We start from the raw sequence: 72089 nt of genomic DNA, 5'->3' as shown, positions 1-72089 counted from the left end.
TAATACAGTCGTGACATCACAGCGAGCTCACTGTCATTCCGATGGCATCGAATACCACCCTTTTTCCTTGGTGTTTGCTAAATGCACATTGCTTTCAACTGTAAACCCGTCCGTGGTGATACTAAACACTCAGAGCAAGTGCTCCAGGATTAAAAGTGTCAAACTGGAGAATTGGAGACAGGTTGGGGTGGTGGATGGGTCACTTTGTTTCAGGAGACCGTGGTTCGTGTCCTATTCATGTCCTGGTCATTGACTTTGTGTATTTGTGCAGTAGATGTTGTACATTCTTCATGTTTCTGTAAGTGTCTGCTTTTCTTTTGCTTTGCTGATTTTTATCATGTTTTTTCTCCTTGTAGGTTCCACTCGTCAAGACTTCTTTTGCCTTGCTTGATGTTGTGTGTTGTAAATAACAATTTGCTCCAAGGTTGGTTGAATTGAGGTCAAATAATAAGAAAATTAATTACTAAAACTACTACAAAAACAAAAATAAGTAATGCAAAAAGCTGTTGTTGAACTGTGCCCCTGTCATGACTTGGAACAATGTGAAGCCAATTTTAACTTTACTGATACATTTACCTTGGAAATGGAATTATTAAATAATTAATTAATTTAGTAATTAATTTCACAAATTGGAGAGTTTCTATGAAAGAAGAGGCCAGGTTTTTGTTAATCACAAAACTCCGCTTCTGTTTAAATGTTCAAGCTTTGCAGACATTTCACCTTGTCATGTGACTCCTGCAAAACTGGATGGGTTATGACCCACCTAGTTTTCACTCCTGTTTAAATTGATAAAAGCTGCTAGTGGGAAAGCCAGCTGATCCCCAGCATCTTTAGTATGCCCACAATAGGCTCCTTGGGAATACAACTAATTACTTCACATCTGTATTTATTTGATCCGCGTGGAATTCTTCCCTTCTGTCAGCGCCGAGCTATGCCAGCTTGGACTACCAGTGATTCATCTAAAGTGACACTTCTGGCGCAGATTCACATCAAAGCAGCGCCAAAATCAATGGGGGAAACACGGGGAAGACGGGGAGGAGGAACTTTTTTTTCCCCTCAGCAAAACTGTCATGCATAAAATCCACCAGCATAAATAAAGCACGCCTGTGCTTGCAGGTTTGCTGAATCAGATAGGGTGGAAATAAGATACAAGCTGTTTGTTAATGGTAGCTTAAAGAAAGACTTTCACAACTACAGCATTTTTGGAAACTTTAGTAAACAGCAGTCAGTGTGACAGCCAGCTCTGATGAAGAGGATGGGCCGACTTCATGCCAGAGCAGCTTCTAGTGACCTCTGTTGTACAATGAGTAAACTGCAAACAACTTACCCTGTCGCGGTCCTGTGCAGTGAACCAGCTGATATAAAGGACTGGGAGGCAGAGCTGCACAACTAAGAAGCTGGATATTTAGAAGACACAAAACCACATTCATATCAGCTTCTGATCATCTGCACATACACACATATCCGAATTAAAGAAGAAAAAAGACAACAACCCTGGCAGCCTGTTTTAATTACTAATGAAATGCCTTGATAATTGTTCTCATTAATAGGTTGAATACAAACGTCTAAAGCCCACCAGCGGCTCCTAGAGGGTGCAATATTCATAACACTATGTCAAGAGTGTCGGACAGAATAAACAACATACTGATTAATTTTTCATTGTTAGACCCATGAGCAAGTTAAAGGCCTGAGGGTGGCAAAGGAAGTTAAGGTCATTTCACAGGCAAAATAAACAGCAGTTGTTTCCAGTAAATGTCATATAAATCTGCACAGATTATTTTGGAATACATTTGGAAGATGCAGAGTTTGGCAGTAAAGGTTTGACTCTCAGCCTGGCAGGATAAACCCAGGTGGGGAAAGTCACCTACTGTAACAGACAACGGCATCAGTGTAGCTGCAACAGCACTGTGGTTGTATTAGGCAGGAATAAATGTGTGTAACAGTGTGAGTTTTAGGAGGCAATTCTGAAACGGAGAGGCTAAATAAAGGTTATAAAATGAATGTCATCAACCTACCAGAAACTGCAGATGGAAACAAGCCTGCATGGCTAAATCTGGACTCAAGTGCTCCTGTTAATTAATGTTAATCAAGGGCCATTAGAATCTATCCTCTGCTAAACTCGAATATCCACAACATGTTTCATGACAAGCCAACCATTAGAAGTCGTGTGTGCAAAGCTGTGATTTGTTTCCAGATGAACATTTATTGAGTTTCCAAAGTGCAGCAGATTCCTCCTCCGCGGAAGTTCATTCTATTCCTTTGTGGTCTGCTTAGTAGATTTGGATACTTCTTACGTACAGGTGGATGCGTGTCCTCATCGTGCTGCAGGAATGTGTACTAAAACCCAGAAATGAATTGCATGTTTTAGCATTTTCTGGGTTTTTTTGTTTTTGTTTTTTTGTTAGATGGCTGACAAAAGGTCTGCATTTTGATAACACAGACTTAAGGAAATACAGGAAAATACAGGAAATACCCCACTCTCGAATTTTTAAGTTTGTATGTGTCTATAAAAAGACAGTCACTGACAAGTGGATAAATGAGACTACAGAGGTTCTCGGGGACATTAAACGTCTCCACCACAGACACGCAAAATCAGTTGGAAACTAGCGGTGGTGACGTTTAAGACATGCGACCGTGGTGTCTTTTTTTTGTAGCCTAACGCTTGCTTAGAATTTACGCTTCAAAAAACATATCTTGCTGAACAAAACGTGTAAGCATTAGAAACACAGAGCTTATTTTGTGCAATAATCCAAAAGCCAATGTAAAAATCCCTTTGGGTTTTTTTCGAGGGAACCAGGGTGATGCTAACTTCCTGGTTGGTCAACAAAAATACCTGCATCAACCCTGCAGCACTACATGAGGATCCTGGGGACCATGAATATGAGCAGCAAATCTTTAATAGAATTTCTTAATCAAGACCTTATTTGGGGCGCATCCAACAATCAATATATACTTTTGAGTCTCACTAATGTCATGGTGGCATTTAATCCAAATCACTAAAAAAAAAGTACATTTTATGAAAAACAACTTTCTACATTTTTTTTTTTTTCAGGACTTATGACCCAGTGAAATAAAGAAATGATGACCCGTCTTCAAAGGTTAAGGCATTAGTGTTGACATGAGTTGAGGAAAGTCAGAACTGTGGAAGAAAACATGATTGAGAGAAGTGAATAACAGGACGAGGTCACCGTGTACTGGGGACGTAGGCGTGATAAGCACACATTCAGTTTAGAGAATAATACAACTGTATTTGGGCATGATGACGTCTGGACACAAAGTAGACTCTACTGGTTGTAAATGTATGAGTGTGTATTGGAAAGACCTGATGGGGCGTGTAAACGTTGTCGGCACACGAACCTCAGTATAAGAGGGGAAGTTCTGTTAATAGACACTGGGAATTTAGGAATCTTGGAACTCTGTGATGTTAAAAATTCCCCTTGATGGCTGTGAGACTTCTCTGCTGACTCCTTGTAGACCTTTATATTTTTTATAATACATTGTTCTACCATATCACCCAATATCGTGTTAAATAAATATTTCATTTACCTCTTTCATAATCTTTGGATATTTATCTCAACACCCCTAGGGGAACTCCTCCGACCCCAGGGTTGGAAATGACTGCGCTTTGAAGTTAAAGTGCAAAGGAAATGCTATCCTAACAGCAAGTATTGTCCAACTCGTTTGATTAGTTACCGTATCGATGAGCCCTTGGATATCATGAAACATCTCTGTGAGACACCGCAGCTTTGACATGCTGCTTCCCTCCGGAAAACAAACAAACTAAGGTCTCGATAAATAAACAAAAAGTCTCTGTGTCTTCACAACCTTAAAGCTCAAAGGTGATAGCTGCTCCAGGCAAAGCATTCATATAACTATAAAGCTAATTTGAAACAAATTTACATCATAGCGTTGATTATTTAAACACAACTTGGAAAAAAAGAGGACTTTAACTTCTTAATTATTCTTGTTCACACTGCATTTCCCATGCACAGTCGCCTTAAGTGCAAATAAAGCCTCCCATCTGTTTGTAATTACAACTACATAATTTCAGTCATTGGGGCTAATCATTTTGACTGCACATTCGATTAAAACAAGTGCAGCAATAGCGCAACTTCGAATATCTGCGTTAAACCTTTTGTGCTTCGTACAGATGTGAGCAGATAATGTAGCAGATTAACGTTTGGGCTGCAAAAAGGAGACTGAAAATGAATAAAAGCTCATGTAGGCCAACTGGCTCAATACCAAATCCTTTATAGCCCATTTTCCATGAGCACATATAATTACACCACTGCTCAAGAGCTTTCCCTGCTAGCTTGTGTGATGCTTTTTATTGGTCTAATCCCCAAATTAAATGATGTTTGACGCAAGAAATTTTAAACCTCATGTCATCAAGCCTCTGCTCTCATCATGTCTTATTTCCCTGTGGTGCCCATGGAATAGGACAAGCAGGCTGCATGGCAGGCTACTTCAATAAAAGGAGTTGAGAAACGTCATGTAACATCACTTTACTGCGACTCTATGTAAGCTAACGACATTATGAACCCCGGAGCAATGGTGAAAGCTAATGATGGGAGGAGGATGGCAACGCGATGTTGCCATAGAAGCCAATTTCCAGTGGCTTGCCAGATGTTAAACCTCTAAATGTGCATTGATCAGTGACAGGATAGCCCATAGAGATTTCTTTCATTTGCCCAAAAAGAAAACAAGGTTTGACTATGTTGCTCCTCAGTTTAACAGGAACTGAGCGAAGCATAAAGGATATGATTTCAATTAATTACATATGTAAACACATGTAGCTTGAGTTCATTCGGTTAGCCTGCAACATGATTCCACTGGCAAGGAGCAGATTAGATGGTGTAATTAACACACGCACGCACGCACGCGCGCACACATGCACACACACACACACACACACACACACACACACACGCACACACACACACACACACACACACACACACACACACGCACGCACACACACGCAAACACACATACGCATGCACACACACACACACGCACAGACACACAGACACACACACACACAGACACACACACACACACACACACACACACACACACACACACACACACACACACACACACAGACACACACACACACACACACACACACACACACAAACACACACACACACATGCACACACAGCAAACCCTAATTAAAAAGTGATCAGCATTCTCACACAGATGACAGTTTTGACTTCAAATCTGGTGGTCTTGTACTAATAACAATTTAGAGTAGGGTTGAAATGATTAGTTGATTAATTAGGTCCTTGATCAACTAGTAATACAAACATATCATTCAATCATTTACTGTAAACCATCTTTACAACTTTTCAAATATGGGAATTTGATATCTTTTCAGATTCATATGATTAAAATGGTTTTGGACTGTTGGAACAATGTGATGGGCATTTTTAATCGTTCACAATTTTCTGGTATTCTGAAAAGTAACATTTTGGAGGATATATTAAGCTTCATTGTTAGACAAAACTATTAATATGCTAATGTGACCTAATCATAAGGCTTTGAATAACACCCAGTTCGGGGGATTTGCACTAATTATCTTAGAACACTAGCTATCAGAAGTCCTTTCATAAATAATTCAAGTAATGTTGTCTCTTGTCTTACAACAGAGTTAAAAAATGTAAACTTTTTATGTTGCACTCTATGACACCGTACATGTTTGTTTATTATTTATTTCTACAATATATGAGTCATTTCAATTTCTTAGGTTTAAATTTCATAACCTTTTATTAAAATCAAGTGGAACCATTTCTCTTACCTCTTTCTTTTTGAGGTCAACTTCCTGTTTGATGCTGAACCCTTAAAGTGATGTCACAGGAATTATGTCATGTGACTTTGGTCACATGCTTCCACAGCAAGGTCTTTTGATTGCTTTGACAAAGCTTTTAGTAACTTCTTATCTAAATGCTGTTTTCTTGTTCTCGTGTCTTTGTTGTGCACTAAAATCAGTGACTATCAGTCGTATCAGACTGGTAAGTGTAGTTACTGTAGCATTAAAACACCTCTCTAGTGACAAACCTTGCACGGATACAAGTCAGTCTAGTCAATGTCAGATATTTTAGAAAAATAAACAGAAGAAAAACACATTTTTGAGTGGAGGGGGCCTTAAAATATACTAAAAAAAGCAGTTTAAACAGCAACAGTAGAAATAAGCAGTTACTTCTACTTCAAGCTTTCTACTCGGACGTTTTCAGTGGTCTCTTTTCCACTGCAAGATAAACTACTACTCTCTACCATGATGATGACCAGCAGCAGAGTTTAACCAACGCCTGCTGTGGTCTGTTTATCTGTAGCTCCGATTCAGCGGCTCTGATTTATACCAGAGAGATCGCTGAATCCAACTCTGTGAAGTTGGCTGGTTCAGCAGCTTGTGATCCATGCATCACACGCATCACACACATACACACACAGAGACACAGAGACACACACACACACACACACACACACACACACAGACACACACACACTGCTGCTCCTGCAACGTCTCACATCTTGTATTCGTTTGGTTTGGCGGAGTATTTCCTGTGCCGTCTGACATCCTGCTTTCAGGACATATGATGACACATTTTCACGTCATCCTTTATCAACAATCAAAAAAACACGGTTATTCACAACAACAGCTCCCCTGATCTTTGAAAACAAATCAATAACATCATGTTTATCCACTCCCAACTGACTCCAGACTGATCATCAGCTCTAGTTACTGTCAAACGGATTTTCTCAGCTACACAAAAGATGACAACCAAGTGACAGGGCCTCGACCAGTAAACACGAAACAAGCAATTAACCTAACTATCACCTTATAAACATGAATCAACTGTGGAGCTAGCTGGTTCCTGATTTGCTAGCGATCATCCCCATTTTGGCAGCAGAGGCTTTTGGAGAGAAAACATGGAACATCTGGTGGAAGCAGATAGGGGCTGGCGTTACACGATGGGAGAACAAGTGCCTGAAAGCTTCATTATGTCCCAGCTGTTGGGCTTGCTGTTGCCCTCAGCAAAAACAACCTCGGCAGGATGATGTCCCTGGCAAATACGCTTTTTGTGGTGTTTTGCAGGGAAACGTGAGCAGGAGCTAATTCATGATTTGGTCCTGTTTTTTTTAAGTGTGAACTGACCTGTGTGCATGACAGGGTTGGGCTCTTTTTAGGAAGCAATACCATGTGCAACCTCCCGGGGCTGAAAAATGAAGCCAACATGGAAGTGCCAAAAACTACAGTTCTGTGAATTGCCACTTGAGGCTGAGTCCCATAGACCCCATGTTAAAATGCCTAAATTAAAAGAAATAAACACGTTGACAGCCTGGTACAAAAAAACACCTTGGGCCTCTATAACTGATTTCCCCATTCATGACTGTACAGAGGCTCAGCTCCATCCAAGCCCCTCTTCTGTGCCCATTTTTGGATTAGCCTGGAGTTAGGCGACGTCAGACACTGCCTAGATGGTAACGGACGGAGCGAGCAGGAACCACCCACTATGGGTGTCATCCTGGAGACTACATCCACATTGACTACAACCAAATTAAAGCTTCTTTCTTTCTTTCTTTCTTTCTTTCTTTCTTTCTTTCTTTCTTTCTCGCTTTGAGGAGTTCCTTGGTTGTTGTTTTTTGGAGATTGAGCCAATGCTGTGGCCCTGTAATGACCATGGTATTGCATTGCACCATGTGATATTGCTGCTGGACAAATAGTCCTGGCTTGGCTACTTGATACAAAATATTTCTAATACTTCTGCTGCAAGTTAACACATATTTTGGTTCAAACTGAAATAACTGAATGACTTTACTTTACTTTACTTCTCATCATTAGGTTAAAAATGTAACTTGTCCAGTAACTAAATTTAGCCTTAGCTGTACTTTGGGCTTAGTTAGTACTTAGTAGCTTAGTACAAAAGTATAAGGTATTAGGGCCCCTGTTCTGAGATGATAGAATAGGTTGCTTTGAGTCATATAATTATTTCTATATTTTAAATGGTCACCTGTGACTTCCAACATAGGTACATAAAAACAAAGTGCAGAAAAATTAAGTGTTTGACCCTCAAAACATTGTGGGGGGCTCTGAGGAAGGAAATCTGCGCCCTTCATGAGCATCTGAAATGTACTGCTCACTACTTGAGTAAACTATTGTATGCGTATTATGTAGAGAATAATCAGTGGAGTCAGGCCAGATGATCAAAGTTCAGAGGTTGCAATGCGAACCTTCGCATCTTGTTTCCATTTTCTAACTTTTCTTATTTCCTCTTCTTTCCAGGGCGGTGCTGTTCCGGCAGCAGCAGCAGCAGAGCCTGCTCTCTCAGGTTGGACAGCTTGTTCAAGTCGAATGCTATTAGTTCTAGGTCAGCGCCTGGGTTTTCTCTACACCCCAACAACACCTTTTCACCAGGCAGGGATTCCAACCACCATTAATCAGAGTGGTGACAGCCCATGGATGTCAGTAAATATGTTTCCCTCACTGCCTCTTTTGCCACTTTCCTTTCCCACTCTCTCTCTCTCTCTCTTGCTCCTATGATTGTTCTTTTTCCTATTCTTTCGGGTTTAACATTGACCTGTTTTGCTTTAATCTTTATTATTGATTTCAACATTCAACAATGAAAGCATTCCCTTAAACATTTAGGTTGGATAATTTCTCTTACAACCGACTTGCATTTGAACATGTTATGTGCATGTTTTTTTGCAGTGAACATAAGTGTTGGCCAGGTGCTTATGAATGTTGTCGGAACAAAACGTCTGCTCAGTTGAGGCAGTGTGACAGTTTCCTCTCCTGCACGGGCGGTATAGCTGACAAGGGGGGGATGAGTGTTGGCTAGCATAGTGGTGTGTGTGTGTGTGTGTGTGTGTGTGTGTGTGTGTGTGTGTGTGTGTGTGTGTGTGTGTGTGTGTGTGTGTGTGTGTGTGTGTGTGTGTGTGTGTGTGTGTGTGTGTGTGTGTGTGTGGGTGGGTGGTTGACATGCAGGCAGAGAGCCAACATCAGCCAGTTGGAGAAGTGGGTGCCCATCTCGGTTGGCATGCAGGGCCAGGTACCTGCTGCTGTCCAGAGACAGCTGTAATGTAGCCACCCGTAGCCGTGCAATCAGGTTGGTGGCTACTGAATGCTGATAATGCTGCAGTCTGTGCTTTTCTCTGCCTGGCAGACGGACCTTCAACCAACCAATGACAGGCATTCCTCAGGAAAGTAAAATTAGGCTGGTGCCAGAGAAGTAAACAGAGAGCAGGAAAGAGCAGGAAGGGAGTGAGGACGTGACAAAGAGAAGGCGTGAGGGATAAAGAGATATAGAGAGGAGAGTGACACGAAGCAAATGGTGACCTTTGCAAAGATGGATTTGTTTACCAACAAATGTTCTCGCTGTCAACACCTGCTCTAGAGTGACCTTCATGAGGAGACAGAGCTGACTGCGCTCATCTGTTCATCACTTGTGCCCACTCATCAACAGTCAACAAGCAGAGCCCTTTCATTCTGCACACAGTCATGTTCACTGTTAACTGTAGTCGTTAAAGCAGAGCAAACACCGACTCATCATGGAGATAATTCTTCACTTCATTTACGGTGAGTGATAAGTGCATTTTGAAATATATGAATCTTTTCGATTTAATAATCTAAAGATAGAAGATTGCATATTTAATTAAATCAGCACCCTATGATCATTCATTTTATTACTATTATTCAATAAGATCTTACTTTTGCCTTATCTAAAGCACTTGCCCTTTGTGTTTTAAAGGTTCATTTCAAATAAAAAAGATTAATAGTGATAAAAAAAAATAGAAAATCAGAAAAACTGTTTATGTTTACATAAAGCATAAGAAGCCTTCCTTTGTCCGTGTGTATGTGTCTCTCAGTATGGGCATTTATGAAATTCCTTTTTTTCAGCTGTCCTACTTTTGTCCCCTTAACATGTGCCGCAGACTTAGTATACAAACAGGAACTGTTCAATATTAAAATAATAAATGTTTCTGCTGATAAGGCTGACAGATTTCACATGAAAGTGATGCAGAAAATAGACTTACATTAAAACTCATAATAGTGTGGTGTCACCTCTCTAATGTGTGGGTTTTCTCCGGGTTCTCCAGCTTACTCCCACAATCCAAAGACATGCAGGTGTCAGGTTAATTGATGACTCTAAATTGCCTGTAGGTGTGAATGTGAGTGTGAGTGGTTGTCTGTCTCTGTGCGTCTCTATGTGCCCTGCAATAGACTGGTGTCCTTTCCAGGGTGTGCCCCACCTCACGCCGGATGTCAGCTGGGATCGGCTCCAGCCCCCTGTGATCCCGATAGGGACAAGTGGTTGAAGATGAATGAATGAATGAGTTTGGAAACATTACAACATTAAACATTAAACAACCCAAAACCTCTGTTGGGCCCATCAGTACTTCCTGCATCCAGCAGAGGGCAGTGTTGAGTTAAACAGCATGAACAAGTCTACGGCTACTATTAACACAGTGGAGGTGATGCAACACTCCACAAACCAACAATGGAGGTGATATCTGAAATTAAAAGAAGAATTATGTGGTTATCGGTATGGGGGCATTAATGTTTAGGACTTTGGGGGTGCACTTCCTTTGTGACATGAGCTGTGTGTGATACCACACCACTGAATCGCTCATAATGATAATAACAATAACAATAATAATGAGATAGTATGGTTCTTATATTCATAGGAGAATATGGGAAGTTATGGAGGTTTTAACAGACAAAAATTACAGAGCACAATGCACTTCAACTGAACATGAATCCCAAAAACCCTGCTCCTCTCATGTGAACATGTCTTGTGTCAGTGTGGAAGAAATCATCTGAGGCCATGATTTATTCATTATTTTCACTCAGACAGGACCACTCCCTACTTTTTAAAAAAGACCAAAACAAACAGTGTCTGCTATCTGATCTCATCTTCTGTATAATTGGGATTTATTGTCCAAACCTATCGACAGAATCCATCCATTCTGTCCTTTAGTTTAGTGAATTAACCTGAAACTCTTTTATATTTTCTCTTTGTACAAGTCAGGTCAAAGTTATCCTGTACACAACATTATTGTGAATATGTTTGCATGGCCTCATAGCTTCTACTCAGAAGTCTGCCACATATGGGAAAGTGTACCCAGTCATACTGCTTGAAGACTGTGTTCAAAAACAGAGTGAAGTATATTCACCTAGTATAATACTGTATATTCAACTCAATTAAATGTTATTTATAGTGCCAAATCATAACAAAAGTTATCTCCGGACACTTTACAGAGTAGGTATAGACCACACTCTATGACTTATTTATGATTTACATAGACCCAACAATTCCCCCGTTGAGTACAGTGGCAACAGAAACATTTCCTATAACAGGCAGGAACATCGGACAGACCCAGCTCTGTGGAGAACGAACATCTGTCCATCCATACACCGGGGGAGACACAACAGGCAGACACATCATTTGTTTATTTACTGGTCAATTTTGAGATATTTTGCTTCCTTAACATGTCTTCTATCGGCCTTGTGGAAAGAAAGCATCCAAAATGCACAGTATTTGTTTGTGTCTGTAGATTTGTCCCAAATTTACCAAAGGTTAGCATTAGATCATGCCTCATTTGGATATTTTTATATGTATAAGTTCATAAAAATTGTAATAGTAAAAAAAAGTCTTAATTAAAAAGTTACAAATGTTTACTCTAGTCTGAGATCATGTCCTTTCCTTTGAAAAACAAATCTGCCTCCTCTCCAGTTTTTGAAAAAGCTTAGATTTGATGTATGCAAATACACACATACATATATAAAGTATCAATCTTTCCATATTTGTTTAATTATTATTTTTTTTGTTGTCTGGAAGAAAAAAATACTCTACTAACAATACGCCTAACAACAGGAGACTGATGGAGATGTAATGTAAAACTGACTGTGCAGAGGCTGATGCCATCACACAGGAGTAGACTAAACAAACAAACACTGTTCACTGTTTTTAAATTAATCCAGACTGCAGATATTTTAAGGAGCGAACCCGCAGAATGACACTCAAATTGGTTTTGGTCCTACCACCGGCTGCCTCACTTCCCGATTGATTTTCTCATGCACCCAAACTATTTGTCACCACAGTGAAGTCGTTTCAGTGGTGCCCAGGAGGTTGTTCCGCCCTCTTTACCTTAAGAGCATCAGAACAAAGCCTTGCATTCATATTCAAAGCCATGGCGTGCCTCTGTGACAGCAGAAATGGTTATGGTTTGCATTAGCTTCTCACAGAGAAATAAGTTAAGAGCCATGAGTGTTTGCTGTGGGCCTGTAATTACTGTTTCTGTCTGTTTCTGAGGGCAGCGCCAAATTATCCATCACAGACTAGGAAATCCCCGAACTACAAGAAAACAGACAAGAGGAGTCAAAAACCTGAAGTTGTCTCCAGTGAGGTTTGTAGTAACTGCCTTTAAGTAAGAGAACCGCTAAAACTATTTGATACATTTATACGAAAATAACCTGTACCATTTGTGAAATACAGATGTGGTTTGACATTAAAGATCTGCAGTTTCCTTCTTACTCAGTCCTTTTATCACCACAAGATATAGATTTTATTTATACCAACAATAATGAGCAAAAATATAAAGCATCACATCAACTCTTTATAGGCAGAGACAAATAGAGGGTATAATTTTATATAAGACATCTAAAAAGACCAATTCAGAGCACAAATACATAAATCACAACTAATAACGATTACAGTTAACAATTAAAACAAGGAAGGAAAAGCACAAGCTATAACGTGAAGAGTGTATAAAAATGACAAATCTGCTTGCAAAAGAATTCCCTACGGGGCAATTACATTGACCACAGGGTAAAAGGGCCCATTAGGGTCAGGACTGCTGCGTTCAAGGACACTAGAAGCTCTACAAAAGAGCTGTCTTGTCTCAGATTGGTAGATGCTACTGTCTCTGAAACAACCCCATATCATAGTGTGAAGGTTTAAACCATCATCATTCAATAGAGATCAAAAATCTACCAGCTTTAACAGTAAAATCTTTGCTGTTCTTGGAGTTCCTATAATGTTAACGATTAGCACCACTGGGCTGGCATTGACATCAAAGCTTAATGTAAAAAAGTACTGTAAAAGGATTCAAAATATTGTCCGTGTTCACCCACTGTGTCTTTGTCTAGTGTTATAGAACCAGAAGGAAATCGATCCACTTCCACCACAGTGGGCGGCTGAGAGGAAACAGGACCGAAGATAAGACTCTGCTTTTTCTATTTCAGGAAAAGCTTTTCTTAACATTTTCTTTTTTTGTTTGTTCTCCTGTATCCAAACCCATCAACATTATAAACGTCACATTAAAGCGCATGTATGTACCACATGTACATAGACTTAAAAAATAAAGAAAGAAAATAGGGACATCAGATTTTGAAGTGTTATTTACATGCCTCTATCCGTCTGAGTGTTTCCCTTTGTAAAAATCTGTGCTTTGTACTTAAACTGCCTCGTCTTCATGAGTAGAAAAATACACAGTTTGTCTCCACTGACCTGCGAGCAGTATTTTCTGTCATGCAAAAACACCTAGAGCGAACAAAGTCGTCAAGACGTCATAACCTTACTGTCCTACAAAAATAATTGGTAGCAAAATAGACTTTAAAGTCTCGAGAGTCATGCATCTGTCCTTTTCACTGGTTTCTGTACATAATTCAGCTGTTTTTTTGTTTTTTTTTTACGGTCCTGAGTGTGCAAAAAGTCAATATCACTGATGGCTAAAAATAAGAGCAATGTCATGGACTGCTGAGAGAGAAAATTAAAAAAGCAAAGGCATATTCCTGCTCTTTTTACACAGCCTTCTGCAGAGTACTCACATCACACGTGTATTCCAACTACATTGTGTGTTTATAATTTATAATTTACACTAAAAGCTCGCAGAATAGTACAGTATGAGATGTTTTTCAAGTTCTGTGTAAATTCCTATCATATTCTACGTCTGACAAAATACAATGTAGCAAAAGCATTTTCACAAATTGGCAAAACTTCCTGAAATTAATGCAGGATATATTTCATATAACCTTCTGACAAGAGCTATTGCAGCTGTGAACCACAACTGCTATTAAATGTACTTTATCAACATCGCTTTACTAATTATCAACATTTTACAAAAGTGCATCATCCTCCTGATGGCATTTAATGACTCACTGTCTTTAAGTACTCATATATGAGTTTTAAGAGTTGCAACTCCTGTCTGCTTCATTTAAAATCTCTAGCTGTGATAAAAATATTCCCATGGTAAATCATTATAATAATTATAATCTAATGTTTAGTAAATCTCATAAATTTGACTTTTAATTACATCATTTTGGCTTTTTATCTCATAATTCTGGCTTTTATCTCATTTATAACTAACCATGGGGATATTTATTTGTCTACTGGTGGAAAAGAGCTTCCATAAAAAGCTTGATTCCTTATCATTTGTTCCTGCCTGAAACTCAGATCTGTAGGTAAACACTGTGTTACGTGCCTTTTCAGAGTCACATAGGCTACATATGACAGTATGAAAACCTAAACAAATGCTTGTACTATGCTAACAGCATATTCCTTTGCACAGTGTTACAAATGGTGGTTAAACATTTCCATCATGTTATTCATTTTCATCCGTTTCACTCGGTCACATGTGTAAATGTCTTCATAACCTATCAAATGCCCAAATACAGAAACAAAGTCAAGTGAAATACATTTACCATGCTCTTATACATGCTTTTTTTTTTTTTATAAATGCTTAAAAAAGATTAAGTTCATTTTTTTTATATCCATTGTTCACTTTAACATCTGTACAAACAATTGTAAAAATGAAATTTAAATAAAAGAGGAAAGAAATAAGAATCTCTTATTGAAAGCTCCTCCCATTGCTTCAGCCTTTCTGGCACTTCCGAAAATGCCATCATAATAAATCTGGACAAATTGTGGAGATCATACTAACATGGTACTGCTTTAATGCACTTGTCCCCTTTTGCCACAAACAACATGTATATAAAAAGTGCTACTGACAGCTGGTGGGGCGGAGGGACAAAGTTACAGATTGAGGATTGGCTGAATAAGGGGGGCTCGTCATCATTCCGTACTTGTGTAAGCGTTCTTGTCTGCATGCAGTCTGTGTGTTTTTATTCACTGACAGGAAGTGGCTGGATGAAGGGCTTTCCTAAGAGACGCTGGAGCAGCGGATGCTGGGGGAGCCCATTTGTGTGAGCACCTTGTCGAGCCACTGCAGGGGGCCGTTCAGGTGCAGCTCGATCCAGCAGGGGGTGCTGGTCACCGTCTGTCGCCTGGGAAAGACACAGGCAGAAAGAGATGTTTAGTACACAGGAAAAGCAAAGTCAAACTATATTCTACTTTCATGTGAGGCAGGAAGTTGGCCTCAGAGAACAAAAAGAAGAAAAAATCACAACAATCTGGATGAAAGAAATATTCTGAGTTACAATTGTAACACATTTTAATATTGGTTAAGACTTTAAAGATGGTGGTTAAGTCACAATCTATGAACTAATGAGGTAACACAGTGGTGATTGAGCCTATGGCGCACTGATAAAAAAGGCTTTGCAATTGTAGTATCGGATACTGAGTGTCCGTGGCGACATTCTAATAGTTCACACCCCTACACATGATACGCGGTAAAAACGCTTTGTGCCGGCCGTTCCATTCATTTCCTATGGAAGAGGCGGTAGTGCCCAATGTAGCAGCAGTTCCCAATGTAGCGGCAGCGCCCAAGGTAGCGGCCTCATTGCGGCTGACCTTTCAAATGCACAACCAATGAGACAGAAGCTTTGAGTGTGACGTTTTCGTTTCCTAGACAACCAGAGAGCGACATTAAGCTGGTTAGAAAGATGGAGGAAAAACTTATTGTGTGTCTGAGTTTCCTGAACTATTTAAGGTTACATTAAAGTCGTATCACGATCTCGGAAAGAAAACATAATGCTTGGAGGTTCATAAGCATCACACCAGAGCTAATGGTTGTTTTAATACTAACGTTGATTTAGTCGTTTGTGGGTCTCTGCGCCCGACTTTGCGGTGAGCCCAGCGCAAAAAGCTTATCATGTAAAGACCCCTTTAGTAACACGTTTTCCATCATCCAGCAGTGGTGGGTTCTCCAGAGAAGGTAGGCAGGACTAACTCAATAGACTCTTGAACTCACTTGTGTGTGAAATGATGTACACTTTCCCTGTCTCTGATAGCGTTACAAGTAAACGGTTACCACGGCCGAACAAAGGAAGAAAAGAATGATGACCACTGACGATGAAACTTCCATTAGAACTGAAAAGTGAGATTCAAAACCCCATGACACAAAAAAAAAGTAATTTTATGCAAAACTGAAACTGAAAAAAGGAAGTTTTGTTTCATAAACATTTGCTAACTTTGTTCTACTGTATAAAGTGTACCTCTAAAAACCTGTCTGGAATATTTAAATTTTTTTCCTTTTGTTTTTGATTCCTGAAAAAGCAAAACTTTAGAAGAGGAAATCTAAACTAAGATTAGAGGAGGGGATGGGAGAGGAGATGAGAGGAAAGTGTTCAAATTATTATGTATGAGAGTAAGTGGTGGGAAACGATTGCTCTAATGCCTAAAGTAAACGGTGAAAGTCCCACATCAGCTGCAGAAAACATTGCAGAAGCTGTATTACAAAATGCAGTTTGTATGTGCTAACAGTCTGCCTCTGTGCTCTCTGTTGAGTTTTTTCTTCTGACAAATGAAACAAAACTGAACATTTTATTTGCTTAAAAGTAGTGATGCACGGATTTATGGGTATCAGACAATATATCAGACGATATTTGCCTTACAATCGGATGATATTGATTACAGTGATTGATGTTTTTCTGCTGGGTTGCATCCATTTTGCACTGGGTAAAAGGTCAAAAAGACTTTTGAACCCATTACATTTAAAACAATAATACTCATATTAAAGGTTACTTCATTTCTGCTCCTTCAAAATAAAATGTAATGAACTGGGCTCACTGACTTTGAAACGATTCAGTTAAATTTCTTTGTTTCCCTGGCACAAACGTGAATACATAAAAACAAAATCTACAATAACAACAAGCAAACATTGATTTCAGCATCGCCTATTGGCCAAGTTCTTATTTTAAACATTGGTATTGGTATCAAACCAGAATTTCAGAATTGGTGCACAGAGTTGTGCCTGAACGCGTTCATTGAACGATAGTATTAGATAGATACATATTTTGGGAGAACGTAAACTGAACGTACTGTATTCTGCCTGGTGAACATTGCTGTGAACACGTTCATTCTGGTGTCTGTGTACAATAGGCTCTCTCAGTTTAACTTTGTTCAGTAAGGTAAACAGGCCTTAATATGTAGCGGAAAAAACATCCAATCTGGCAACATCAGCCACCAGAGTCGCACAGCCGCATGAGTCATCACAACGTATAGGTGACAAAGCAGCAAGAAGGCCTCATATTCTCGTTTAAACATGTTTTATTTTTAAGGTAGGTGAGTATGGGAACAATCTTAAAATTCTGTGCCATCTTTGCCCGCTGGCTTTCAAAATTAAAAGAAAGAATCCGCACTTCAGTCACATCCACAGCAAAACTTAAACGGCACATTGAACTGAAGCCCCCAGCATTTCAAGGTATGTGCGAGCAAATAAAAAAATCAAAAGACAGTCAAGACGGATCCTTGACCCAAATCTCATTAACTGCGTACAGTAGCAGATCCGCTGTCATCTCCCAGCCACAGCTGGACAACCTGGTGGTGCAGTAAATTGTCAGACACCTGCAGCCTTAGAGAAAAGTGGAAGCCCAGCTTTCATAAAATTAATTTCGAGTTCAACCTTAATTTCCTACCTCAGCCTGGTTCCTGGTTTTACTATTAATGTAACTTGTTTGTTGAACCTGATATATTTTGCCAGGATTCCAGTATTGCTTTTTTGTACTGAAATGGAAAGTTCTTAGAATTAAAAAAAACATTTGGACCTTTGGGTCTCTTTATATTTCCTCATTAAAAAAGTTTATTCATGCAGCAAGTTTTTCTTCATGGTTTTGAGAATATACTGTACAATTTTAATGTAAACCCTGGCTGGATATGGATTCAAAATTGGATATGAAGATGAAATCTGACGCATAGTGTTAGTGTTAAAACTGTTAAAATAATTGCTGTCTATTGTTCTATGTAGACTGTGGCAATACTTTTGGAACTGTGAACTAATTGGAAATTATGAAAAATGAACTGAACTAGTTCATTTTAAAATTTGTGAACTAAACTTTTGACTAGTTCATGTACAAAATGAACTTTCCCAACACTGTCGGTCATCCCAAGTGATGAACCAAACCTTGTTTTAAGACAGCTTGAAATAGTTCAGTAAATAAAATATCTAACACCATCGTCTCGAAGTCAATGCCAACTGCAACAGCAGGCAAAATGTATCCTGTACATTGTTGCACATCTCATTTCTGCATTGGCAAGCCAGATAAACACAGACACTTGCCAGCTGTGTGATTTCCCTCTGGCTTATATGGTTTGTTTTATGTGCGCTGGCAATAAAATCTGAATACATTAGTTGCAACAATGATAGTTTTTCATACATCTTTACATTTGGATGTTTATATTTAATTTGTTTATAGTGAATTAAAAAAGAACATGTAAAATAGATAAAAGAGGTAAAAAAAAAAAATTTAAAAAAACCTGTTTGCATTGGAACAGGCTGAGAGAGAGTGTGAGGTGTGGGTGGAGGCCTGGCTGGTCCAGTAACCTGAATCCTGTTTTTAACTGTCTCCACATGTCAGCGTTTGGTCTGGACAGGACTTGCGAACAGTCCCTCACAGCACAAAGGTTTCCCCCTCTGAGGAAACCTCCTGTGCAGAGCCAACTTTCAGACAATAATCAGCACCGCTTTTATTCCGTCTCCTCCTTTCTTATTATCAGTGAGTCAGACTGTATGGAAAACAGGGAGGGGATGGCAGAGGGAAAGTCTGACATCTCTTTTTGACACAGCACATGTGTGTTTGTTTAAAAATAGTCTGGCGTGCCAACAAGGACCTGTTTCTATCGATGAGGGCTCGGCGACGTCATACATCGGGCTCACCGGAGTGTGAGCAGATGCCTGGGAGCGGGGGCGGCTGGACTGTGGGATGTGACTCACAGTTCACTGTTTGTTTCTGTTGTCTGTGTTTACATAAGGGCCTGCTAAGGATCTTTGCACAACAATGCTTATAATTTACTGACAAGTTGGTTGTGGGTTTTACCATGTTAAGCTGTTCGGCTCTGCAGCGGCTGGGGTTTACCTTTTAGGAAGTGAGTGAGTGGTTGTCATTAATTCTAAGCTGATCAGTGACAGCAGCTTACCTGTACTCGGCTCCCCAGCCCTTGACGAAGCTCATGCGGATGGTGCACATCCTGGTCAGCTGGTACACAGCTTCAAACCCCTGGTTGACTGACTGGGCTAGCAGGGCAGCGAACTCCTGATTGTTGAAAATCTTCAGGTTACATCCTGGAGAACAAACAACACGCAAGAAAAGTCAGGTTACAACAACTGGTCACAATCATTTTGGGTTTACTGCAATTGGACATGCACGTCACACTGGGGACAGCTTTTGAGAGATTTGGCTTAACACAGTACTCGTATAACACCTTTTATGGCTCATGAGTGAGCTGCCTCAGTTAATGTCACAATGCATCATGGGTAATTGACAAGAACGTTGTGCATGGAATAAAAAAGATATATCTGGTTTTGAAGAATCAATTTTGATACTGTTTTTTAACTGACCTTTGTGTGTCCAATGATGTTATAGGAGTGCAATGCTAAATCAGTGAAGCACTCTTTTAAACATGAGTTGGAACTGTGAGAGAGTTTAAAATATAATATAATATTCAGCAGGTCTGAATGTTACTATGCTTCTACAGAGGTTTAAAAAAAATAAAAACTTTTTTAACCATTACAAGTTATTTAGCCTGAACTATGAAATGGATGAAAGGAATCTAATTAAAATTGTAAATCAGCTGATTCACAATGTTTTAATACTTTCATAAAGTTATTTTATTTTCTTCTTACTTATTGTTCTTATACATTATTATATACTATTGCAAATCCAAAGTCATGAGTGAACGGGTTATATGTTAAATAATTGTGATCTCAATATTGACTAAAATAATCGTGATTAGGATTTTTGCCATAATCTAGCAGCTCTAGTTGAAACGCTTTACATTAAAATGACTTGATACATGTAACCAGCAAGTACAACTGCCATCCCATCTAAGTAAAGAGGTGCTTGTCTGGAAAGGGTTGTGTGTGACTCAGACAACAAAGTGCAGCGCTGCTTGTGTCAACATGTTGCTTCTGACAACAAACCTCTACGGAGACACTTTAGCCAGGGGACATTCCTGGACCGGTGGTGAAAAAAAAGGTGATGTTTTAAATGTGTTCTCTGCTGGTCGCAGTTGTGATGATACAGCCACAGAAAATCTGTTCTGAATCATACATTTTAACGATTTAACATAACTGAGATTAATCCCAACTTGGAAACCAAGAGAGGTCCTCCAGTGTCGTCAGTTTTGCCACAGACATAGAAAGTGCTCAAGCTGGAGAATATTGGCAGCAGAGAGTCGCTGACAAACACACATAGTTGTCTCCAGATGTTTATTCCTCCCCTAAAAACTACACTCAGCAGTGGAAGCTAGAGACAAATGCAACTTCACACTGAACTATTTTTTATGAACACATGGGAGACGGTGTCTCCGTCAGCTAGACACACACCTGGAGGGATCTTGCAGACTGTGGCAGGGTGCCAGCCGTAGCGTTGGTTACAGTTGGGGCTCTGGACAAAGATGGCGCTGTCGCTGAGACACTCAGCAAACACTTCTCCTCCGATGTAATACAGCCGCACACCACGACCTTGAAGAAAACAGACAGAACAAGATAAAATGCCACAATAAAGACAATAAAGAGTAGTGATTACAAATCCAGAGTAATGTCTTATTGATAGAAAGGAGCCTTGTGTGATTATAAACAACTTTTCACGTGTGCACTAAATGGAGTCATACCAATATGTCTGCGTGTTAACTCCACAGCTGCGTTGCGGTTGACGTTGGACAACAGGCCCAGGCAGAAACGCTCCGAGTTTGAGGGGTCTGTGAAGCCATCCACTGTCAGCGAGGGCTGTGAGGCGTGGAAGGTCTCTCCTACTCGCTGGTTCAACTCATAGTAGGAAATAGAGCACCAGAATGCCGGCTCACAGTATGTCACTGGTTGAAGGTCTGACACAGAGAGATGGAGAAAGATACGGTTTGCTTTCTTCAAACAGATAGAGTGACTCGTGAATGGAGTAGTGCAGATAGAAGGATGGCTTTGAATAGACTGAAATGTAGAGATCAATAAGAAATTGAATGCTTGAAATAATACAGGAGGAAAAAAACTAATGGGTAACAGGAGACAGTAGGCACGGGTTAAAAGGATAAGAGGAGGTTGCAAATCGGGGGAATAATGGCCAGAAAACAGAATAGATGGGAGTGAAAATGGAAATGAAGAGCAAGTGAAGCAAGGAAGGGGCAATTGTGGGGAGAAAAGGGGCTGATGTGGATGTAGAGGGGGAAGAAAAACATAACCAACGAAAACATTAGGCTGAGCTTGCGTCACGAAATGTCAAACCCATACGCTGTTTCCCAGAAGCTTTTACCAGACAAAATGTGGAAACTCAACCCTCACTGGTGGGACGCTGAAGCCAAAATGGTCAAATTAGAGGCTTATCCATGATAATTTTCAGTAACTTCAACTGGTTCTGGTAATTTGCTATTTTTCCCCTCAACATGGTCAATCACTAACAACCTCAACATTTTGTCCTTGGCTTTGAAGTCCAGAACAGAGCTGGACGACGCTGCCAAATGAAACTGGTGTGATTTTGTTATTTCACCAGAGTCTTTCCAGCCGAACCCCCTGGCGTTTTTCCATCCTGATAGAATAAACGTAGGATATTGTCACTGAAGTTAGTTTGGGCTGACTGGTGTCTTGGTCTGTTCAACAGAGAAGACAAAGGCTCCTTTCATCTTCTGGTTTCCTCTTACAAAAATGGAGTTAAATCAAACAGAGAATTCCCACTGGGGAGATACACTATAGAAACATTTGTCTGTGAGAGAAGGCAGACGGACAGAAAAGTACACAAACACACACTTACGTACACACACAAACACAGTACTTACCTAAGTTGCTGTGTGTGGGTGAAACAGGGTTAGGTGACAGGTTCGGGGAGCTTGTGTCCATGCTGTGGGTCATCTGGTGGTCGCTGGTCTCTCCATCCTCACTGAGGTAACCTGGTGGTGGCGTTTCTGAGACACGCAAAAATACAAAGACACAGACAACAACTCATCACATTTAAATAGATCAGGTGGAAGTCTCTGCTGTACACGCATAGTAGCTGGTTGATAGAAACACACCACAGGCAGACAAGAAGGAAATAGGCAACACTGGCAATCTACAGATGATTACATTACATACAGTTAATATCAAATACAGCAGCTCCCATCTGTGTTTAAAGCTGAAGTTGGAAACTTTCTCTGAAAAATATGTTGTTTTTTTTCATATTTTCCGTAACTGCAAAATGAGACAGGCAATCTGTGAAACAGTCATGTATCTCTTCCTTCAACTTTTGTTGCTGTCTGCTCCTAATGGCATCTGCTAGATCCCACCGTGACCAACTGTGAAACCAAGCAGATCAAATATGAGTCGAGGTTCTGTAACTGTATTATATATTTCTCACATTAGGGGTTTTCAGAAACGGTTTAGTTCTCTAGGTGGTCAGCTGGCTTGGTCGCAAATTTCCTCATTTTAAAGCTAAACGGTAAATTAAATTAAAATATGTTTCTGAAAACACTTTATGCACGAAATATGCAATACAATAACAGACTTGATAAATATTTGAGCTGCTTAGTTCCACAGTTTGATCGGCGTTCAGAGCAGTTATTGACACTGCGTCAGAGACTCCTCGGCTCTGTTGGTCGGGCACGGTAAAATCTATCGGACGCCTTTGAGGTAGAGCTTTATTACTAATTCACAGATCGTCCGTCTCATTGTGCTGTTGGGATATAGTGACATTTTCAGCAAAAAAAAATTATTGGAGGAGCACGTTCAAAGCCATGTCGGATAACAGTTTTTGACTGTTCAGACTGACTGCAAACACGTATCACTGTGTGAAAGGTGTGCTCTGCACCAAGTCAGCCTCAACAGAGGCTTGGCAGTGCTCAACTTATGAACAAAAGAGCAGGTTAAACAATAGGAGCCCGTATGTGGGTAACCCAAAAACAAGGAGCCCAAACATCTCAACAACTATGGATCCACAATATTTAATTTCGTCTTAGAAGAGAGCTTGATAAAATGACAGAAAAGACAATAAAGTGATGCACTGAATTATCCACGCCCATATGTAATGTCAACAGCTTGACACTGTGGATAATCGGACATGGTGTAAAAGATTCTCATGCGAGTCTTGGAGTAAAAGGAGTATCTAGAGTAAGTTGTGTTAGGAAGCATGCTGGTACCTGGTATGTAGTTGCTCTGAGGCTCAATGCCAGCAGGGAAGTTGGTGTTTTCTGGGATTGAATGGCTGTAGTCATCCAGAGGAGGGAACTCACTGGGGATTTCTGTGTGTCTGGGCACCAGCACTGGTGGGAGTACTGTATATTGGACATAAAGACAGGTAGTTCTTTAGAACATACAGCAGCAATAGCGATTTGTTTCATGTATGGGTAATGTAACACAATTAAAAGTATAATAAATAAAACAATGATTAGGAAACTGTTTTGTGCAAAATAATCACAGAAAAAGAAAGAAAAGGAAGACTTCTAGATAAATACAGATCTAGAAAAGTGTCTTGTAAAAAAGACACATAGAAAGCAATAAACAGCAAAGTGCAATAAATCTGCCACGCTCCATCCTTTACAGTATATCCTTGGGAAACACTTATATTAAGAGCTCTCTCAGAAACACTCTCTCATCGCTCGTACCTGGTGTCTCTACTCTCTGGTAGTGGTACGGGTTGACACACACTTCATCCTTTTTCGTGTGGAAGGCATACTCGCATAGCTCCACCGCCCGCAGCTCATGGTGGGACTGCAGGTCAGGCCAGCGCCACAGGCGGCAGTAGATGACGTGGGGCAAACCTTTTCTGTGAGAGACCTGCAGACGGCCATCGAGAGACCTGCAGGTAGGAGGAGAGAAAGAAGCAGAGAGGTTTGTCAGCAACCTGCAACACCTTCTTTTGAAATACTGTTTTGTGTGTTTTTAAGCATTTTTAATACAAAATTAAAACAATGTTTTCTTGTTTGGTATCTTGATAATGTCTTGGCCTCATATGCGTAAATGTTGACAATGTAATTACTTGAGAGTTTTCACTTGAAATACTGACTTGATATTATGTGGAATAATACTAATTTACTGTTTTCCCCATCAAAGTTCAGACGAATTTACTAGTTAGAATACAAGACTTGGACGGGTTAATGTCTGATCTGCCTTCCCTAAGCCCTTTGTGAACCTTTTAAAGTAAAAATAACTTATTTTGCTTTGTCCAAAACACAATACATTTTTCTCTTATTTTTTTTATTCTAGGAACTTTGACAAATATTGGTTGTCCCATTTTAAATGTTTCTCTGGCTTTAGTATAACCATGTATTGTTTGAAATGGAAACTGATACATAACAAAGTATGATAACAATAATAATAATAATAATAATAATAATAACATTAAAAAGTGTATTCTCACACATTGACAATTTGTGAGAATACATTTTTTTCTTTCACATCTGTCCTCAAATCATATCAACCACCAGGTGTGTGGTGTTTCCTATTGTTTTTGTCTGGGCTCTGTGGCTGCCTCCTACTGACGAGGGTCCCAGCTGTGTGTGAGTTGGTTATGAGGTGATGTCTAATAATAAACAACCGGCAATGAGATTTTAGTATATATAACAGGAATTTCATTGTGTTCTATAACGTCTGCACTCATCTGGTATACAATACTGTTGGCAGGAAAATTATTTAGGCTGTAATGAGCTGTAGTTTGATGCTGCACATTGTCATAATGTGAATGTACTCTGTAATCTCTGAGCACAGTGACCCAAAAACACAGTCATCATCTTATGCAAGCAGCAACAACCACATATGCCCCTTCTATCTCTGTCTCACCCACACACAAATACAGAGCAAGGGTCAAAGGTGTAAGCTAAAGCCCTTCAGAATGTCAGTCCCCAAATAAAAACAAGGCAGCGTACGGTTCATCTACTGAAAACTCAGCAGTGCCCCATCTAGGTCAGCCACTGTATCCAGCAGGAAGAGACTGGTGTTTTAATTTTTCATAGCAAACGCTCTCATTCACTCTGTGTGTGTGTGTGAGTGTGCGTGTGTGTGTGTGTGTGTGTGTGTGTGTGTGTGTGTGTGTGTGTGTGTGTGTGTGTGTGTGTGCGTGTGTGAGTGTGAGTGTGCGTGTGCGTGTGTGTGCTTGTGTGTGTTGGGGGGAGGGTGTCTTGAGTTTGTAAATGGTGTCTGAGTACATTATGTGCACACAAGCATAAAGGAGCATACGGTAGAAGAGACAAACTATCAGAGGAGGAAAGCTGAAAAACAAATCCTTGAAGCCTGAAAGCGAGAGCTGCTGTGTAAACACCCACACCACATATTTGCATTCAAAAGCCTAATTAGGGACCACATCTTGTAAGAATAAGTCTATCTACTTCAAAAGAACTGTCCTAAACCACAAACCTGACATGATAAGATTGCGTGTTCAAAAAGAAAAAAGTCCAGTAAAGCAGTAAGGTTAAGGCGGAGCTGTGTTATAGACATCTAATGATTGAAAAGCTGTTTTTTATAGTTTGTGAAAAAGCAGCCATCTCTTGGGGTTTAACACTTACACGGGTTGTCCCGTAGCCACCACTGGAGAAGTGAAAGTTGACAACAGGGCTGTCCTCAGTCATGAAATGCTATCACTGCCACATAAAAGTAATCTTTTCTTTTTAAACAGCAGTTTTTTTTCATAGATTTCACAATATAAAACTACGACTTTTAAGGGTGTATTGTACTCTCTCTCTCTATTAAAGCTCAACCCAAGTAAAAAGTAGTTTTTCAGAGCGAGCCATAGCAACATCCTGCAGGTTATCACAGCTGACACATTAAAAGAGGAAGTGAGCAACATAAAAATACTAACAAAAAGTAATAATGAAATCCAATTATGCCTAAGACCATAACAATGTGGCTAGGGATGTCTCATGATAACAGCGTCTGATCAAAGACCTCCCAGACTTTTAAATCAAGGACAAACAACAGTGCTCAACCCTCTGTTTCTGATCTTAGTGTTGAAAGAAAAAATTCAACAATCGAGGAGATTTGGCTCCACAATTACAAACTGGATACAAAGTATATAAACAGGAACACCTCAGGTTATTATTCAATCAAGTACAACAGCCTGCAATAAAAGCTATCTTTGTTAAGCTAATAATGTTACAAGTTTGTTACAATGTGACACGTGCAGCATTTAAAGTTATTTTGTAGCTTGTAACATTTTATTAAATGTCTTTCAGTTAATGTCAGTGAGGGTCTACTTGTGATCACTGTTCCTCTTTTCTGTTGCAGTTTTCAAGTGTTTGGTATATACTGTCATGATTTATTGGTGCTGTTTCCCTTTACCCCATTTCATAATAAAGTTTGTGACTGATCAGCTAATCAGGCTTTTTAATAGCTCCGTTAAGTTGCCTCAAGTCACTTTAAGATGTTGTCAGACCTCCATTAAAGCTAATGGGTATTAAACTTACTGACTTAATTTGCAAAATAAAAGAAGCATAAAGACTTAAAGACAAGAATACAAGAAGCAGCTTTAATAGCAAATAGTGGGAAATTGTCCAAAATCCTGGAACAACACATGGAAACCCTTGAAAAGTACGTTTGGGAGGAGGAATAAGTGGTCACATGCAGGCAGTCACTGACTGGAAGAAACAAGATATTTACTTAATTACAGCACAAAGTGTATAACAAACAAAACAACGTAAAGCTCTGACAGAATCCACTGAGATATTTAATTCCAGGTTACTGAGGTGTAAGGTATTCCTTGGAGCAGAAATGTAATAGCACTTTTTTCTTGCTGTAGCTGTGTTAGAGACAGGGCTGATCTGATGTCAGTGGTATGAGTGTTCGGTCCCTGTTGCTGAGTGGGTGTTTGGTGGCTAGACTCTGCGTGGGCTGAGACAGACATGCACAAACTGCAGTGGCATTACCGGCTTTATTTGGTGTCCTTCAGTGCTGACTGTCCCTCTCTTTGTAAAGACAAGTGCATTTATTTTCATGTCGTATAAAAAGAGTGTGAAAAAGCAACAGTTCCCAAACCAGCAAAAATTATCTCATAAGTAGACTAGGAAAAAGTATCCCAAAACTTAAGGCGTATAGAAAAAAAAGAAGAAACTTGGGGAGAGGTTGATATCTATTTGGACTCTGCACTGCTCAGTGAAACAAATCAATGTAGATCATCAACACATATTATCTAGTGCAGAGGTTTACGATTCAAATTTCCAGCCTTCCGAGGGAGCGTCAGACGTCGTCACATTTAAGCGCGTTTGATTTCTGACAGAAACCTTGACACATGAAATGACGTGACGCAGGGTATTTTTTCGGTGAGGTTTTAAAAGGCTTAAAGATCACCTGCAGTGTTTTCTTGTTAACAAACAAAATGTATGTTTACGTTCAGTTTGTCTTACCAAAACGCAATGAGTATATCTGAACAGTGTATTTTCTTCCTGATAAGACATTCAGAAAAGCCTATTTTTAAAATTAGCACAATGATTGTTTTTAGTAGCCGTTCATGAAACTGGCATTGGGGGTAAATTTCCATCAGAATTTAATCCAGTGAAGAAGAAGAAGAAGAAGAAGAGGAAGAAGAAGAAGAAGAAGAATTCCTTTATTCGTCCCGCAATGGGGAAATTCAATTTTCACTCTATTTTTTTTATTTTACACACACACAGGCCCGAAATACACACACATGCACAGACAGGACCTATACACATGCAACTAATGGAGAGACGTTAGAGCGAGGGGGCTGCCAGTGACCGGCGGCCCGAGCAGTTGGGGGTTCGGTGCCTTGCTCAACAGCACCTCGACAGTGGCCAGGAGATGAACTGGCGCCTCTCCAGCCACCAGTCCACGCTCCATTCATGGTCCACACAGTGGACTGCCGTGTTCTGTCTAACCAACAGTCCAAAACCCTTAAAACATTTTTTACAATTATGGAAGACAAGGAAAAGCAAACCAAACCAAATTTACGCTTGAACTACAAACACCAGCCGTGACACCAAACTGAACCCCTTCTTTACTCCCTACTCCTCTACATCTGGCTCCCTTACTTGAACCATACCCATCTTCGTCCTCGACCTTCATTTTGATCTAAACTACACACGTTTTGTGACTTAAGAATCTTACACAGTTGGGACTCGATCACGATGACAAAATCGGGCCGCAGACAGAAGAATACACAAAACCACCTCTTTAGCAGTTCCGGCTACAGGAGGTGTCTCATGGAAAACATTTTGATGACAAACACAGATCCACAAGTTGAAAACAATACCAGCATTGCTGCCGCTGCTGGTTTAAAACAACAAAAGCAACTATTGCCTAATTTTTGAAGCTCTATTGTGAATTGTTTACAACCAACTGTGGTTCGTTGCCCACACACTCACACACATGCATGTTGGATACAGGCGATACTAACAGAATAGGGAACGATTCATAAAAAACCTTGATTCATAGCACTACTGGTAATATTATTATATTACACTTTCTTTTGTAGTAGTTCTATTTAATAAAAGTTTTAATTTACAGAAAAAAAGGCAGGAAATGCATACAGCAACATTCAGAGCACATGAAACACGTAGACAGGTCTAAACACACACTACACACTACACAATCTGAATGACTCACTTTATTGAAGAAATTTATGAATACACACGGTAAATGAGACTTTAATGGGATGAGAAGAACACTGCAAAAACCACTCCTGCGCCACCATCAAGCCTCAGCCTGTTGTTTAGAGGATGAGCCAGCAGCACTGTCTAAACAGATACTGCAAAACACTTGAAATGATTTGGAGCTCAGGGTGCTTCAGTTATGCAGCAGGGGGGAGAACTATGACCCCAGATTCCCAGCTGGGTGGACATGGGTGAGGTCTGAAGGCTTCCAAGAATCCAGGTCAGCAGTTTTCAACCTTTAGCGCCAGAAACTGGTCAGAACAGACTGATTTATGTTTACAAAGTCCTAACTCGCGCTGAAAAATTAGATTGGAGCAGAAAAGTAATGGCACATTTTTCTTGCTGTAGCTGTGTTAAGTAGTCAGACAGGGCTGACTAATTAGATGGAGACCGATGACCAAAGAATAGCGTTATTTTGATTTATATTTTTGCAATATTGGCTTTGTGTAAAACTGTTTTTCTGTGTGCCTCAAACTTTTTTGTCTTTCAAAAAAGCAAACAGTACTTTAAAATGAATAGTGTGTAATTTGAGGTTAGAGAAGGTCGGCTCAAGCATGGGTTTCCAGATAAGTGTGTTCATAGTTTATGCAGTAGTATGGTGTTAAGGGCCGCTACTAATGATTATTTTAATTATCGATCAATCCGCAGATTATTTTCAAGAGTCTAAAACCTAAAAGTGTCCAGTTTATATTAAAGGTAATATAAAACTGACCAAGCATTTTAAATATATTTTACCTATTTTGTGTAGATCAACAACAAAAAACTAACTACACACTGTTTCAGTATTTTACATCTCACAAAACCTATATTAACATACAGTTGAATACGATTTCAGTTACAGTTTTTATACTTAAATTTGCACAGTTCTACTATGTGAAATAAAATAGGAAGCAATACTACCTACTGTAGGTCTGCAACTAACAGGCTATATAAGAATCGTTTGGTCTGTCAGAAAATGTTTTTTAAAATGTTAATGTTAATTGATTAATTGACAAATCTTTTCAGTACTAGTTAAAACAAAGAGGCATTTTATTTTGAATGTTTACTGCAGGGGTGAAACGATTGAATGAATAAAAAATAACCAAACTTCTCTCCACTTTCCTGACCTGCTTTCATTTCTATCTCCTTCTGTAGAGACAACATGAAAGGCTTGTTAATCTTTAGGTCATCTTGATTCCCTTTCAGATAGAGAACAGGAGCCAAAGCACCAACATTTCTCTGTCAAGAGACAGTCAGAGTAAAATTGATGTCTAAAAGGAAAGGGACAAATTGGTATAGATTTTTTTTCCACAGGGGAAATTGTGTCAACATCATTGTGTTTCATGACCCGAAGCTGAGGCTGAACCTGACCTTTACGCCCAACCAGCTCCGTTTGAGTGAATGGTAGGGAGTGCAATCTGTGCGTATACACACACACACACACACACACACACACACACACACACACACACACACACACACACACACACACACACACACACACACACACACACACACACACACACACACACACACACACACACACACACACACACACACACACACACACACACACACACACACACACACACACACACACACACACACACACACACACACACACACACACACACACACACACACACACACACACACAAATAGAAGCAAAGGTATGAGCGAGTGAAATAAAATGACTGTACTTCCCTGGGACTCAAACATTTAGTAATCATCTGTGTAAAGGGACTGTTTGAATTTAAAATACGGAGGATACGCAGTTATAATTGATTGTGAAGAGGACGAGATACACAAATTTCACTCGTGTGTGTGTGTGTGTGTGTGTGTGCGTGTGTGCATGTTGACTCATAAAACAGACTCAGACAGAGCGGATTGAGCTTCACTGAGCTGAGCTGGGTTGGAAGGGGGGCAAAACAAACACTCTGAGGCATGCCCAGTTACGCTCAGAGACACAAACATATACACTGTGTGTTTTCAGGCTGGCCATGGTCCGAGCAGTGCTGAACAAACACACACAGAGACACAAAACATGCACACACACTCTCTTTCTCTCTCTCCCTGTGGGCTCAGACCTTTTGACACAGGCTTTTTACAACTCTCTGGCAAGCTTTGAACTCAAACGAAAGTCTAAGCTCACTAAAAAGATGCCAGCAAACACTGAGTCTACTTTATTTTTGTTGTCTTCATGTGTTAGACATTAGGCTACTAAAGTCTCATGCAATCCAAAAATGTAAAGAAATTATTGCGGACTTTTAAAGTGCCTGCGAGTGCATGTAAACATTAGGACCTCAAGTCCACAATCTGTCCTAGAGAAATTGGGGGGAGTGGGGGGTGGTGAGGACAAAGTGGATGATGGATAAAGAAAGGAGGGTGCTGCTGGACAATAGGGCCGGCAGTCTGTCTCAACAGCTCAGGGCAGCTCAGAGTGTCTGTGACCGGGCCCCTAAAACCCCCCTTCCATCTCCTCCGTCTGTCCCACTATCCTGACCGCCCTGCCTCCGTTCCAGTACTGAGTGCGGGATGAGCGTGTGGGGGGTGTTGGGCTGAAATGGCCTTTGTGTCTTTCATAAAGTCTGTGGCCAGTCTTTCGAGTCATGGCCAACAGGGCTGCAGTCCAGTGACATTCAGCAGTGGGCTGCTGTTTTCCAATAACAACATGTGAAGACACAAATCATTCACTAATTCTGGTGGCCATAAAGTTTGGGATTTAAAACCTGACATACGGCTTGTTGGTGAATTAATTTCCCCTAAAACATTCTTCATCTGATTATTTGGCAGCTATCCCCTTGCATCAAACATTAACTATTGTATTTTTAACCCACGTTGGACCTGTGCTTGTACGACTGTTGTCACAGGTTAATCACTTGTGACACCATTCCTAGGATCTGCACCCATAGAATTAATCACATTACATAATCATTAAAATAGTCTCTGCAAGCAGTCTTTCTCTCCCACTTGAGTTGTTTGGAGATGGGTGGTTAACTTGTTATTTAAACAACAATACCATTGAATTTAAGTCACTACTGGAAACACCTATTCAGCAAACCTCTGCTGCATCTGTATTCAGCTCTGATTAGGAGGAGGACAGTCAAGCCAGATGTGAACTGACCCTTTAGCTCCGTCACTGACTTGTGTTTAATCACTGAGTTGGACTGAGTTGACTTGTGTTCAGGCCAAAAACAGACATGCATTAAGGGCCACTCACACTGTCCATCCCTACCGTGCCTCATGCTTTAGGGTACTTGCCCCCCCCCCTCCACCCGCAGCCCAGGCCCGTTTGTACTCACACTGCCTGGGCCTCGGCGCAAATGCATCTTGCCTGCCTATACGTCATCACGCCATAACACGTCACACGCATTGATTGACGTCATTGCGATGCGTCACTTTGTTTACAGAAGCGCACAGTCTTTTGGCCACATAATGGATTGTCCAACTGTTTTTGAATATTTTCATCTGACCATAACTGAAGTAAACACTCCAACTCCGCATCACACCAACGTGAACCTTTCGCCGCCATTGTTTTAAATGTCCTTGCATGGTCCGTCCTTCTTTTTTTCTATGTGCAAACAGAGAGGTTAACATATTGGGGAAGGACTGGAATTAGAGAGGTGAGTGTGTTAATAAAGTTTATTTAAAACTTGTGGATCTGTTTAAAACAGCCTTCCTGTATCGTTTAATCATCCAATCTTTATCTGAAACAACATGCCCGCCACCAACGCAGCCCCTTTTAGGGCGCACTCACACTGTCCATCCGTACCGTGCCCAAGCACATTTCACGGCTAAAGTCTAAAGTTCGTTTGACCAGTGTGAGTGCAGAACATCGTTGCTCAGTCATCATTGTTTTAACTCACACTTACGACTTTTCGGGTTGCGGTATTTAGGTTCGGTTCGGTTGTTTTTTTCTATTTCTTATAGATTCTAAAAATCTTCAATACGAAGTGACAAATTTTGTCAAAATGTTAATGTTTTATAATATGTTTATTTATCTGTTATTTACATGCAGACGCTGATACGACTTCTTCAACATATAACACACTAACGCAAATTAGGCATGATGTTCCGGACCTTTACTTGAATACATTTTCTCTGACTGGACCTCTCTGTGTTTGAGTTGAATACCCCTGCTCTATGCCCTCACTTTGCAGGTCGATCAACACATCCCAGACTGTGGTGTTGTAACAGTCGTGTTTTGTACGTTGCTTGTTGTTACAGTAAACAGGAAGAGAGTGACTCGCTCTTCCTGATAATATCTATCTCTAATTCATTTTCTAAATAAATCTATTTGTCTTTGAAACCTGAGTAAACACGTGTGTCACGTAGAATTGTATGCACTACTTTGAATTGTTTATTGTTTGAATAGTAAACTCATTCATTGTAAATTGCGAGGGTATTACTTCAACACACACACAAATCTCATCTCTCTCTCTCTCTCTCTCTCTCTCTCTCTAACCCCCTCAAGCACATGTGCACACTCAAACAAACACACACACACACACACACACACACACAAACACCCACAACTGTTAGGTTACCATACCAAATAGGCCTACCCCAGACTTAATATTTTTTCTTGCAAATTCATAATTCTTTTTTATCCCATAACTCGATTAGCTGCAGCCCTAATCTTAAAGGTTTTTTTGGAAAAAACAAGAAATTTAACATACCAATCGATTAATTAAGAAAACAGATGAAAGACTGAACAATAATAAAAATCGTAACAGTCCTCAAAAGAAGTCCTTGTTCTTTGATACTGAGGGATTGATGGTAAAAGCTCAGACTTCAGCTGTCTCTTCACATGGACATTTTTCCAAAAATCGTATGGACTTATTAACATTTTTTGGTTTACACAAATATGTAATTTTCATTTTCATTGTGATTCAGCATCGATCAAATTAAGCAAAGAAAGCTCAAAGTGACACAAATCTTGGCTTGCGAGTAAATTCCAGCAGTGGTGAAACTCACAGAGGAACGTATTCCACAGACACACCTCCCACTCTCTCTGGAAAAGCCATCAGACTTCTCTTTTTCTTACAAAAGCAGGAGGGGGGTGTGAAGGAAGAGAACCCAGAATAGATTGTGAGAGAAAACCAAGTCTGACCCATAGGTGATATCATGGGGCTGGAGTGTGCAGGGACCAGTGAAGGATGTGAAATAGGAAACCAGCAGACAGATGACAGACAAGGCTAGACGTCAAATAACATAGTCTGGACGCCAAAAAAGTGGGGACACGATAGAGGACTGGAAACCATTAGTTTTACTGCTAATAGTCAATGAGCTGAGCAGTCAGCCTCTCTGTTTCTGCATCAAAATGATGAATGACTGAAAATATTCCAGATGCAAGCCATCAATATTTTTTTTTCTCCACAGCAGGGCAGAGTGTAGGAAGGTCTACTAGTCTAGTGGAATTAATGTTTGTTGGTTTTTTTTTAAACAAATAGTGCACACATACCATCCTCCATCCGGATACAATATCCAACAAAGTGAAGTTTTCCAAACGCAAATAAAAAAACAAAAAACATTGGTAGTATGTTTGAGCGTTAAGTATCATTTTATAAACAGCACAGGAAAAAATCAACTTAAATTTTGGCACTTTTCCCCCCATGTTTGATAACCAGCCATCCCTGTTACTTGTGGAGCATTCTTTTAAGGTTGTTGGTTCAGTTACTTTGGTCAACAAATGTTAACCCTGTGGTCAGTCCCACTGTTTACCTCAGTGTTTGACTGTTGACTAAAATGAGAACAATCTCATGCAAAGAATAATGAATACTAAGAGAAAAGTACACTACTGATGACAAACAAATAGTGCGTACAAAACATACCATCAGCAAACAAATAAGTTTGTCCCATCCTTACTAAATTACTATCTATGGACAGGCATTAAAGGTTAAATTAGATAGGGCAAGGTAAAGGATACAAGAGAGTAAAGGAAATTTGTCATCCATTCATTTTTCTAAATTGCTCATCTATTTGCCTGGAGCCTATTCCAACATGCACAGGGAGTGAGGTAGACAGAGTACACCCATAACAAGGACTGGGTGTCATTTGAATGTTTTTGAGTTGAGAAATTGAAAAACAGTTTTATCATAAAAAAGAAAGAAGCTAAAGTTCAACAAAATCTAATCAGGAGTTGATACCTAGCCCTATCGGTCTACTACTGGCTAACAACTTTTACCATTATTTTCAGACATTTATCGCTCTCTTTCTGTATTATAAGAACATCACTTTTACTTGTGGCTTAAAAATAATCCCTCCATTTCCTTTTAAACTTCTTCTCCTTCACATCAAGTTTTTTCAAACACACATCCAGCTGTGGTCCAGCACGCCTCAGCAGCAGCAGTGGTGGCAGTAGTGGCCAGTAGAGCACAAAGACAGGCTTGTTGTCTGGTGAATGTGTCTGTGTGTGCGTGTTTCTGCGCTGTGCACGTGCACTCCCCCGCAGATAGTGAGAAGGCCAAGTCGAGGCAGAACTGTCTCTCTATCCCCCTCCACCCGTGGAGCAAACTGAAAACCAAACAGCAGCCGACGCCCTCCTAAAGGCCCCGGCAGGCAGAAAGAGCATTCCTCTGTGCTGACTAACCACACACACACACACACACACACACACACACACACACACACACACACACACACACACACACACACACACACACACACACACACACACACACACACACACACACACACACACACACACACACACACACACACACACACACACACACACACACACACACACACACACACACACACACACACACACACACACACACACACACACACACACACACACACACACACACACACACACACACACACACACACACACAGACACACAGACATAAAATCTTTTTGATATTAGTAAGTGGCCTGAATGCCGTTATCATATTACTCATCACTTATCACTTTAAACGACATGACAGTTCATGTAGTTCAATGTGATTTCAATTAAAACATTTAAATAATCTCTATAAACAGATATCTGCATATGAATGAGTGCAGAGTCTGTTGACAACGGGACAAGACTTCGGTATCAGAAGCGTTCTGGTTTCTGTTTGTAGTCCTCTTTGTAGTCCGAGTAGCATCAACCAATCACGTTTGAGCATGCTTTGGTTGAATGCAGGTAAAAGAGTCGAAAGCATTGACAGAAATGCAATCTCGGAACCCATCGGCTATCATTGGACCTGGTCTGTTCAGCTAATGCGATCGGCAGACTGGCACGGTCAGAGAAAGTCTGTCTGTCTGTTATCAATATATCCGCTGGCTTCACCAGAACCAGAGAAATATGGTTGATGGCTTCCAAGATTGCCTTTCAAATAGCTGTCCATAAACTGTTTCTTACTGACTTTTTAAATAAAACTTAACTGCTATTCAATTAAACATCAGAAATATCAGAAGTAAAAATGTCATAATATCACAACATCATGATAACATCATCACTACATGAAACACTAAACATTTAAATGAAATTATTACTCAGCAGTAGCAGCCAGGTCAAGCCACTGAGCTTTGACTCATTCAGTTTTTTTCAGTGTTTAAAACTCTTTGGATACAACAAGATAAACACCAAAACACAGTGCCTGTAGTCTAAGAACAAACACACACTTAATGCAGCAGTATCCACTTTCTATCAAGCAAATCAAACAATGACAGGAATCCTAAACCCAACTGTCAGGGGAAACGTATTACCATCATTAGAGCAGCCAACCGCACACAGACAGACAACACACATAAACTCTCTGTGACCTGTCTTGTATCGCGTCCCTGTCGAACAATGCTGTCTCGTATGACTCAGGTTAATACTTGACATGAAAGATACCTGAATGAGTGATAGAGGAGGGGTGTGCGTTTGTGGGTGTGGGAGTTCAAAGATATTCAATTGTTTAAAAGATACCTTTGAAAGTGAATCTTGTTTCTAAATCATCTAGAGCTATAACATTAACTTATTGGTCCACTGACCAAAAATGTAATCAGAAACTTTTTTGATAACTGATCAATTCACTTTTCAAACATTCAAGTTCAGTCTGTGTTGACTTGGTTTAAGTCCCATACGGACCAAGTACGGAGGTTGGACTGGTAGCTGGAGAGGTGCGATTTCAACTCCAGGCACTGCCAATGTGCCCTTCAGCAAGGGGCCAAACGCCCAACTGCTCAAAGCGCCTGTCCCTGGGTAGACCCCTTACTCTGACGCCTCTCCATACCTGTTTGCATGTGTCTTTGTAATTGTGTGTAATTGGGACTGTGATGAATTTAATTTCCCCTTTGGGATTAATATGGGACGTCTTTTTCTGAAAATCAGAATAAAATATATAAGGTTGTGTGTTGGCTATGTTTACTGATGTTAAGAGCGATGCACCTTTATGTCATGACAGTGCTTACCATCAGCTTTATCACATCAAGCTTTGGTTTAACTTGAAAATCCCCTGCTGCGTGAGTGTATCATTGTCATCATCACCCTCTGTCTTTGGCTCATCAATGACAAAAAAAACCAACAACAAATTTGCCGTTTCACCATGTCACCTCCGCCATCATTGTACTAACTTTGACCAACACAGTGAGAAACAACAGCAGGCTTCAAATGTGATGACCAACAACTGATTTACAAGACATAACGGCAATATAAAAATCACAAGCATTAACACACAGAATTCAGACAAACATCATGCACTGATAAAGACACACTCAGATGCACAGACCTCTGATAATCTTAATGGATGTGTAAGAAAGGCTATGCGTTGTGTATATGCGTAGGATGTTCTTGTTCGACCAGTGGTCGTCATTTAGAGTGATTAGTCTCGCCCCCCCAAGTATAGCCTCAGCGACTGAATAACCATTATTTTATTATTATTATTAAGTGCGCTTGTTAATGACACAGGCAAATTATTTCAGATAATAATAAAATGTATTTATCTCTGCTCTCGAACTCTGGGCCGCCATGGGCAGGTAGCTAGGCAAACGTCACTTACATGTTTAAGGTGGTAGGTCAGGTTCGTCGTGGACGAGTGATAGGCGAAGTTTTTCTTGCAGTTTGCATGTGACCTTCTTGAAGTCATCCTTGTTCTTTTCAAAGTGATCTCATATTTTAGACGTCTTTCTCGACATGATTGGCTATTCATTATTAACTGTCTAACCATGATGTCCTGCAGGGACCTGACTGCCGTGTTAAAAAAAACAAAAAAACACTGAGAGTGAGTTAGTGTCACGAATTTCCTGTATCTGGCCTTTCAAATTAAAAACCCTCCAGCCTTTCAGGCCAGCCGCCAGTCACAGATATTTTCACTTAATTTTGACAAGACACAGCTCCAAATGTTTTTTTTTTCCTGAGACCAATCGACCAATGAAATTTTGGTCGGCTAATGATTTTTTGGTCGACCAGTGCATGGTTGACTATTTGGGTCAGCCCTAGTATGTACAGTATGCATGTGCAGTGTTAAAGCAATTAGGGTATGAAGCAGTGCAGGTGAAAACAATATCTTCTTGACAGAGTAGCTGCTGTGTCTGTCTGTGTCTATTATTGTAGTCTGTCCTCCAGACACACGCAGACACTCACAGACACACTTCTTTTGATGCTGAACTGCTGTCTAGCTGGAAAACAAACGTGCTCTATCTCAGCTATCAGCGAGTTCCTTTTTTTGCATGTCAATCACAGAAAGCACAGTCTCCCTCTAATAAGTCTGAGTATCCAACACGCTGCCTCTTGCCAAAGAATCTGTCTCCGTCTCTCATCTAAACTCTTGACTTTCTGGTTTAGCTTTCTCTTCCACATTCTTATCCCCTCAACTTTCTCATCTCTGTCACTTTCACTCTTTTTAACCTGTCTTCTTCTGTCTATCATTTCTGTCACCCTCCCTTATTAAATTACACTCCCCCACTATGATGACAGGCCCTCCCTTGCAGCACCAGAGGCAACACTGGGAATGCCCAACTCCCCTTCATCCCTCTGTATTCTGCACTATATCATGTAAATATGTATATATGTCTATTTCTATTTCTTCCCTTAAATTTAGCTTTATTGCTTATTTTTTTCAAATTTTTTTTACCTTATTTTGTAATATTCTGTTGCTGCTGTGACAAAAGAATTTCCCCGTCTGCAGGACATTAAAGGTTTTCTGATTCTGAATCAATAAATAAATCAATAAAAGAAAACTTGAAATGCCGTTGAAATCAAATTGTCTGAAACGTTCCTCAATGAATCCTGTTAAGGAGTTACATGCACAGGTGAATGGCAAATTTTGTATGTGAAAAAGTCATGTTGTCTCTCTGTCTCCTCTCTCTTATTCTCAAGGATGCAGCCACTCTCATTCATTATTTTCCCTGCTTTTCTTGCTTTATCCTATCGTTTATTTCTGTGATTGGGATTCCTTCACTCCCTCCCTCCTGCCATGACATGCAGCAGGGTGAATCAGACTGTAGTCTCGCTGCCAGGAGGGATGTGTGTGGACAAGACGAAAGCACTCCACAACACTGGCCAAAATCCAGACTAAGTTAAGGTAGGAGTGAAGAATCCACTCCCCTAGGCTCTGTGAAAAGACATAACAAAAACACACACATACATGCAACACACACCTTGAATCATTATTTTTAATGTGCCACCAGTATTCCACAATTGCACCTCTAGTAGCTCCCATGTAAACCAATTAACTCTTAAACCACTATAGGACGTAAAACTTGTGACTTTGATGTGTTTATCGTTCTGTTAAAAACTGTTTGGCGTCCTTTACACAGTTCGCTGTTAAAAAGATGTCTCTGTTCAAACATGACAGGACCGTTACTGATCGGTAGCCAGTCTGTATGACCATTTCCATTTAGCACTCAAGACGAGAAATTCCAATCAGTTCATGTCTGGTCAGTTGCGTACATAAACTGATAAAGCCTCTTGAATGAGAGGTGAAACGGGGTTAGTTTGCACAATATAAGTCTAGAAACTACTGATTAGGTGATCTCCAGGAAATGTATCAACAACAACTTTGAGAAAACATTATTGAAGTAATTCATTGAGCAAAACTGTCAAACATGCTTCCAGCTTCTCAAATCTGATGATTTTCTGTTTTGATTTGATTCATGTCATTGACCTGAAAATCTTTGGGTTTCGACTGTTGGCTGAACAAAACAAACGTTTTAAAGGAGTCACCTGGGGCTCTGGGAACTTGTAATGTGCATTTACCACTATTTTCAGGCATTTTATAGGCTTAACGATTAATTGAGTAATAAAATAGAAAAATGAATCAATAATGACAATAGTTGTTGGTTGCAGTCTTACTGTACATACAAACAAGGAGTTAAATAATGTGTCAATGTGACTATAAGAGTGGATGTGTCGAAGGGGTCTGCTTTAAGTCTGCTTTGGTAGTCTGGCTGCTTGTTACAGTAGATACATTGAGGGTCAATGTTAATGCTGCTGTTCCTTATTACATCAGAAGATTAACAACCTACAGTTTCTCTAGTGAAGAAATATTTTTGCATGTCTGCAATAACCCAAAGCAACAGTCAGTGTCAGGGTGTGTGTGGCCTGTGTCAGAAGTGTATTCTATCAATTAAAAGAACAGAACAGACCTTATATTGTATCTTGAGGAGGTAACTCATTTAAAAACTTGCAGTACGCTGTTGTTGCACCATACTGTAAGTACAAGCAAGCAACAACACTGAGAAAAACAGGAAGTTGTTAAATGCTTGACTGCTTGAGTAGTCAACAACTCCTCTCAATAAAACAACAAAATACTGTATGTTGTTTGTATTGTCCAGGATTGTGTCATTACATTGATTTTAAATTGGTAATTGACCAAAATTAACTTTCACTTACAATTATTAACTCAAAAGCAGTATAGACAATTCTCCTAGTTCTTATTTTCATCTAAACCAAAACAATAATGTTATTGAATTGTGACCTATAAATCTAAGGTCAAATTGAATTGAAACCATGTCCTGATCAGACAAAAAACTATTGGTTAGGTCATGGGCATGGTTTGGGTTAGGGAAACATTGTAGTTTGGCTAAAAATAACTACTTCCTTCATGTTACAGGACCTTAATCGTCTCAGGTTAGGGAACAATCACGGCCATCGCTAAAAAGAAACTAACAACGACTGTCAGTAGAAAACAGGAACCAAATAGCAGCATCCTGTGTCAAAGTCAGATTTCTTTAATCATTTTGTCCTCCCTCTACCTCTGACTTTGTGACTATTATCTACTTTCCTTCTACTTTTTAATTTCTGGCCACTGGAGGGCTTTGGAAAATGTAGTTACTGTGCAGCTACAGTACCAACACCTGAGATATTTACCAACACACATGTATAACTGTAACAGTCATGGCTTCTGCTTATTAATGCACTGAGTCTACTATCACACTTCACATCCACCCCTCTTCCATCGGAAACTGGTAGACTTTCATGGCATGACGCATTTTACACACCAATGTTTGTGACTAACCCAAGTTTACAACTCATAGGAAGAGAGGATTTTAAAAGGAGAAAGAGGGAGAAAAGGAGGGAGGGAGGGTAGGTCAACACCACAATGCCACAATTGCACATTGTTGAGTGACTAAGGCTCGAACTTGGACAGGAGCCCCAGCATTCACTTTGCTTACTGCTCTTGAAAAAAAGTGAAAACAGCTCATTGTGAAAACCACAGAGACCTGAAAGGCAAGTAAAGAAGTAGCCGTGCCAACGTGATAGGCAAAGCCTGATATCCTATATAAGCCCTTCGTTTTTGACTTGAAATGGGAATTTAAATCAAAGTGACTGTGACTAATGTTTTTTCATGGGATGCAGGCTTTATCTCCAGTGTAAACATGTTGGGAAATACACACACACACACACAGCACCCACGTTAACCACCCACACCCGAAAATAACTGCGTCTCGACCAAACTCCCTAATTTGTAATACCACATCTTCTAACCAGACTGTCATGTTGTTTTAAAATGTCATCCACCCGTTCACAGTCCTTTAAAATCTGACAGCTGGCTTTCCCAAATCTCCTAAACGTCTAATTTTTACCACTTAGGTAGATCTGATGAATACAACTGACAGGGCGGAGCTGCTTTGGACAAAAACCTTTCCATAACTTTGTTGGACACAAGTGGAAAACATTAGACTTGAGATTTCAAAATCTGCTTGTGGCTTCTAAGACAATATATCAGAATCAGCTGTGATGTGTAAATCATCTGTTTTCTTTCTTTTCGATACTCCTAATCCTACCTTAAATTCCCCCAACAGATACTTGATCTGCTAATCCACCACCGGATGCAGCTATTGACTCTGGTTCCTCCAGCACTCAGCATCACGGCGAACCGTCATCAAGAGTGGTAGCGATGAGCCTCATTAGGGAGAACATGTGTCAGAGAGATAGGAGCTGACCTCCTCATAGACAGGCCTGAACACGCAGGCAGCTGCTGTCACTGAGCCAGAACGTAGGGGAATTAATAGAAACAGCAGCTCTCCAGGGACACTGTTAGCCCACACTGACAGCTAGCTGTGATCTGGGGTCATCTTAATGCACTCTGCCTCTTCCCCTCTGCATTAGTGGTGGGAAATATGAAACCTGGATCATGACAAACATTATTTAACTTTCCGGGTAGGCTTAGCTCTGAACGCTGGCCCAGGCCTGTGCAAGCTGTGATATGCACACTTGTGGCAATAAAGAATGTGGGAGTGCCCTGCGTGAGGTTCAATTTTCATCTGACACACAGTATGCTATTAAATCTAAATTGCCCACACAAGCAAGTGAGATTTTGTGTGCACAAGCAAAAAGTTTGGGACTTTTTTTTTGTTACTTACAACTTGCAAAAACAGTAAAGACCTAAAAATATCTGTGAAGATCCACTCTGCTGCCAGTTATGAGGTTGCACCTGACTGAAACTAATGCAATCTAATTTGACAACAACCCATAATGAGTACTACTGTCATGAAGGTTATAATTTTCAGTCTTTGTTGAAACTGTTATAAAGAGGTGTTGATTTAATTGTATTGTCATTTTGGAGGCTGTCACTTGTAGAGCTGTTGAATTGTCATTTAGGGCTGCAACTTACAATGTGTTTTATTACTGATTCATCTGCTAATTGTTTACCAGATGACTCATTGTTTGCTTTGGATGACAGAAATGTTTTTTTTTTTTAAAATGCCTTTTACAGTCCATACACAGTCCCAGCAGATGTATTCAAATGTCTTGAAACCACATGAACCACATGAAGTAAATCCTCAAAACCTCACATTTGAAAAAGCTGGAACAGGTGGGGGTTTGGTATTCACTTGTATGATGACTCAAATGATTAGTCAAACATAAAAAAAATAATTGGCAGTTGTCTGTGGAGCAACCACTCGATTTATAGACCAATCCTGAAGGTGTACCCTCCCTGATATACTGTACCATGGGGTGGAAAAATGTTATCTAGGTGTGCTAAAGAAGGCTGGCAAATGAGTGTATGTTACATCTTCTAAGGCAATTCATATATGCATGTGTTTAAATATACAAACCCTTACATTACTTCTAAGTAAAGGTCAGACTTTAGGTAGACGTGGTCTTTGTTTGGAAACAGCACCTCACCAGTATTTACAACAGCCTTTCATCAAGGGAGGACATAAGTGACTGCTTAAAATGCTGATTAACTGAACTGAATGCCTAAAAGTAAGAACAGTAATTTGATGTTGAATGCAAGCGTTGATTATTTAATTAAAAATATTGCGTGACAAGACAAATGGATGTACAGATGTATAGATGCATTGAAAAGGAGACACAAGAGCCCATGCAGCTGCACAGACTCGCCTACGCACAAACCCACAGCGCTAGAAAGCGTCCCAGATTAAGGCCAAGTTATATAACTTGGACTCCATTTGTGCTTTTGCATTGCATGTGCGCTGCTGCTGCGGCTGCTGCTGCTGCTGGCTAGTCAGTGCATACGTTATACATCCCTTCATGGCACGAGTTAAATGTGTATTTAATTGTAATAAATGCTACAAAAATGTTTCAGTCCACTTAGAGCAAAGTGTGCATATGATGGCATGACAGCTAATGATTCGCTAGCTTTCCCCTACAGACCACCGTTAGCTTATTACGTTGCATTAGCCGCCACGGTACTGTAATTAACGTGCAGGAAAGCAGTAGTTTGAAATAGCCTACTGACGAGAGACAGGAAGTGGAAATGTCAACTTATCAGTCAAGTAAGGATGCCTGTACATGCATGTTTACTCTGAGGTTGCGCATGCTACAGTTAGCTACAAAGACTGGGATAACGTGAGTTTTCTGCAACAAAGTAACAAATTAAACGTCCGGACTAACGTTAGGATGCTGCCTTCACGGCCACCCGTCAAACGCAGCGCTCAAAAACTCCCCTCTTACCTCGGTATGGTGATGCATTTCGTGTTGATATTCTGGGTGGTGATGGCTTTCTCCAGTTCGTCCAGCTGCCCGGTTTTCTTCAGCTTCTTCACCAGACTTTTCACCGCTTTTTCACACCATTTCTCCTCCTGGCCGTTCTGCTCTCCCTTCTTCCAGCCCAAAAGTCTTTTGACAATGGGGGGAGTGAAAGGCAAAATTGACATCTTGAGTTTTAAAGTCCTTTCAAGTGTCGAGAAGAAGTCCCGGCGGTAACCGCTCTTCAAACGTGTCCAAAACAGTGCAGATACACGCGTCAGTTGACTAAAAGATAAAATGCTGTTTTTATTAATCGCCACAAAGATGCATCCCGGAGTTAAACCCTCAGGGTTTTAGTCCTCTCTGTCTGGCTCGAGAGCTCAGCGGTGAACTGTGCGCCGCTAGTCTGTTGCGCTGTATGGATTTTAGTGCTACTCCGCCGCGAAACCTAGTCCCGCCTGCACTTCTTTTAAACCGGAGCTATTTATAAATAAATCCAACACGAGTCACACTAAAACTACGTCTTTAACTCGAGGTTCAAACATCGAAATGAAAGGAATTCATAATATGTGTTAATTCTGCTCTAAAGCTCCTATCAGCAAAGTTTTTGTTGAGTTCAGAGTCATCCGCGGTGCTCGGTCACCGACTAAAGTCTGCAAGAAGTCTGCATCAAATGCAAATGCAGAAAGCTGCTGCTGCTGAGAGTCCATTCAAGATTCAGACTGCACAGCAGACCCGTGAGAGGCCAGTGTGAGCAGCTGGCCAAATGTGCTGCGCTGATATTGCCCAATCCCTGCCTTTTCACTGCTGCTGCTTGCTGATAACACTGCATGTGCCTAAAAAGCCTGTCACAATCACACATGCACAGATCACTTGATTTAGTTATGTAACACCGACAGTTAATTGCATGTGACTGAAAGCTGATGAAATTAAGTTGCATTATTCTCCTGGTGTTGATCTTTTTTTGTGGACCATTATTTGGATATAGTAGTGGTGCTATCTGAGAAGTATGTAGGCTAGGAGGCTCTGCCTAAACTACATTTCCACAAACAAAGATTTTTATTTATTGTTTGCGAATCTTGAAAACTCCCCAAATAACATCCTCCATCTGTTTCAGTTTATCTAACTAACGTAATTATAGTCCAAAGAGGGCCATGATGTTCTTAGCTCCTTATTTTCCTCCACAGACCAGGGTAATAAAGTTTCGGTTTCTTTAAAAAGGAAAATACACTCTTCTTCTTCCACTTTCTTGTTTTCCATTTTATTTCTGGAAATCCACACACTCCTAAGTATCCAAAAAGACAGTCATGTAACTGCTTTTACATAAGGATACATTCCTGTGTGTTTATTGCGCAAAGACTTGTGGGGTTTGAAATTCAGCATCACCAACACAACTTTCACAGTAATTGCTACTGTGTTGTTTGTCTCCACATGGGTGAATAACTTAGGAGCTGCTGTAAGAAGGAAGGTGATAAAAAGTCATCCACTCACGCAAAAGCTGAGCCACCGACTTGCCTCAGCTTGTTAGAGATACGAACTCATGACGCCTACTCAACAAGGTGGCAGTTTGGTTTGCAGTGTGGCTCAGCCTCTAAAACCACAACTATAGTCTCACATATGTGCACCCACTTATGCACACACCCCCTCACACAGTCATCAACATGCACACAGACACACACACACACACACACACACACACACACACACACGCACATACACACACACACAAACACACACACACACACACACACACGCACACAGTGTCAAGGAGTCAAAGTGCCAGATGTACAATAGAGTGTGCAGCACAGCTGAGCTCACCACAGAGAGAGTGATAGTCGGACTGTTTAGGGTGTGAAGCTGCCTTTGTTCTCCAAGCTTCAAAAGAAAGACTTTACTGCATCCAAAAGCAGTTTTCAAACTTGGATGCCTTACTTCAAAGTGCTTGAAAGAGTTGTAAAAGTTGTGAATGCTCTGCACAAAGAAGCTGGTGCACTTGGTGGGCTTATATTTACAAATTAGTGTAATACAGAAAAGGCAAAAGCAGAATTACTTTCATACTTAGGGCCCCAAAAAGGCTACAATCAGCCCTGGAAAATATACATTTAAAGATTTATTCCCTCGTTCTTTACTTGACATTTCACACTCATACAAGAATATTAGCATCGACCTGTGGTCACCGTTTTGGTCTGTGTGTACAGAAGCATCGACCTGAGTCCAGCAGTCCCCCTCTCCGTGCACAGGGTGTCGTTTGTGCTAAAAATACAGCTGGCTTCAGGCTCAGCAGGACAAACCCCCTTCCTTTTATCTATTTTGGTTACACAGCAATGTATATTTTGATACCTGCTAAAGGCATGTCAAGGTTCTTCCTTTGTGCTTACAGCCAGATTATGCCTGATATAATGTGCTTATGTTGTGTAACCTATGTTCTAATAAGAAAGTGCTTAATTAAGTTATTGTAAAATATATACTTTTATAACCAGTACTATCACAGCCTTTTACATTACTGACCCAGTTATAAATTTACTATGCAGCAGTTTCTGTGCTATTAGCCATCAGCAGTTCCTCATGTGGGATAACAATCAAATCTGCAGCTGTAAAACACACTGCTCTTCTCTCCCTTCTCATGTGTTGGCAGGTTGGAGGAGAAGGCCGGAGGAGCGTGCTGCCATGTGTCACATACTGAGGCCCCTAAGGCCTTCTCGGCACCTGTTTACGCCCCCGGGGAAACGACCGGCCAAGACAGCTGGTTTGTTTTGGAGAAGTGCAGGGCGAGACTGGGCGGATATGGGGGTGCAGGGTGGGGGATGGGATTACAGATGGGGCGCAGTAAATGGGGGGTAGGACAGAGTGGACGAGGGGACTCTGGAGGGGTGGGTGGGGGGTCGTCTGTGAGAAGAATTACTGAACACAAAAGGCACGTCAGCAAGACTGAATGGGCAGTGACCACGTACAATCCGATGGTTGATAATGACATTGTGCTGGCTTCGACCTCAGGGGGCTTGGTCCTGAGTGTGTGTGTGTGTGTGTGTGTGTGTGATGTCAGCTGGTGTCCCAATGGCGTAAAAGGGTCAGATTGAAAAGAAAATGTGAATGTCTGGATGGATGTGATAAGGACACAAATGACCAATGTTTGTCCAACTTTAAAGGGGAAATTACAATCAGGCTGACATTTTTAAATGTTGCTTCAATATGAATAACATATTTACTGTATTGTATTTACTTGAATTGAAATATATTTACTGCTTAATTTTCATCCAATATTCATCTTAAAGTTTCGCTTTGAAAAAAATCCTTACTGTTGCCAACATCATATACTGTATATCTGTTTTTATGTTTTGATTTATATTATTCAATTAAATGTTTTGTTATATTGAACAAAACAGAAAAGTGTAGATGTTTTGTGTATTATTTTATACACATTTCCATATAATTTACTACGACGTACACTATTTGGTGTCTTTGACAGTTCAGGATTTTGGAATATTTGATAGAAAGTTCTGTTTTTGACAGTGATTGAAGAAGTATTAGGATTTATTACTCAGCTACAAGTACAGACACCACAATCAACAAAATACTTAATTACAAGTAAAAGTACATCATAATATTACTGAAAAATCCTTTGCAAAACTACCGAAGCACAGAAAGCTAAACGTACTTAATATGTCAAAAGTAAAAGTACCAGTGTTATAGTTTCATCTACATCAATGCATCTTATTTTATCATATGAATATATGTTTTGTGTGTATAATCTGCAAAGTAAGCATTGACAATAAAATGAAATATTTCACCTCATATAAGTGTAAACAAGGTACCTCAAAACTGTACTTAACTACCCTTCTTGAGTAAGTATACGTGGCTACTTTGAACCACTTGCATTAGAACAATGATAAATATGAGATTTTTCAGAAAAGTTTGCAAATATACCGTCACAAATGTGTCTGTGGGGTTAAGTTTCTCTCTTGTACCTTAGTCTCAGATTTAAAAATCTCTCTACAGGTTAATGAAGCCAAACTCAATATTTGTTAAAATCCTGTTTCATGTACACAGTGTGTGTGCTGAGAAACATTGTTTTCACAATCTCTTTGGCAACAACATGACACTTTGAGAAAGCCATCAATCACTCAACAGCTCCTGACAGCTCCTCCAGCGTGCACATGGTGTACCGGAGGCTCAACATCATGACACACACACACACACACACACACACACACAAAACACACCCTTCCTCATGCAGTCGGCCCCTCCTTTCTCACTTCAGTACTCTGTAGGTGACACCTTCTCTTTCTTTCAGTTTTGTTTGCTGTCCCTTCACAAACACCCTTTTTTCCATAAACAGATGTATTGCTCTTTATATGAGACCATTGTTTACACCAGATAATCCACTTAAGCACCGGAAACACTTCTTGGTTCCTAAGTCCTAAGTGACAAATGCTTTAAAACTTCAGGCTCTTGCACAACTCTCTGTTCTATGAATGACAGGAAGACAGCTATTTTTCCTCTCAATGTAATTGCCTGTCACTTAGACAAATCCTCAGTGGCTGCTAGCATGAATGGAAACCACATATAAAGGTTGGCTTTGTTAAAATGACATACCTTGACACTTTGGATATAAGAGCTTCTGAGACCTGTTTTAACCTTCTACTGATGATAAATTGATATATGACTGCTTTCCAGAAACTTTAAGTTTCAAAAAAAATTAAATTCATCTCATCTCATCTCATCTTCAACCGCTTATCCGGGGTCAGGTTGCAGGGGCAGCAGCTTTAGCAGGGGACCCCAAACTTCCCTTTCGCGGGCCACATTAACCAGCTCTAACTGGGGGATCCCGAGGCGTTCCCAGGCCAGTGTGGAGATATAATCTCTCCACCTGGTCCTGGGTCTTCCCCAAGGCCTCCTCCCAGCTGGACGTGCCTGGAACACCTTCAATTGAATTTTATTTATAGTGCCAAATCATAACAAAAGTTATACTCTACGACTTACTTATGATTTACAGAGAGCCAACAATACAGAGACCCAACAATTCCTCCATGAGCAGCAGCAAGTTGCAATATTTATAATAATAATATTATCTATCTATTTATCAATGCATTCATTTTGCACACAGAGGCAAGGAAAACCTTCTTTTTAACAGGCAGGAACATCGAACAGAGCTAGTTCGATGTTGGACGTGTTAGAGTGTTAGTGCTTCCATTAAAATGCCTTTTATCGATTGTTTGAGGACTGGCCAGTTCCAAATTTGTGTTTTGTTTATGATAAAATTAACAAGCTATATTTTATGAACTGGATTTGACCAAGTGCACAGGTCATCACACATCACCCATCTCACTGGTGTACATGTTCCTTTAAAAACATTAATTTCAGGATCATAAAGGGCAACATGACAGAGGTCAATATAAATTGAAACAAACTGTAATTCCACATTAAAGAGCACAAACAAAGACAAGACAATTGTGTTTTTTCTTATTTGCTGTACTCATGTGTTGACATATTGTATACTGTATGTGTTTTCTTTTTTCTAACATAATTTTTATTGAAATTTTCTTTCAACAATTACAGTGTCAGGTTTTACACACTCCAGAAACCAATCGTTCTCATATCAGTGACCTTATTGTTCAGTGGTGATGGTGTCCTGTGTTCTATAACCTGTCCAGTTTTCCCAACTTTCCTGAAATTGTGTCTCTTGTAACCATATTTTATGTGTAATATTTTCCATTACAAATATTTCCTCCACAGTGCTCGTGTTAATGTGTCTGTGTTTTAAGTTACCAGATAGCAACCAACTCCATTTCATACTCCTTAAGTGTCATTCAAAATGACAGTTCAAAGTCCGGCCAAGTGCAATGTAAAATGTTTCACATTTTTTGGGCTTTTCCATTTTGCTCTCCATTTATTTACTTAAATATTCAATAATAAGTTTTATTTTACACACATGAAGGTCCTAAACTGCCTCTTCTGTCTTCTTTGTTGGCCTAAAAGTTATCAAACTGAAATATTTAGGTCAAAAACTAATGGGATCTGTTAAGTGAAATACCATGTGTCACTTCTCCATACTGAAGACTTCCCACAGCTTGCTAAAGCACAGGAAAAATAACTGAGGGCATGACCTTTATAGAGTTCTTAGTGGGAAGCTAAGGTTGGAGAGATGAGAGGGTGACCCCCTACGATTGGGTCAGAATGAGTGTTGTGTAGTAACAGACTGGTACAGCAGACTCATACGTGTGTTGCTCATCAGCACTGTGTGACTCTGCTGATGCGACTTCTCCCTATGTGAACAAACATGAGTGGATCATACACAAACACATGACTCATTTCAAAGATAGCTCTACTCTCGTCCCTTATATAGTCATTGTGACCATAATCTTTCAAAGCTGAAGAGAGAAGTTACCTCAAGCCTCCCCACACTCGAGCTGTGAGTCATCGTGTAAAATGACAATCCCAGAGATAACCCAGTGTTTCTATTATGACGGAGTTATAAAATCACAAGTTTGTCTTATACGCTGTGGACTGAGGCCCCACTGTCATGACTTGCCTCTGAGTCATAAGTCACTATAAATGACTGCTGGTCAATCCCCGTGAGAGCAAATTTCCTGTTGTTAGCATGCCTGCATAATCTCATTGATAGCAGACAGGATATTGAGTTGAGGTCATTCAGTTGGAGAAGGTGTGCAGAGACCAGTCCCACAGAGATTTCTGCCACATATGAGACGGTTATTCATCATTTAACAACATATATGCTCTTTCGGAGCACTTGGACCGAATTGCTTTGGGATGTTGATGAAGTTATAAACCCTATGAGCATTCGAGTAACAGCCCACATATTTTCTTTTAAAGAATCGGCTGCTGAAAGAGTGTAATCTGAATTTATTACAGTGAGACAATCAATTGTAGCGCCCCCAGCCCTCCCCCCTTCATCATGTTTACGTAGTTGACATGACAAGGTGCACACTCAAGCGTCTTCAAGAGCAAGTAACCGAAGTACAAATTCACATCTATCCATCGCTACTTTACTAATGACTCTAAATTTACTTCAGTGAGACTTCTTTTGAGCTCTCAGCACAACCATCAGAATAATCATCACTGTAACAGGTGTCAAAGTCAGACCTTTATTTTAAAGTGGGACTTTTTTACCCCTCAGTGATGTATATGGATATCAAAATTAAATAAATAAAGTAAGTGGACACCGACACTTGTAGCCCGGCAAATATTACAGTACAATAGAGAAGTATGATGTGTCAGTGAATAAATTAATAAATACTCAAATGTCTCGACACTTTCTCCGAGCTCTGCAGGCAGTTCTGTTGGAGTCGTGGCTTAGTTTCTGCTTTGATATGCATCATCATCATGTGAGGCCTTATAAAGGCCGGTGTGTGCCTGTCCACATCACGTCCACTCACTTGAATTCAACACAAGTGGACTCCAATCAATCAAAGTTTAGGAGCATCTCAAAGATGATCAAGAGAAATGGCAGGCACCTGACCTGACTTAAAACGATCTGAATATCTACATGAAGATGATTTTTCAGTATTTTCTTTTTTCCCCCAATATCTTTGTTGAACATTTGATGTATAGACAAGTATGAAACAGGCCAACAGACCATAAAGGGGAAGATGCAGTCCATGACAATGACTACACGTAGAAAACGTCAAAGTATTGAACTTCCCCATGTGCAGTACAACATAAGGACTTATCACAATCAGAATCCTCCATCCATCTTCAACCGCTCGTCCCAGAATCAGAATCAGAAATACTTTAATAATCCCATGGGGGAATTATTTTAATTTAATTTAATTTTTATTACAAATAAACACAAAGATAAACCAACAAATTAAATTGTAAAAAATAGGAGGGGAACTGAAAAATATCAAATAAAAGCATATACTAGATATGAGGGGATCAGAGACAACAGAGACAGCTTGCAAACAAGCAAAAAGTTAAATCCTGCCACCCAGTGGCGACATTGACTCATCACAAGCATGCACACTCAGGTATTCAATGCATCCCTGTAGCTGAGACAGAGGATGAGTTTGACACAACAGACTACTTTTAATGAACACATTTATATCTATAATAAAATATCATATGCAGCCAAATAATTAGACTTTATTGATTTTTGCCTTCAAAATCTTTATCATGTTTATTCTGAAGGAGATGAAACAGCATGATGAATCCTCATATCACTGATTACATGCTACGTTAAATGAATTATGTCTAAAATCGTACTACTATGTGGGATTTGTACGATACTGTCCACTGCACATCATACTTAACACAACACTAAAGTGGATTAGATCGAGTGAAATTCCTATTTGAACCATAATTGCACATTATATGGCTGCATACCAGCTTTCCATTTGCATTTATATGACAACAAAACCCCTCAATCTCAGATAACATATGCATAGAAGATCGAGCATTCGGTCACAGACCATTGCTTTTCTTTGTGGCTGATATAATTTCTCATTCTCCTAAGCCCTATTCACACACCCCTTGACAATATGCAAATAATGTCCCTGGGCTACCATTGTATTGCTGCACTTGAACACTATGAGTGAGAGATCACTATTGTTGCTGGAGTTGTTATCAAATTCCATGAGCCTTTAAAAAAATGTCTGCAGCTGATCATGTAGACGCATAAACAAAGAGATCTGTGTGATCTGTCTTATGTTGTTTGGAAATGAGAGGCCTGTATTATGAACATGGAAATGAGATACGCTACTTTTGAACAGATAATTTTTATCATTCTACCTTTTTTGTCATTGCAGCGATGATATTTTGGTCATTTTGAGATAAAGACATTGAACACAATTACTAGTGATAATAGAAACAAATAATTTGATCATGCCATGAATGAAGTTAGACCATTTCAAGAATATTTCCCGCAGACTGACATCGTATAATATCGTTTCACTGAGCTGACTGTAGAGTGCCATCTTCTTTCATTAAATACCTGGGCTGACTGATGTTTGGGATGCTCTAACGCAGTTGCTTCTGAACTGTTTGCCTTGCAGTGGTGTAATGTAACTAAGTAAATTTAGGCAAGGGCAAGGGAAGGCAACTTTATTTGTATAGCACTTTTCATACACAAGGCAGACTCAAAGTGCTTCACAGGACAACATGTCATGAATTAAAATGCATTACAGAGAGACAAAGAGAATAAAAACATAGACAATAATAAAAACAGTGCGGACGTTAAAAGTGCAAAGATTTAGCAGAAAGCTAAGGTGAACATAAAAGTTTTCAGTCTAGTTTTAAAAGTGGTCAGAGTGGGTGACAGTCTTACATCTTCAGGAAGTTTATTCCAGCTGTTTGTTGCATAATGACTGAAAGATGCTTTCCCTTGGTTTGAGTTTACTCTGCGAACCACTAACAGATTGGTCTCAGAGGATCTTAGTCATCTAGAAGGCTTATGTAGTGGGAGCATATCACTGATATACCTCGGCCCTAGACCATGTAGTGATTTATATGTGAGCAGGAGGATTTTGAAATCAATTCTCTGACATACAGGAAGCCAGTGTAATGATTTAAGAATTGGTGTAATGTGCTCACATTTACTCAAATAATTTGCCTGACAGCTTTAGTTACAGTAGTTACTTTACAAATTAAGATAATTTGATTTATTGTCATCCATCTCGATACAGTGCAGTACAGAGGAACTAAACTGAATAAATATAAGGTGCAAACAACAAGACAGAAAACCAGGTACAAAACAAGATACAAGACAAGGTATACATAGTGCAATGACAAACATGTAGTGCAATGGTAGAAACATATATTTACAATTAGTGAATATATAAATATCGGCACCTATATGTGGAGCTACACTTCAAGACATTTCTTTAAAAAGGAACACGTTATATGACCTGACAGACTTGTGCCAAAGGATGGCAGCAAAAACCCATTGAAACCCCCAGTGAAACAACAAATGAATAAATATAAGGTGCAAGCAACAAGACAGAAAACCAGGTACAAAACAAGATACAAGATGAGGTATATATAGTGCAATGACGAATATGAAGTGCAATAGTAGAAAAATATATTTACAATTAGTGAATATATAAATATCGGCACCTATATGTGGAGCTACACTTCACGAAGCTTTAGACTAATAGACTAATGTTACCTTTGGATGCAGACTGGCAGAGGTTGTGGTTAGTTACTAGTAACTACTTCCAGCCAAAGAGGACGAGCAATCCTAACACGAGCAGTATGCAGTTTCAAGAGTGCAGACAAAGGGCGGCGGTACTCTAATGATACTATGAAGTCACTATATTGACCTGCATCAGTAGCTACACATGAAAGCATGGCAGGATAACGACAACTTCCCCATCTTTCAACAATGTAGTCAGACTCTTATGATAATAATCTGAGCATGACAGCGGCAAAATCAAACCCTTTTAGTTGACATATTGTCGTGTGCAGGTGCCCTGTTTGATTACATTGTAGCCTAGTTCAGGCCAGGCTGCAGCACTCACACTCAATACAAGACCAATTTTAATTTCAAGTTAGTAATTAGTCACTTACATAGAAATACATGGGGAAATAGATTCCAGGTTGAAGAGTACCAAGATTTCCCTTTAAGTTAAGGTTGTATCAGCTGTTATAGGCATGGTTGGATTACCGAACAGGTCTCTCGGGCACAGGCCCAGGTGCCCAAAGGGTCAGGGATCCTGACTCACAAAATGTTGCTGAACGAAAACACAAAACAAACTCAAAAAAGTAGTAAATGACCACAAAGAGACACAAAAGGTCTAAAGAAAGACGCTAAATTACTGAAAATAGACACAAAACCACCACAACATACTCATAAAGACTACACAGCAAATTAAATGACTTAAAAAATAGATGTAAAACGACTACGAAGGGACTGCATATGACCACAAAAACACTCGAAATTACCAAAATGTAATGCAAAAATATCACAGAGATGCAAAACAACCCCAAAATTACAACACAGAGACCAAAAAAGACCAAATTAGCAAACATAGAACAAAGGGGCGCAAAATGACCGTGAGACGACGAAACGACCACATAAAAAAGTAAAAAGACTAAAGTTTGGGTGTCTTGTTCCTGTGTAGACAGAGTGGGGGGCCTCAGGGGACCATGCCCTCATAATCAGTCCATGGGTAAAGGCAATTAAAATGCTCTCAGAAGTGTGTTTGGACAGTCTGAAAGCAGTAAAAAGCTCTTATCCTATGTTTATACACCAGGGAGTCTCTTTTTTAATCACACACACAAACATGACAAAGGCAGTCACTCAGGACAAGACATTTCTTGAATGGAACACATATGACTTGACACACTTGTGCCAAAAGATGGCAGCAAAAACCCGTTGAAACCCCCACTGAACAAACTCTGTGTAACCACCACACCGAGCACTCAAGAGATGAAGACAATTATTGACTCCACAGCACTCTCAGCGGAGGATTGTGTTGCTAAAGAGAGCGTAAGATACAAAGTCTGACTGTGTGTGTGTCCAGTCGACCTTTGGAGCCAGACAGTCTAACTGCCTGCCTGCCTGTCCATCTATTTGTCCATCTGTGTCATTAACTATCTGTCTGTCTGACTGTCTGTCTGTCTGTCTGTCTGTCTGTGTGGGCAACAATGTCTCATATCAAAACAGGAAGAATCCGATGCTTTGTCTCTGCCACTGTAATTTCCCATGTCAGGCATGTTGTTGTTTTGTCTAACAGCTTTATAAAGTTCTGTTTACATGATGTTAAAACATAATCAAATCAGTTTAAAGGTACGCGAGGAGAAAAAAGGTTGTTTGTTAATCAAACGAATACATTACTATCTAATGTTCATACTAATACATTATATTGACAACATGATAAGATTAACTCTCAGTCCCACCCAACTAAAGTTCATCTCTACCTGAACACTTCTCTCATTAAAAATATAAATCATTTTTTAAAATCCTACAGTTAAGTGAGGGAGGAAGGTTATGACATGTCTGTGGTGACATTTAAAACACTGAATAACTGAATATATAACTGAGCCTCTGTTTTACACTGCGTACTATGATCATACATGATTTTTGCCCTCGGTGTGTCTCTGGCTCCGATGCCTTTAGGCGTGGTGGTGACTGTCTGCCAAGTAATTTGCATTTGCTGCAGTTCATAATAGTTTTAGGCAATGGTTCCATGCCAAATAGGTAGGCTACATAAGATCATTTGATAACAGAAAGGTGTGAACATTCACAGAAATTATTTACTTTGAGGTCATGCCAGATACACTTGATGCCCTGCAGTGTTGTGCAAAGCCCAATTATACAACTCTGAGAATCGGTTTGTAATTCAGCAGCAGTAAGGACAAGAAAAACAACCCGTGGTTTTTCCGTTTCTATTGTCTCCCATGATTGAAGGCTGTGAATTTATTCAGAATATCCTGAACTGACTTTTCCCATTTTGTATATAAAACTTGTATATAGAATTATATGTCTACTTGACCAGCCTTTTAAATGAACATTAATTACTAACTGAGAAATTGAGAACTTGAATTGAACAATAAACCAATGTTTGCATTGTCTCAATAAATACATATTCTGGATGTAAGATGTTTGCAAAAGGCGTGTTCATTGTGTCTAATGTATACAAATTACAGTTTTGTTGTTAAAATATTACTTAACTTTATCTTGAGTTATGGATGATCCTTGGAATAATTTGACGTAGCTTATTTTTACACTTAGTTATGTGACTCCGGTGGTATAAAGCTCAGTGTTTAGTACCGTCACCTCATGTGGTCTTTCAGTTTCAGGTTGTCCCAGGGTTAGCGAAGGTTTCTCCCAACAACACAAAGAAATGTATTAGAAAGATATTAAACATGTATTAAACGTATTTACAGAGTCTAAGAATTATAGATTTTTGGTACATTAGAGAGTAATCTACAAACCATTATGGATTTAAAAACGTAATATTTATTGAAAAATGAATAAATGAATCTGAAATCTTTTCCTGGACCCCCTGACAGAGACCCCACTCTGAATATCACTGGACTATGACTTTGTCTGTTCTGAGTGATCATATTCACATTTATGGATGTTTTATTTGCTTAGCATATCGTTTGCATGTACATTATATTATATTTGAGGTAAGATTTTATCACTTTTACTGCATATCAAGTACATTTTAAATGGTGGGCTTCAGTTTTCCAATGTGCCGTAGTAATTCTATTTTTCTGTAGATGCATCTTGTCAAATGGGTTTCTTCGCTGTAATGAAATAAATGGAAGCCAATGTCTGCCTGGAGGATAGGAAAAAGACAACACATTCAAGTGCTAACACTGAATTGACCAAAGCACGCAAAGACTCTGGTTTGATGTCTCAAGTGACTGGGCATGCAGCAGGAAATATGAGAAAGTTATTCTTCTTTGAACGCTTGAATTAACAGTCTGGACACGGTGTAATGTCTTTGACAAGTTCCTGTGAAATGGATTATTTTAGCAGAGTGTGAGTGCATTTCCTATGTTAGTCTTTCAATGTTCATGTAAAGGATAGCGAGCATGTATAATCTGTCCCGTGTAGAGTATTTCAGTTTAATATTTTATCTCAAGGCGCAAGGCAAACCCTACAATGCAATGTTACACCGACATGTCTGTGGTTTCCTGCTTATTTCCGTGAGAACATTGGTACTTTTTGAGGAAGTCTTGATGTTCAGCGTGCTCCAGCATACTAAAATAAAAATGAAAAGAACAAAATCATTGTGCAAAAACAACAGGCAGCAGTGAAGTAGCACTGTAGGGCATGTGTTGACAACTCTTGTGTCGACAATCTTAAGAACATCAGTAGTTGGGGTAATGTTGCCTTCAGGGCTCAGACTAGTACCTGCAACACCAGCGCACTGACAGTCCGACAGCTTTCTCACCTCCACCTCAGTTTGATTGACAGCTTCTTACAAAAACCCTGAGAGAATCCCCATCAATACACTTCAACGGCGCACAAATGAACACAAGCGCACAGACTTTGATTGGATGTGATCTGATGCTTTGCTCGCTTCGTCTCTTGTTCGACACCCAAACTCGCCTTTTGAAAGACTATCTGGTTACTGCTGCAGGAAAACAAGGCAGTTTTATCTCCTCTTGTCAATATGACGAGCTGAAAGTGAGTTCTCTGAAAGTGAGACCTCTCAGTTCCACCCTTTTATTTCTGTTTTTAACGCCTTGCTCGAGACAAAGGGCGAGAGATGAAAAATGGCTGTTCACGTCTGACTGGTTCAAGAGGAGGTCAGACAATAAGGCTTTGTGGCTTCAGCTAGCCGCCATGTTTCAATAAAACGCTTTGATATGAGGAATAATGTCTGTGTGTGTCAAAGGGAGACAGAAGAGAAGAAAGGAAGAGAGATGAAAGAGTCACGTTTAATGTCTCTAACAGTTTTGGGGTTGTCTGATGTAGACCTGCACTTTTTTTTAAACGTAAAAGTACAGTTTAGTCTTGGTCACAAATAATGCTGACGCCACAGTTTGCGGATGACATGCTGGTTAGAGCGGTAGTAATTCTACTTAAAAAGATGAAAGGCCTCAAGGCTGGTACACTACTTTTCTAATGTATAATTAATGCTTTTTTAATGATTTTATGAATAGGTAGGCCGGTTACAGTGAGCACAGTTTAAAGGAGTACAACACAGTCGTGAAAAACAGGCTTGTCGAACAAAAACTCTGGAACAACTTAAAGCTAATTAATGTTTATTTAGGTGTTTTCTGCAAGTAGAAGGGAAAACAACATGTTTTAAACTGCAAACACCTTTTTCATTTATATCCACACTTAGTGTTTTTAATGACAGTCTGTCAGTTGGGCCACTGCTTTAGAAATATCTAAACAAACATTGGATAGGTTGCTATAAAATTAACGTTCCCCACTTAATGAACCCTTATCACTCTGCACCATCAGCAATTTTTCATTTGTGGTTCTGAGTGAAATGTCTAAACAACTGTTGGATAAACTGCCATTAAATGTGGTACAAACATTCATGTCCCCGATGGATGAGGTTTTATAACTTTGATGACCTCCTGACCAACACAATCAGGTCTACGTTTTAATTTGTCCAATACCAGTTCTGCAGGTTTATGACCAAATACCTGCAGAGCTAATCTGCAATAATCAGCCTCAGCTATTTTCTAGTGCAGTCCTGTCTCCTAACAATTAGCCTACCATACAGCGAAACTGCATGTGTTTGTTTCGAGGGAAGATCATTTTGTGCTGGGTTTGGGGTGGACAGGGCTGTTGGTGTCAAATTACATAACAAACGTACTTATTTCAACCAGAACCATCCTCTTTTTCGAAACCTAACCATGTAGTTTTCTTCCAATTCACAATGTTAAGAACAGTTTTGAACGACAACACAATGTGCACAAGTCACTGGGAAATTATTTTCTCTCGAGATTTAATTAACAATAAAGTTTTGTTGTGAGAATATAATTTACTAGGAGTAAGAGTTGGTTTAATGAAATGTTAGCATGCTAACACGCTAAACTAAGATGGTTTACCTGGTAAAAATACCTGCTAAACATCATAGCGTTGTCATTGTGAGTATATTAGCATGCTTATTCGACGTTAGCATTTAGCTCAAACTTAACAATGTACAGTCTCACAAAAACTTTTTTTTACCTTTTAAAATAAGTTCGCATCTGACTGAGAATATATTTAAAACAGCTCCCCCTTTGTCAAAGTAGCTGCAATTGAAATACTAAAACTGGGTTGGGTTTGCCTCCACACAGCTCTCACAGACCGTTCTCACTTTGTGAAATAAGCTACTGACAGCCACATGCACTATCAAAACAGAGAAACGCAGATTACAACACACACGAAGGGAGAGTGAGTTCATTCTCTGCTCAGGACGCCATTACTTCACTATATCTTTATATCTACATCTTTGTATGATACATTTTGTTAGCTGTTGTATTAATGCTCTGAATGTTGAATACAGCTCCTTTAATGTGCAGTGTTCCCATTTTTCCCTGTCAGGGTTTTCGGGAATAGATACTCAGTCTCTAAATGAACAGAGACAAGTTTAACAACTAAAGCCTAAAGTTGTCAGGTTCATTAGGGTGTAGCCAAAGGCTCATTCTTTACACTGATTCCTGTCAGTGTGAAACACTCTTTTATATGATTACCAGCCCCTCTGACAGGCCCATCCCAGCCCTGCACAGGCTGCCAGAATGCAGAATAATGTGACCAGTCTGGCTGAAACATGCATGGTCTCTTTTCCTTCTTCATCTCACTATGTTTACGCCTTTCTGCTGTTTTCTGTTTCACATGTTTTCCTTACAGCTTCACATCAGTTCATCTACGTTCAGCTAAAACATTTTCAACGGTTTAGATTATGTGCATGTTGGTACTGAGTTGACAGAAGATCTGGTTTGAAATGTGGTCAACAACAGTTACAGATACATTTGTGTCACTTTAGTAGCATGCGGTCCATGTTAGTATCACAACTGTCATCAGGTCGAGCAAGCACATTTCCATACAATCTGAAATGAGACTGTCAATGGACAGCGAGAGGACAACACTGTGTTCATCTGAGTCGAGGGAGGGTGGAGACTCCTGAAGTCTCTCCCAGCGAGAGGAAACCTGAGCAGGGTCGGTACCGCGTTGGAATCTACCGCACTGGCATCTAACAGAGCCAAAACCTCATTCTGGAAGTTTGGAAAGCAGTGGAGTGACAGCATTTCCTGCATCCATTTAGAGTCCCACAATATGGAAAACATTTAGACCTCCTAAAGAAGAAAAGTACATCAATTGCGTTGTGACTCTTTTTTTGGGATAAATGCAAGTTTTGTAAAGGAAACCTTTTATCTGTGAAATAATAACAAATTGGAAACAGAAGGAGAGTTGGTTTGATGCTTGATTGTGTGGTCTCGGAGTAGAATTGTTCTTTCTTATGGATTTGTAAAATGAATAATATCAAAATGTCTATGAAAATAGTCAAAAATCCTCTGCGTCTCTGGAAATGTGTTGCAGTGGTTTGGCTCTGTGCCAGGATAACAGGCATAATATTTCCACTAACCACTGCTGGACCACTATTTAACCACCGAACATTGTATACATTTTCACTGTTTAAGTATGTAAGTAAGTATGTTGGGAACACAAAACAGAGAGAAAATATTAGTTCTTAATTATTTAATTTCCAAATCATTCCTGAATTGTGTTTACTTTACATGTGAGTGGGTAAGACAACCCATTCAGCATGAATTAATGTTAAACACTCTATCAAAGTTTTCTGCACATTAAAATGTGAAACAATCTAAAATAAGCTTCAGTCTCGAGTCTTCTTATCTAATCTTATTTACTAGATTAACCCTGGTACCTCAATGAAAACACAATTTGTTTTATCTTTCTAACAAGAAAAAAAGTCAACTTGTGTATTATGTGAATAACTCAGGTGAAAGACTCAACAGCAATGAGATTTTTTTCCTGTCATATTTCCGCCATTTCTGTCGTACAGGTATCACACGACAGTCGTACTTGAAAGTATAGATTTTCAGCCAAATTGGAGAAAATAGCTGTGTTTTTAGATTTATCTCCATTAGTGCAGACATGGTCGCTGAGCAGCTACACTTCACTGTGCAACATGAGTTTGTCTTTTCAAGTATTTTTTTTTTATCATAAAAAATAAATGAACCCTTTAAGTATGTTACATTATAAATGTATAATTGTTGGTTATGTCAGCATTAAGACCCCTTTGTTCCTATTTATACAGTTTGCTTTGGTTTTGGCAACAATCTTTCTTTGTGCTTACATATTCACTCAAATGTATAGCTGTATAGCCAAATGCATGCATTTGCATATGATTGTTGCAACTATCTGTACCTTTAATATCAGTCCATACAACCTTGTCTTCTAAAATGATGTTCATATACAACTATTTTGCAAATTAACAGTTGTATTGATTGTATATACAAAACATTCACAGGCAAAATGTAGCTTTTCATTTGATAGCTCTTGGTATGTGGCAAAGCACATTAGCAGAATATTAACATATCTTGTAGGGAGTCAGAGCATGTTCCCATATTGTCTGGAAATGACCAACATGCTGGTGTTACGTCATCGTCTGGAAGACAAAATCTTCTCTCTTGTTCCACTAATGAATCTTTAGCCAGTAGAGGATGGGATTGTCTTTTGCAATATGTTTACAAAAAGTTACATTTTAACTTGTAAGTTGGAGGATTTAAGTGGAAAACTGAGTGTTGCAAAAGCAGTGACTATTAAGGCATAACACAGTAAGATAAGGTTAAAGCTAAGTAACAGGCTTTGTTTATATGTCGTGCTTGTGTTTGTTCCAATATGCAAGTGGATGTGAAATTGACTGAAATAAAAATCTTATGACCAAGGAATCTAACTGTCAACTTAGCTTCAAGCAGGAGAAAGAATAAGTATATTTTAAATGTAAATGTTTTGTGACTAATTAAAAAGTTTGGAGAACAAAATTTTGAGACATTGCAGATAATAAATACAAATGCTTTGTTCACCACTTGGTCACATAAACAAAAAGAAAGTAAAAAGAACAAACATGTAAAAAAATCTGTATCTAAAGTTTCTGCAGACCACAGAAATTTTGAAATAGAAGTTTTTTGGCACCCTTTCCCGTCTGTATGTGACATACCAAGCTTTCAACTGACTCTAATGTAAGATTATAGACGTTAATATTACTGGCGACTGGGTTGTGCACATAAGGACATAACATATGACTGTTTGAATAATCACACCACTTGCGCAAACTGACCTCCAAATGTCATAAATTTAACTCAAATCATGGGCTGCAATGCTGGAAAACTGCTGAGGAGAGAATAGCTTGTGGAGCCACTTTGCTTTGACTTTTTTTGTTGAACTTATCATATGCAATACAACCACAAAATGTCATTTTATTTGTTTACCACATAATCCTGAGAGCGCCGTTTTTCTTAGAGGAGAGTAAAATGCTTACAAAATGTTCCTTTTTGTCTGTCTCTCTTAGCTTATTGATTTGTTGGCAAAAATGGCATCACATGTCCGATTTTGTTTAAGCAGTTATTAGAAATTATTATTTTTATTTTGTTATTGTCTCACGTCCATTAAAAAATACAAATATTAATATAAAAATAGATATTTTCTAAGCGGCCGCCAGAGACCATGGGCCCTTAAACAACTGCTTACATGGCTTAATGTGTAGGGCCTGCTCTGAGTTTGAGGAAACCATCAGGTGAATTGGGAGCAAGAGCTCTTTGGGTGATCTAAGGGGTTAAACGGGAGTTGAAGAGTCTCTTGGCTGCTATTCAAGAGGCGAGCAGCTTCAGGCTGTACTGGTCGCGGCTCACAGCAGCTGAAAGAGAAGGCTGTCTCCAACGCCTCCCCCCCTCCTGTGTCTCTGTCTCCATATAATTACACTATGGCTGACAGACATGGTGCTTAAAGTAACAAAACAAAGACGGACTGGAAAATAAACAGCACCTCAGTCGTTCATTGAAAGGGCGAACCTGAGTGTGTACATTGCTGAGTTTTAATAGTTTAGCAGAGAGGGGAAATAGTTTACAGTGAAAGCAAAGCTACGTCCTTGGAAACCATAAAGGTGACAGTCAGTCATCCTATTACTCATTTCCACGTATTTATGAGGTTACAAAAAGCTCAACCACAGATGGTATTATTGTTTCATTTCCAGTGACACAAGTGAGTCTCGTCTTTGCAGTTTTGTAATTAGTTCACAATGATTTTGTGCTTTAAATTTAACAAACATCGGCTGTGTTGCTGGACATTCGTAGGATGACACACTAACAATTGCGGATAATGCAATAGAATTTCAATTCAATCTTGTTTATAGTGCCAAATCGTAACAAAAGTTATCTCAAGACTTACCTTTCGGAAGATATCATACGAACCAATGAGCATGTATGAGGATATGTTGAAAATCTTTGTTCAAAAACTGATGGCTGAATTCCCTTTAGCTGCTTTAGTTTCCGGTGCCTGTTGTTGTGAATGTTGACTCACTGGGACACTTGAAAAGAACAGAGTCGTCGTCAATGTTATTAGTAACACCTGCTTTACTTACTGTGACAAGCTTAAATGCCTGCTGTGAACAAGGCCTCTCCGCACCAAACTTTGAATACAAAATCCCAAACTTTGACTTGACTACACTTGAAAGTATGTTGCTGAGCACAATCATCCAGGAGATGAACCATTTTCACACCTTTTTCTCGTTGTACAACCTGTACAGCAGTCATGCACGTTAATCAGTTAATGGTTTATGGCTGCAGGTGGGTGACATAATACATAATTTATGCGGAAAATATTCATTAGATTCTCTAAAATGTAACAGAGCAGAGAGCAGAGCTGCAACTCCGCTGTGCCAGGGATTCATGCACGTTCACACCTTCATTATTCTGTATTCTTTTCTGAGAATTAACAGTCAAATTGAAAGTATTGAACATAAAAATGCAGTTCTAATGTACTTATTATCTCCTTATTTTAATACTTTGGAAGTTACCAGGAAAAAAGTCTCTAAAACTCAAATTCTTCTGGCGGAGGACCCACAGATCCCGCTCTTTGGTTTTGAAATCCTCCATGGTCTCAAGGTTGGCAAATATAGGGAGATAAACCAAAAATGCATGGAGAGAGTCTCTCTGTGAGGACTAAGATGGCAGTTTATGACTGGGACTATTGGGCCAGTCAGCCAATCGATTATGTGAACCTGGAAGAGAGAAGCAAACAAGATCGCAGCTTCATTTTTATTTTTGTTATTATCTGAGCAAGACATGATAATGTTTCCTGTGTAACCAGCACATCATCACAGCCTTTTCATCAACTGTATTTGTCAAGACTTTATATTTAAAGTATCTGAGTTAATCAAATTAATTATGCCATAGTCCACTTTTTCAGCCACTAACTCAATTAATTCCTGAGGTAGTGTGATTCTTCTTCAGAGACAATCCTGTCTGACTATCTAAAGCATTTACTCCGTCCGTCATATAGTACAATGTAAAACTTTAAACTTTAAACTGAGTTGTCCACTGGTAAATTTGTGTTGCTGAGATCTAATGAAATCTGAGTTTTTCCAAGAGCCACTTCAATAAGGCTGGATTGTATTAAATTCAATTCAATCAATTCAATTTTATTTATAGTGCCAAATCATAACAAGACTTACTCTCTATGATGATGATTTATATGTAAATAACAAACATCAGAAATATATTTATATGCCTTTGTTTAATAAACTGCAAAAGGTTTATTTATATTTATTTATTTATTGACTACTTAGGACCTGTCTGTGACATTAATAATCACTGATGTGCAATCAGCAACAAGACAGTGAGGAGCTGTCTGCGGTTTCACACAAGAGGGCCCGCTAACAGCAGCGGTATCGATCCACATGCACTCTGAGCAGCAAAGTGACAAAACACCATCAAGATGATGATGATGGTGAGATGAGTGAAGAACGGTGTGGATTTTGAGGTTGACATGTTTTTCCTCTAGTGATCACTTGCAGTGCTTCAGATTTCTGCACCCATGGGATGATTCACAGAGATTTCTTTATGGATTGATTTAATTTCCAAGTTATTAAATTAGGATTTTATTTTAAATCATCTTCTCTTACATAAGGTACTCTGCTGCAATTAATTATTTGTTGTGATTACTTTCTAATTATTAAGTAAATAGAGTAGTTAAATTAAGTTGCTGACACTTAGAAAGAACAGGACACCTGCTATAATTTTGTTATAAATAATTAAGTTAATACAACTTTTATGTAAACTTAAAGTGGAAACAGACCACCTTAAAGTGGTTTCCAAAAAAGTTTTATAGGAGACACTGTTGCAACTGGATCACTTTTCATTTTCCTATAACATTACCCAAGAGGACGTCTTTCTAGGATAGGCTTAAACATGTAATGTGGCGTGAAGCACAAAGTTGGGCGTGCGGCGAGGTACAACATATGCATCGGAAGGAGTTAGCCCTGTGATCTGATAATTCATAACTTTCTCTACTGTGATGGTCAGCATCTCACAGATTTCTCAGGCTTTCCAGTAGCTCACCACCATGGTCGATTTTCTGCTGTCTCTGGTTCCTGCAATCAGCTGTAACCTGCTTTTAAAACTCCCGGCTATGGGTCGCACAACAGTTCACGTCATCGACACCCCCGCAAAGTCACGCTTATGCCACTAAGCCGCATCAACCCTATATACATGGAAATCCAGCCGCCAATATGTGAAGGGTCCAAGCAGCTAAATCAGGCCGGCAATATACCTCGATCTGCCTGAATTTGCGGACCAGGCCACAAATAAGGCAGCCAAATTACACCTATTGATAACACATTTTCTGCCTGTTGATTTTCCCGAGTAAGTACATCACTGGCACTTAGCTACATGGCTACTGCTAACAGCCTGGTCCACGTCCAAAGCAAGAAACAACCGTAAGAATCCTGATTCTATAATTATTTTAACTGAAACTCAGATCTTAGAGCCAGGATAAAGGAAAAGCACCTTGTAGTGTTAATAAGTACTGTAGGCGTGTGTTGTTTCTTACCGATCTAGCTCAGTAAAAATAAAGTTTTTTTATCGCTCTCCCTTTACGACTTATTTGCCTCCTCTGTCAATGAGGCTCTTTATAGCTCTTTTCTTTTTCTTTTGCCTGGTAGAGCTTACTCAGGTTGTTCCACCTTTTGCCATTTACACTTCCTGATGACAGCTACTGTAAGTTGTTTTGCGATGCCTCAGTGTTACCATGTTATTACCTTCATAAGTAAAGGAGCAACTTTATGCCGTAAAGCAAATCGTCATTTTGCCAGGAGTTCGTACCCAGTGGCAGACAGAATTGTAGCGTAAAATTGAAGCTTATAGGGAACCAATCTAATAATAATTATTAAAACAATAAAAGTAATTATTATATAGCCATTAAATTGTGCTATCAGCACTTAACTCATAATTACAAATTAAAGCAAAACCCTTGTTGCCACTTTGGGCACACTCACACTGTCCATCCGTACCGTGCCCAAGCACGTTTCACGGCTAAAGTCTAGTTCGTTTGACCAGTTGCGGCACACTTGCCGGCCAAGGCACGTTTGGGAGAGGTGGGTTTCTGTAAAGCACGTTTGCACATGTACGAGCGTGCGCACGTGTACGAGCACGAGCATGAGCGGTTTGACATCATTTTATGCGCGCCTGTTCGGACATAGAAAAAAGAAAGAAGGACCATGCGCGGACAATGGTGGCGAAAGGTTCACGTTGGTGTGATGCAGAGGTGGAGTGTTTACTGCAGATTTGATCCGATGAAAATATTCAGAAGAAGTCGGACAAGACGCACAAAAACTCTGAGGTCTATGGAAAGATTTGTAAACAAAGCAACGCACTGCGTGATGACGTAATGGCAGCAAGAAAGCATTCGCTGAGGCCCAGGTAGTGTGAGTACAAACGGGCCTGGCCCGCGGGGGGAGAGGGAGGGGGGGACAAGTACACAAAAGCACGGGGCACGGTACGGATGGACAGTGTGAGTGCGCCCTTTGACAAGGATTCAGATATAAAGCAAACAAGGTAATATTTAATGATCTTTTTTGTGGTTTCGGTTTCCTTTTCATAAAAATAACAACTTAAAACCCTCTTTGCTGGTTTGCTGACCTCCAGTGGCTGCAGTGATGTACAAGTGAACAGGACATGACTTGACATGACATAATTTAACTTGCAGACCTCTATAGGGACCCCAACCCACAAGTTGGGAAACACTGCTCAAATATACAAATATATACAAATATAAAGCATATGTGAATTGTAGTTAAGGAGCTAAAACTTATAAAACACTCTGGTATGTTCCTTTAGGCGATCACTCATCTTCATCAAAAACAGAAACTGTCTTCCATTAATTACCCATCCCTGATGTATTCATTAACATAATTACAACATCACAATCTGGACAGGGATAATTATACGGTGAAGGGGTGGAGCTCGAGAGCCAGCGGCAGAATTAGCCCATTTTCCTTCAGTTCACAGTGAGGTCAGCACACACCGCAGCCCTGAAGATGATGGGCCAAAAACCCTCCTCCACCGTTCGCTGCCTGATCCGTTTCATCGTCTCCATGACTCTGAATCCTGACAAAGGAAAACAATGAGGACAGGAGACTGTGCAGGGGTGTTTTCAGATGAGAAAACCAAAAAGAGACGGAAGAGAAACATGGTAGGGTTTTTGGACTAGTCCTGCCAGCAGCAACTCTCCCACCATGATCCCTCCTCTGAATCCTTCCATTGTATCCTGACCACAAATCCCACACTTTGCCTGGAAAGGCAGAGTGGAGACTTGACTGAAATATACATTGGAATTTTTGGGGTGTGTGATGAGAATGAGTTTCTAGAAAAGGCTGTATCCAGCTCTGGTTGTTGTTATATAAATAGCAGAGTTTAAAACTAAGTACTTATATAAGCACCAATACACAAAAAGGTCATTTCAAGCTCAGACTGCAAGCATACTGTCACAATGGAGAGGTTTTTGAATGCTGCAGTGCTTCATTTTTCCTTAGGAGTACTGCAACTTTGTAATCAACCCCTCTTTACTTTTACAGCTAAAGTTAATTACAGGTTTCAGCAAGCAGCCTGCAGAGGTTCAGGGTCAAAACAAAAATGCCTGACTGCCTGAATGCCTTAGCTGAGCGAAGTGCTGCTCCTGCTGCTGCTTCAACACACATCTATAGAACGGTTATAACTTTTGGTTTTAACTACTTGTTGCTTGTTCATCTCATTGTTCCTTTGACTTTGTAGCAAATATGTGTTTCCATAAATAATTGTGTTGTTGAAAGAATCAAACAGGATGCCATAAACACAGAACTTTCTCCTACCAGAGTCAGTTTGGGCCCGAGTGCCCCGCTGTGGTTTATTGTGTAATCTCTCAGTTATGCACTTTATTTTCTTACAACTGGCACTCTGACGCCTCTCAGTCTTTCCCACCACTGGTCCCTTTTCACGCCAAGAAGAAAGTTAAAACTTGATTAAACTTTATGTAGTTTGGACACATTTTTTAAAAAGTAAAACCTACACTTTTGCAGACATACAGACAAAAACAACAAAACAGTTGTCAACTGTATGATCTAAATTAATCTCAGCTCAAAGGTCCACTTACTTTTCAGAGCTTTCAATTGTATCACAAGGTCTTCCTCAGCAAACAGAGCTCTTGGATAATACCAGTGGGGGAAGAAGTATTCAGATGTTTTACTCCTAAAATTAGTAACCCCACAGTGTAAAAAATACTCACAATTAAAACTTCTGCAATAACAATCTTACTGAAGCAAAAGTACAAAAGAGCATCAATAAGCTTAAAGTACCAAAAGTAAAAGTACTTATAATGTAGAGCAGCCTGTTTCAGAATAATACATATTATATTACTGGATTATAATTATTGATGCCTTAACGTGTTTCTCGCTTAAATGCTGGTAAAGGTGGAGCTCATTTTAACTACTTTATATGAGGAGCTCTTTTCCAAAATGCTATAAATCCATTTTTATAGTTTTCAGGAAAATTACATTTTTTACCCAGACCCATACATTTGGATAATATTCAATGTATCTTGTCAAAATGGTTTATTGGCTCAGTCTGAACATGTTGAACGGACGGACAAAACAAAAAACTCTCCCGCTTCAGAGCGCCGCCATGTTGGATCGCGTAGAACGCTTACTGAATTCTGATTGGTTGAGAGGACGTATCATTTAGGCTAAAAATAGGTTGGCTGCTGGTCGCGGTTTGGAACGGAACTGCATCTTGAGACCATTTTAAACAAGGAAATATAGCGATTTGGCAGAAACACTGATGAAGCAGTGAAAAGGTTCTGTTTACAGCAAAGTGGTATGACACACTCATTTTTTTTAAATTTGGCTTTTATCTCGTTTTGGAAAAGTGCTCTTCAAATATTGTTAGTTAGCTTAAACTTTGATAATTTATCATAGTTTATGAGCTGATTTAGACTTTTTTTAAGTAATATGAACATGCAGTGAGTAAAAGTGGAGTAGAAGTATAATGTAGGTAAAATGGAAATGGAAAAGTAAAGTACAAATAAAGTAATTAAATACTTGAGTAAATGTAGATGTACTTTCCAACACTGCATAGTACCACCAAAACAGCAAATGTACAAGGCTGTGCTGTGCTTTTATCATATTCTACACAGCAACTGTGTTTACATACTTTAATGGACTTTGCGATAGGAGTGACGGTGAGCTGCACACTTACTTACATACTTTAATAACTGCCGCTAAACCAGATCCCATCCATTTTGCCTGGTCTCATTAGGGAAAGGAAGACTAATGCCATGCAATCGCAATGTTTATGTTCTTCAATTCACTACGATATTAGAGCAGCGATGGCATTGTTGCAGCAGAGGTGGTTTTGAGGAGATAACTGAGTCATTCTTCAAGACTTTACTATCGACAATCTCCAATTGGAAGCGTCTAAGATGAGTTCAAAAGCTCAAAAAAACCTAAAGATGGACCTTAGACCTTTAAATATAGACGGCATGTACAGTAGCCTTCACTCTGCTTTTAAAAAAACAGTTGCTAAATGTGCTCATTTTCCAAAATCAGTATAATTCTCATATCTGTCTGTTAGATATGAAGCTATTGTACAGCAAAAAGACAGTTAGATTAGCTTAGCATAAAGACTGGGAGCAGGGGGAACAGCTAGCGTGGGTCTGTTCAAAGGTACACCAGCACTTCAAACCATTCCCGTAAACACTGAGAAGAGCACCTGTGGTGTAAACAGAAGAATATGTTTGTTTGCTCTGAGAGAAGATGTGTTTGTCAAAGTCGTAACCCTGCGCGTCACTGAAAAGTCAAAGAGTGCCGACTTATCCAAAGCACAGTGAAAAAGCACTTGACTTGACCACAGAAGCCTTCATTTAATACAAATACTTTATTGACAACGTGTGTATGGCATACTTTTTGATGGAATTGCTAAATCATGAGAACATAAACCAGGTTTGTCTTATTTTTTACAGTTTATATACCTCATAGCTCAAAATGACACTGAGAAACTGTAATGCATACGTATATAGAATCAAAAGTGCATATTCTTGTTCCTTTTTATTTTGTCCATATACACATTACACTATACATAAATAATTGCATTGTAAAAATGACTCAAGTATTTACATGTATAATATATTTTATATAATATATAAATTTTATATTAAATCTAGGTAGATTAGAAGCTCATGTGAGTCTGTGTGTTTGTGTGCTATCTGTGGTTGTTGAGCAGCACCTCCAACCAGCACGGACAGGAGGTGATGAACTGTCTGGAGTAGCAGGGGCCCCATCCTTTAGCAAAACTGATGCGAACACTGTGGGGGTCCCAAGGCCCCTCTTGGCACTCAGGCTTCACGCCATGCTCAGTCATCCAGCTGGAGCGCTCATAGTCAAACACCTTGAGGGAGAAGCCGGGCATCACCCTCTTCACACTCAGCCCTCGAGCCCTGGGTGGGTCCAGAGTGGGTGAGTGGATGAACACCGGGTGCTGGCTGCGGTTGTACACCCACACTCCGTCCGGCTCCTGGCTCAGCACGATGCCGTAGCCGATTTTACTGCGCATCTGTTGCACACTGCTGCTGCTGCTCCCTCCACTTCCATGGCTGTGGTGTCTGTAAAGACCCGATGTGCCGTGGCTGCCCGGGTCGTCCCGGCGGCTGTGGTAGGCGTTGGCGTGGAGCTGGCCCAGGCAGAGGCCTGTGCCCTGAGGTAGGTCATAGAAGATGTTGAGCGAGGGCTCGTGGGCTGGATAAAGGCGACCCACGCGCGTGCGCTGCTCCCAGTAGGCAACACTGCACCAGTGAGAGCGATGTCCGCCGGAAGTGGAGGAGCCGAGGGAGGTA

At 39.8% G+C, this 72089-nt stretch overlaps 2 protein-coding genes across 2 annotated transcripts in view; both read right to left on the bottom strand.

Annotated features, from left to right (window-relative positions):
* Window positions 1–12616: 12616 nt before the first annotated feature.
* Window positions 12617–44883, bottom strand: LOC310945682 (mothers against decapentaplegic homolog 3). The gene is made up of 8 exons (XM_083911859.1): window positions 44282–44883; window positions 23968–24161; window positions 23503–23637; window positions 22168–22293; window positions 21016–21228; window positions 20729–20866; window positions 19321–19465; window positions 12617–15290 (listed from the first exon to the last, which is right to left on the bottom strand). Exons 1-8 carry the CDS (start codon window positions 44482–44484, stop codon window positions 15167–15169), a joined length of 1278 nt encoding a protein of 425 aa, XP_083767985.1. The 5' UTR covers window positions 44485–44883; the 3' UTR covers window positions 12617–15166.
* A 26394-nt stretch (window positions 44884–71277) lies between these two features.
* The window catches only part of LOC310946016 (mothers against decapentaplegic homolog 6-like), a 21472-nt gene continuing 20660 nt past the window's right edge, over window positions 71278–72089 (bottom strand). The window contains exon 4 of the mRNA XM_083912291.1: window positions 71278–72089. This exon is cut by the window's right edge and continues 7 nt beyond it. Within this exon, the coding sequence (XP_083768417.1) occupies window positions 71459–72089 (631 nt within the window). The 3' untranslated portion in view covers window positions 71278–71458.

Source organism: Echiichthys vipera (genome assembly GCF_963691815.1).
Source record: "Echiichthys vipera genome assembly, chromosome: 1".
Taxonomy (NCBI): domain Eukaryota; kingdom Metazoa; phylum Chordata; class Actinopteri; order Perciformes; family Trachinidae; genus Echiichthys; species Echiichthys vipera.
This window is presented reverse-complemented; position numbering and strand designations above follow the sequence as displayed.

Bases quoted from the DNA above. Each gene is read 5' to 3' on its own strand.
- LOC310945682 (XM_083911859.1), bottom strand. From the start codon at position 44,484: ATGTCAATTTTGCCTTTCACTCCCCCCATTGTCAAAAGACTTTTGGGC. The intron at 21,229-22,167 runs GTAAGTACTGTG...TCTCTGTGTCAG, and splicing joins ACCCACACACAGCAACTTAG to ACCTTCAACCAGTGACATAC. The intron at 20,867-21,015 runs GTATGACTCCAT...GTTTTCTTCAAG, and splicing joins GTTAACACGCAGACATATTG to GTCGTGGTGTGCGGCTGTAT.